We start from the raw sequence: 72,089 nt of genomic DNA, 5'->3' as shown, positions 1-72,089 counted from the left end.
TTGCTTGTCTTCTGCCTGTTTGTCCAGGACTTAGGCATTCTGACAGCTGGGACTAACAGGTACCCAGAAAACAGGGAGACATTTCATAAAGTTTTAGAGGGGCAAATTGTTGCTACATGAGAGAGGCTATTGTTGAACATGACTGTAGGTCGGATTTTATTTATATGGTTTTTTTTGCTTTTCTTCTGGAAGAAGTAAAGTTTGATTTTAAAAAGTTTCTGTAGTAATATTAAATACTGCCCATCTATCTATTTGGTTTTCAACACAGTGCTGTCTTCTATTGTAATATTCATATCTCATCATGGCATCCAACTTTCTCTTCCTCCCAAATAATTACATCACCTTTCTCAGTAGTATTGCATATATTTTTATAAACCCTGAAGGCAGTGTTAGAAGCAGTCTAAACCTGACTAGTGTGAGATAGAAATGCTAGGCAGTATTTTACACTGGCAGGAAAGAAGCCCTAGAGAGAAAAAAATAGACCTGAGGTATAAATGTGACTTACAGGGAGAGGCTTTTATCAGCATGTGGGGGAAGTATCAGAAAGAAAAAAAAAGTCCCTAAAAATCTTTAATACATCTTGAGCATTACTGCACTCAGAAGTTTAACTCTTTCAGAATGCCACAAAGCTTTTTATAAGATAAATCTAGATATGTTAACCTTCTGCTGATTTACTGGTTCAGCACTTGCAAACAGATGTCAGGATGATCTCGTGCATCTTTGCCTTGCATTGCATCTCGTTAAAGTGGAGAGCCCATCACTGTGGAGAGCCTTTCACTAATGCAGAGAGCAGACCTTCTCTCTGCACCTGAAGGGGCTAAACACCCGCAGAAACTTGCTCAGGTTATGAGAGTTTTAGATTAAGTCCTGCTGCAAGGTGTTCCTCTGTCTGGGGATGAGAGCAGCAAGAATGTTACGATGCCCTCTTAGATAAGAAATGCTTTTTCTGTTTAAGTGATCTTACGTATTAACTAGTCCTTTCAATGAAATGATTTTTAGTAAGGCTTTAATTCTAGGTAGCTGTCTAACACAAAAAACTTGTCTGGCTCAGGATAGGGATTACACAATTATACTGCACAGTACTTCCTTTGCGCCTTTCAAAGGAGAATTTGTGAACCACTGTGGTAGCAAATGCTGTAAGAAAGGCTTAAAGGGAATTATCTCCTCTCAGACCCAGGATGAAGGGCTGAAAAAACAGGCAGTGTTCAAAAAAAGAGCAGATAGTTAAAATCAGCTTTTACAGAACTCTTCTTCCCTCTGGCCATGTGTAGAAAGAATGAGAAGCTGAATTAAAATGTGCCATGAGAAACAGCTTCAGCCATTCTGAACACCACTTTCTACTCCCTGGGCATTTGAAAGCAAATTATAATTAAATCCATTTAATGCAGATAAATGGCTTTATGCTATTCGTACCACTTGGATCAGCCTTAGTGAAAATTCAGCTCTTTCTCCTTTTCCCAAGTGTTATGTTTTGGGAGGAGGAGGAGGAGGAGGAGGAAGAAAGGGGACAAACATACTTACAAAAAAGAAAAAAAGCCATGCAAAAGCCATGGCCTCTTCCCTCAGATTTACTTGTCATATTATACCATATCCCAAAGGTTAGATTAAATAATCTCTTTCAACTAACAGGAAAATTAGTATAACCCCAAAAAAACTAATCTTAGAGAGCTGCAGCAGTTGCATTTTTGCCGTACCCAGGAAAATGGAAGCATCCATTTCTATGGCAATGTGCTGCTGGAACCAAATTCATGTCTGCGAAGTCAAAGAAATATCAGAACAATGCATTTATCATTAAAACTGTTGGTAATGGGCATTTCTGAAGCTTTTAAGCGCTTGAAATAACTTACATGTGGCATCACTTTCTAAGAATTCAAGATTCAAAAGTAGAGATAGTACATAAAGTATCATTTATTATAAAAACAGCCTTCAATCCAGGTTCCTGTTTTACACATCAGTCTTACAAATTCAAACAGTAGTCTACAAATATGATGTCTATGACACTTTAAAAATACTTATAAACAGAATATTTGAAGTTTCTTACTTGTCCAGTGCTCTCTGATGACTCACTGTAAAGTCTTAATTAAAAAAAAGAAATCTAACCCCCCCAAATTTTGACCCATCACTATGCATTTAAGCACATGCTTTTATCAGCCCACTGTTTGCTTGAGTCATTCTAGTCTGTATGAACTCTCAAGCTTCTCAAGAACAAATACTGGGAACACAGGGAGTAAACTTTGTCTAGGAAAAGGCTAGAAAACTCTGCTCCAAAATCTTATTAATTTGTACCCTTAATTTGAGACAATACTTGAATATTATGGATCATTAGAGTAGCTTGAATGATGAGTCATCAGAACATGATGACAGAAGTTAGGTTTCAAAGAAAGCATGAATTCTAAGCTCTGACAGATTTTAAAGAAATAATAGCATGGCCAGAATGTTACGTGTTATAGTGCTGGCAGTTATATTCCTGGAGTCTCATTTAGGATCATATTTTGCTGTTATTTGCATTGAATGGTGCCACAGTTAATGAGACTGCTTGCAGAGCTGGTCTCTATTAGAGTCTTCAAATCAGGGTTTTTTTTAAATATAATTCCCTATAGGCCACGATCAGTGTTATCTTTAATTATTGTATGGTGTTTGGAGATACTATTGTGATAAAATCCTAAGTATTGCATTAGTTAATACTAATTCAGGTGGGAGTTCACTGCTTCCTGTTGCCTTGATTTCTGTTCCATGGCCTTGACTTTCGCAGATGGAAAGCACATGCCACTATAGAGGTAGTAAGCTCCTAAGCATGTGAGATAGAGATTGGAGCCAAGAGAAAGGGAACAAAACACTCTTTTGGGTTAAATGAGGTTTGTACCCAATGTTCATTTTGAACCCTTGAATTTCATGCAAGCAGAAAAACAAATTCCCCATTTTGCAGGAAGGAGTCCCTGGCTTTTTAAAATGCAGACCCATCCCCAGTATGGTCAGAGGTACAGATTTCTCACACTCGTCTGGGTTCAAATCTTCATAAGCCCTGAGGCTGCATCTTCAGATAAAAGAAAACATGAAATTAAAATATGTTGTTTGCCCAAATACATTGGTGGAGTCGCAATAGCGTGGGAGGCTTTGGTGACTGGAGCTTTGGTAGGAGGGAAACTAAGTGATCCAAAGGAAAAGGAGGTCCTATACTTCTGCTGCTGTTAATGTCCTTCCTAATGGAAATAAAGAAATGTCAGAGTATGGAAGGGAGATTGAGATTGCTAGGGTTAGGACTGAAAGACTGGGTGAAAGTGAAGCCTGAGTTACACTCACTGCTTTTTTCTGAAGAAGCAGACTCATTAGTAAGGGATGCGCTAAGATCCTGGACCCAGAAAAGCCTAGACTGGTCCAGGAGATGTTGCAGCTGGTGCAGTGTGCTCAGCCCAGTGTCCTGGCCTCAGCAGAGGACAGCAGTCGATGTCTGCAGAAAGAGGTTAAGCTTTTAGCAATATTCCCTTACAATATTGCCTCCCAGCTTTTGATGATTTCTGTCTCTGTGTGAAACAGCATAGCACAGAGCTCAGAGCAGACCATTTAACTGCACACTCCTGAGGCTGGTTTTGTAGCTTGCTCCAAGTTCAGAGCAGCCACAGCTGCACAACAGCCTGAAAGTTATCTGGACTGAAGCTGCCAGGGATATTCCCTGTAGCAAACGGAAGCGTAGACATGCTGCCGACAGGTACAGATCAGCCAGACAGTGCAGCAAGATCCAGGACATGTGGAGCGGGTGAAGTGGTACAAGGAACAGATGCTTCTCCCTTCAGAAAATGGGCTGTGAGAAAAACTGCCAGAAAAGAGAAAGAGAAGGGGCTGGTTCTTGAGGCTGTTTCCACCGTCCCAAGTGATGTGTTAATACAGCAGGTTGTACAGTACAGAGAGTCTCTGTCCTCTAAATTACAGAGCACCAAATGCCTCGCTGTAGCTTGTAAAAACCTTAGGACATTTAGCCCAGAAGACCAGAACCAACGGATCTTCAGTGTGTGAAAGGACAGCAGAAGAAATCAGTCCCAACTAGATGTACCAGGAATTTGTTAGACAAAATGCTCAACTGATCCTAGGAAGCAGCATATGATTTGTTCTACAGAGAAGTGTGAAATCCTGGGGATTTCCCTCAAACAATCCTAAGGGAAAATCCCTTCCAGCCAGTCCCCATGTCTGGTCACTGGTTTAATCACAAACATGAAGCAGGAACCAAAGTCCCACTTTCCCCATACCAGTGACTGGCCCGCACTGTGGTTAATCCCTGCTGCATCAGAGAAGGACAAGTGAATAAAACTCAAGAGACTTGTTATTCCTTAAGGGTGGAAAAAAGTCTTCCCAAGTCTTGCAGATGAGCAGCAGAGCATTGAAGCATGGAATTAATTATATGCAGTAATTATTTGTTTTGACAGTGCAACAAAGACCTGATAGCAAAGACTTTATTCAGTCAGCTGAACTATTCAAAAGATATGATTACATTCACTGAGCTCTATCTTGAAACAGAAAAGGTTTCTTGCTACTATGCCATCAAAAAACTGCTCCAGAGCCTCCACTACTGAATGATTTGAGTCTCCTGATACCAGTCTAAATTCACTCATGCTTGGCACTCATGTGATGTTGCAGAAAAACTGGCCATTAACTGAAATAATTATTTTCTTTCCACAATACTTATTTCCCTGGAATATATTTAGAGAACTGTCTCTTCACTTTATACTGCTAAACTAGCCTGATGTTTTGCAAATTACAGCAGCCAATCATCCTATCAACCCTTTCCTCTTTGTGTCTGTTTGAATTCTGAGCATAGGTACCCCTCACAACCTGTTTCCATGAGGGGAGTGTGGGGTGGTGTGGGTGGGACATGACTGTCCCAAAGAAACAGAAAAACAGACAGATTCTTTGACTTTCTTTTCAGCCCTGCTTTCTTCTGAGCAGCGCACTCCTATAGCAGAACTGAAGTGGCTGATGCCCTTTCTATAGAGAAGCTGCAAGTGGAGGGGAAAATGCCCTGTGTGTACAGTACAGATTAAACTGTAGTTCCAAGACTTATACTGAGCATAAGAACAGTTGGATTTTTCTGCTGGTCTTTTCCATAAGCATTCAATCACTTCCTTTTTTTTTTTTTTTTTTTTCAGAAAAGCAGCACTTATAAAAGGCAAATAATGAAATTAATGATGTTGCTTTTGTTCATATTCCAGAAACACATATCCATTTTTAAAAAGTTTGAATTGAAAGAAAAAGATGGAAAGGGCCTAGTCTTGGTTACATCAATGTAAATCTTTTCCAGCTGTAACAGTGTCTGTGAAGTTTATGAAAGGCTGAACACTGCTGACCCCATATTTCATTTTGCATCCTTCTGTTCTGGTCTGCTTCTCTCTTCTGACATTTTTCTGGTTTGAGTGAGCAGAGTGGTTTTTTGGTAACAGGGGAAGGGGCTAAAGCAGTGGCCTCATGTGAGAATCTTCTCGAAGTTCCCTTAGCTCCAAGTTGGACCCGTCTTTGCAGCAAGGCTGGGCCAGTTTGCTCCGCCCGCAGGAGTGACTCATGACAGAGAGAACTTGTGGAGGACTGTTTCCTGTGAGAGGGGGACCATACTGGAAGATGGGAAGGATGTCAGAACTTTCTCCACCCCCCTGAGGTGGAAGAAGTGGCGGGGCTGAGTGCACCCCCCCCCCCCCCTTCCCTGCCCCTGTGCCACTGGGAGGGAGGAGGTAGAGATAGTGGGAGCAAAGCTGAGCCCAGAAAGAAGGGAGGGATGGGAGAAGGTGTTTTCAAGATGTGGTAATGCTTCTTACAGTCCTACTTTGTATGTTAAGTGTGGTTGTTGTTAGTGTCTGTATTAAATTTTGTGTTCTTTTTTTCTTCCCCTAACGAGCCTGTCTTTTGCTTGTGCCAACAACGGACGAGGTCATCCTTCCCTGTCCTTACCTCAGTTCCCTGGGGCTTTTGCTTTCCTCCTTCCCAGTGCTGGGGGGGGGGGGGGGGGGGAAGAGGGGAGTGAGTGGTGTCTTTGTTTATTTTCCCTTCTCAGCACTGAGGGGTAAGGGGGGAGTGAGTGACTGTGTGGTGCCCTCTGAGCTCAAAGCATGACATTCCGTCTCTAACCTGTTGCTCTCTTCTTTCTCCTTCTGCGCCTTTCCCTATGCTTTCCTGGTTTCAACTTCTAAGGAAGTTAAAGAATTTTAACTAAAAGCATGTTCACAGTTGCCCTAGTACAGAAGGTTACTCTTAAATATATCTAAGAAGGTAGAGTCTATAATATTGCAAGATAATCCCAGGTTCAACCCAGGACTTTACCACCATAGCTCCAAAAGATTTTTGGTGTCACACTCAGTCTTCTTTTGTTCTGAGATTCAGAAAATTCTTTTCACTGGGTTGTCAAGGATCTGGGAGGCCAGTATTGTTAAGCAGTCATGGACAGAAAACTGTGTACAACTTTACACGGTGTATGCAATGAGGGTGGATCAGGTAAGTATATTGCAGCATGTGTTCACTGGGTCCAGTGAACTCTGTTGTAGGAGCACTTTCACGTAAGCATCTTCTGTCAAGCAAATCACCCTTTCTTCATATCCTAGTCAGAATAAAAGTAAATTGGCCCATGTCTCCATGACTCTACTCCCACTAGATTTCACAGACCTGTGTGTTTGCTTATAATCCACTGTGTTTATTCTCTCTTGATGTCAAAATGTTTAAAATCCATTATTGCCATCAGATCCTATCCTTTAAAAGTCTATTAGCATTCATGAAGACATCCTCAAAGACAGAACTTGTTTTTTTAAGGGTTTTTTTCACCTTTTTGTTATCTAGGAGACACATGACATACGTTCAGCTGCATGCCACGGCATGAAATTTTCATGGAAGTTTTCAAAAGAATAAAGAAAGACCCACTTATAAATCCACTGGTACAACATACCCTGTAGTTAATTTCGTATTTTATGTAATAATAATGAAGGAATTGGTCATTTCATTTAGCCACAATGATTAGTCAGCAAGTATCTGTAATGTAACATGCAAATACCTAAGTGGAATGGAAATGTTTATTTTGACTGAAGTATGAATACTCAGAAGCAGTAATTTCACCATTAAATGCAACAGGTGTTTAACAATTTCCCAGTAAAGAAAAGCCAATGGAGTAAATTATTTTTGTGCTGAGAAATGCTTTTTCTGGAGCTTGGCAGGCTAAGCAGTACCTAGAGAAGGTCCACCTTAACAGAGACACCACACACGGGAGCAATGTTCACTCCCTCAATGAGAAAGTAAGTAAAGCGAAACCAGGCCTGCAAAATAAATTGTTTTCTTATAAGAGTATTCATGTTAAAAGGTCTTTCATGATGTGTATATTAACATGCAAGCAAGGAAACCTTACTGCTCCATAATGAGGGAATTTGTACAAGACAGTATATTGCCTATTTACCAGTGAAAAAACCTTTCTAATCATATCAGATGAAAAGCAAAGTGGCAAATATCATAACTGAATGCTGCTGACTTGCATCCTGTTCTTAATGTATGATTACTGAGAATACAGATCTGTTATAAAGGCACTCAAGGACATGGGAATGGTTTGGGGTCAAAAACTCGACTCAGGCAGTCATGGGGCTTGCAAGTAAATGATTTTCCAGACATTTCAAAGTTTCTGACCCTGTAATGAGCTGCCCCAACTAAGTGAGTAAAATACATTAATCCATTTATTTAATGGTTAAAATCTCCTGCATGTAGTCGGTTTGTGTGTGTAGTTGTGGGCACACAATCTCACAGGGCTCCACTGTGTTTTCTTCCTTCTCACAATGGTTTTATTCAGAATCTCAAAAAATTATTGTGAGAGAAAGATGTATTTGAACCACTAGGCTGGTGGTTATCTTTCAGTTGCAGTCAGCATTACACTAATTTCTGCTGTGACTATAAATCTCCCTGAACAGCTTATTTTCACTGGACTATTAATTGCCTGTAAAAGGACAAGAGTTATGCAGTTGAATTGCTTGCTCCAGTGGGAATACAATAGTTTAATGGCAATGTAAGAGGGAAATTTAATTTTTCTATTACATTCAAATAATTTTTTCCTTCCACATATTTTATTTGATTTCTTTATCAGCTTGCTACACTGTTGTCCAATTAAATCTCCATCTTCTGAAACAAAAATTGGCTCTTTACGTTGTTTATTTCTTTTTACCTGAGCTACACATTTTCCAGCAAATGAAAATAAAAGTTCATTCATATAGAAATTCCTCCCACCAGCTCTCTACATCTAAATCCTATCTGCTGATAAACAGAGATCCCTCAAGTCAGGCTCATACTGTGCCAAGGTTGGTGGCTTCTGCTACCATCAGAGGGTGAGGAGTGCCATTACACTTCTGGCAACAGGACAGTGGCTTTCTAGAGTCACTAATTCAGGCTGTTAGCCAGGGAAACCTCATATATACCCTGATGTACTGTACATCATCTGCCAGCCTTTCATTCCTTCAGTCAGAGTATTTCCTTGGGAATTTATTTTTTGTATGTAGCTGATGGCTTACGCTCTATTTTATTTCTGTGTCTCTGCACAAATTAGTGTTGCAATTGTATTTTCATGCCTTAATATACTTGTCTAAATTGACCTAAGCTGGTGAAAGTACACCAAATTCAAATGCTGTAAAGATATTGAGTAGTCAAATACAGTAATTAAGGGAATTTTAATCACTTCAGATGTAGAAACTGCAGCATTCAGTAGACGACCTTGCAAGTTAGGTCGATGTGCAGCTCTATGTGGCAGGGGACTATGAGCTCACGAGCAAAGGTCATGGCACAGACACTGTGACTTTTTTCCAAACTGCAGGAGAAAACCTCTGGAAGACATTAATGACCTTTTTATTTACTGAAGGCTTTTATCCAAATTTGTTGAAGAATAAAGGTGAACATTTACTCAACCCAGATAAAACCAGATATAAATTACCATCTAGGGAGGCTTGTCTACTGCCTCTCTCAAATCTAGCAAATAGAAAATGTTTCTCCATCAGGCTCTTGTTCTAAAAATAGCTTTTCCTGAATCACAACCAACTCATCTGTATGTTCATTTTTAAGGTGCAAGTATTCAAAATACTACATTTTTCAAACTTTTAAACCCCAGTTACTGTGTGAAACATTGCAAATATCTTTAATTACTGAACATATTACATATGATTCAGTTCAGTTCTTAAGTTTCAGAGTTGATGTCTGCAACCTCAACTCTTGGAGGGCTCTCTGAGGTGCGTTTATTTCATTTATTCAAATAAATGGGACCTCCAAAATACTGGGAAACCGATGGAGGTGTGGAGTGGAAAAGCAAGGACAGCATAGTAAAGAAAACATTGAATGTATCAGTCAGTGTGTTTTAATCCTAGATACTAGCCAATTAGCTTGTGCTGCTCAAGTGTCACTTTATGTAGTGCAAAATCTTGGAATAAAACCCCACATTTTCATCTTTGTTCTTTCTCAAAAAAGAAATTCAAATTACTTTTAATAGCAGCAACTGCTTTATCTCAAGGGATAGCTTCCTTTGAAAAATATAAACTACTTAGCAGACAAATGGTCACAACTTGCCATCACTAGGACTTAATAAGAATTTCAAGAGACTGATCAAATTCCTATGCAGGAAAGTTAGTGCTGGTAACATGTTCTTTCAAACTAGTGGATTTTGGAATACAGTTTTCAGAAATGTGAAATGCCTGCTTTGTTCCCTTATTTTTCAGATCACTACATGTAGGAAAAGTGAAAGTCTTAATTAACCCTTTCATATTGATGTCTTGTGTCTTGATAGTATTTAAAAGAAAAATTTCAGTTGCCATTTTTATTTAAAAATATTTTCCCCATTAACTCTTTAGAAAATATTTACTTTCTGCCAAGTGAAAACACACTTGAAGGTCAGAGGCACAAATAAACCCAGTCAGGGTTGAAATCCCTCCATCATTTCCTCGTTGCGCCTGACAACATTAAAGTAAGGGACAAAAAGGCAAGTGTTAATAATGAAGTGTCAGCCTGGATATTTTTCACTAATGTGGAATGTCCTTGCTCTTTTATGTACTTTTATCAGTGCCCTTGCATTGTATTAAAACATTCTCTAGGAGAAAAAACTGTAGGAGGGAAAAAAAAGAAAAACGTCAACTAAAATGGGAGATGTCATCCATGAGAAAATATTGAAACAGTGTGTAATTATTTTGAGATCTCTGTATGGACTCTGAGGATTTCTTCAGATCTTGAATCAAGTGCTGAGGTTGCATTCATCTGTCCTTGATGAATCCCCCCTAAGGTTGGACTGTTCCTTGAGAGAGATGGCACAAAAAGGGCATCATCAAGGAAAAGAAAATAGGGAATTCATGGCCTATATATTTTCCTAGTTACCCTCAGATATACTGGACCACTCAATGATTTCGTAGGAAAGTCTGATGTTCTTTATCACTTTTCCTGCAGGTCAGAAAAGTTGGTCCCGCAGTGTTCAGTGCACTCCCACTGATGGCTTATTTTCATTTGCTGTTTGAAATTTACATCTTCAATATTTCTGCATCAAGTTAACAAAAAGAAGATTACATATGACTAACAAGCAGTCACATCATTAGCAACCTAGTCACATCACTAACCTAGTCATGGCATTTAACTAGTCACCCCATTTGCAGCTGACATCAGATCTCAGGTTCTGCCTACTGGAGGTGTCCCAGGGGTGCCAAGAGCAGATAGTACGTTGTTTTTTCTCTGAGCCATGGCTTCGGCTCATCTCCTTCCCTCCCCTATGACAAGACAGTTGTTGGATAGACCAGTTTCACTTCTGCATCTTTCTGAATCCAGACGAAATCCAAAGAGAGCAGGGGCAGCTGAGCTGGCACACTCTGCTGCAGGGTGGGATCCTCCAAGGAAACGGTCTGGCCTGGACCAGGTCTTCTTAGGTTTTGGCCTTGGCCACTGGGACTGGTTTGGCACTGGCCATATTTCTCTATTACATGCCATGCTAGGGGTCAAGCAAGTTAGGCTCTTATGCTGAGCCTGTTAGGGATGGTCCCAGAGGAGGGACACTATTGGAACAGGGTATCCAGACCTGCTCAGCATTCCCCTCATCCTATGAGGGTTGTCTACAAAACATTCATGTTACAGTGTAATCAGCCTCAGCCCAAAAGTTTTAGGCAAAGAGAAACTGCACTCATGGGAAAGAATGGTAGAGCTCACGGAGACAAATTTGTCTTACAGTGTGCTGTAGATTGATCATGCACTGTATCATCCTGGAGTCTGGCAGAGATTTAGGTGTCTGAGCTGCTACTGCCACTGTAGCTTTGATAACCTGGCCATGTTTTTTGTTTGCTTGTCTATTTCTGTGTGCTTGCACTGACTGATTATATTTATTTATTGTTTGTAATGCACTTTTCCCATCTGTCTCCACCAGGTTAGCAGAAATAAATTGACCTATGAATAACACACAACAGAAGAAATTGAAAACATTTTCCTTTAAATTCAAAAGATAGCATTTTGTTTCTTAACCTGCAGTAGACTTTTGAACTGTGAAGTGATCAGTGCAGTCTGTGGTACATTAGTCTAATATGATAGTTAGAAAACTATATGTGGTGAAATGAACCTATGGGAGAAGAGTAAATTCACAGCTGTGGAACAAGCCTGTGCAGTCTGGATGCAAACTGGTCCAAAAATAGAGAGAGACATGGGCTCTGCTCCAAATGATGTTTGAAAGCTCCTTACCGAAACATCCCGGCCTGTGCTCTGGTCCCAGCCTGGCGTGTCAGTTATCTCGGTAAATTACCTGTCACCAGGAATTTGCAGAATGAAGTGTGAGGTTTTCCCACCCTAAGCTCCAACTGTGTTTGCTGGGGACATGGGAAGAGCTGTGGGGCTCCCACACATCTGGAAGGGCACAGCATGGGTCCCAGCAAACTTTGTCCGTGGGAGCAGCATCAGTCAACTGAGCAGGTGACACTGATGTGGGTACTGATCTCTGCAGGAGCTTCTCTACCTCTATATACTAAAATTAAAAGATAACTGAAAGATAGTTAGGAAGAATGAAACTAGACAAAAATCTGTCATGGCCTCTTATTACTGTTAGGGAAAAATCATGATGACTGCTACAATTTTGAAGTCAGGGACAAAAAGATATGGGGAGGGGCATTAGTATTTTCAGGAAAAAATTACAGTTCCTGCAGCTAAATGTCTGAATAGGGTGAATTTACTCAAAGATTTTAGTAATTTGTTTACACAGGTATTTAGTCTCCAGAACCAGTCTTTTAAATACTTCTGTTCAGCAAATACTTCTGTCTATGAATATGAGGCAAGAGGAATAAAACTGAAGCTTTAGCCTCAAAATCCGTTCTTGTTCTACTGATGTTTTATAATCTCAAAACCTTGTTCAAGAGAATAACTTTTTCTTGTTTCTTCTTACTTTAGCGTTCACACTACAGCAAATCAATTTTCACATCAAAGGCGTATTAAACACCTTAGGCTCCATTCTCCTCCATGTTGCAATCACATGTTTTTTAAGTTGTCCTGACTGGGACATAAACTAATTTAACATTTGATTACCATGCGCTGTTCTCTCTTTTAATACTGTATGTTTGGGTTTGCTTCAGCAGCATACTTACAACAGGAAAATCTTTTGACTGTATTCCTTTGTAACCAGCAATTTATTACAGGGAGTACCACTGAGTGTCCGTACCACACGTTACATGAATAGCTCATGAAACCTAGTTCATCACTTAAGATTTTACTACAATTTCTGAGCTTTAGATCTCTTTTATATGCTGGTATTTTGGTTTTAAAAACCATTACTCTTAAAAATACCTTAAAACACACAAACACCTATTTTTGTTTTCCAAACAAAGTCTTAAAGTAACTAAAAATAATAAAAATCAGAGTAACTAAAAATAATACAAAACAGAGTATTTTCATTATATGACTTCTCGACTGAAATTGTGTAGATGACTAATGACTCCAGCAACCTCCTGGTCATATTATATCTCTAGGTGCTGTAGTTTAGGCCCAGCTGGCAGCTAAGCACCTTGCAGCCACTCACTCACTCCCCTGTCCCTGCACCCATGGGATGGGGAGGAAAATCAGAAGAAAAAGGTTAAACTGGTGATCTGAGATAAGGGCAGTTCAACAGAACAACATGAGGATAGAAGAAGTAATCATAACAATAATACTAATAAAATAATATACGAAGTGAGTGATGCACAATGCAATTGCTCACCACCCAGAACCTGATGCCCAGCCTGTTTCCAAGCTGCGATCCCTGGACCGCCCAGCCATCTCCACTGGTTTATACACTGAGCATGATGCCCTATGGTATCGAATAGCCCTTTGGCTAGCTGGATCAGCTATCCTGACTGTGTCCCCTCCCTGATTCTTATGAAAAGTAACTCTACCCTAGCTGAACTCAGGACATTAGCATAAAATAGATGGTAATGATAAAAGTGAGCACCAGTATGCTGAGAGGTCCTAGTGAAACTTGCACTGATTACCATGCAAGTGTCTATCAACCTGTCAAAATTCACAAACCAAGGAGGCATGACAAACCATATCTGAGTAACAGAAGATGGAAAAAAGAGGTGAAAACTCTGGCAAAACTAGTTAAGAGATAACAATGAGATATCTCTGAGTAGGGATGATTTATTTTTCCAGGCATGGGAATTTTAAACAACACAGCTCAGAGAATCACCATCACTTTGCTGCCATGGAAACATTGTGATTAGTGTTCAAATAAAAAGTATCAAAACAATAATGGTTAGAAGATTTCACTTCAGAAAAATGCTCATCATGTACACACTGTAAATATAGAAAGTTTGGAAGAGGGGCATGTATTACACCTTTCTTAGACACAGAATAGGCTTCTGTCTCAAAGTCATAACTCCTGAGGAATGAGGAATCCAGAAGAGCAAAATTTGGATCAGTTTGGGAAGAGGTATTCTATTATAGCTGCTTTATTTTATTCACTAAAATTTATTCACCAGAAATTATGGTTTTGTATGATCAGAAGTATTCATTAATATTTATCAAATTCCCAAACAATTTTAACAAAAATGTGTTACAGAGAGAACAAAGTAATGTTTTTTCTTTGAAAAACACAAACATTTTGAGATTTAATTTTAAATTTTTTGTTACATCGGTTTTTAAAAGTAATGTTTTAAGTCCGCAAAAGCTAAAAAATTAGCAATAAATATTTGGTTTGGTCTTTAAAAATTGGGTTTGTTATTTCAAAATTTTGCAGAGAAATTTCTACCATTTTTATTTTAGATCGGTTAACAACTGGCTCTGTTTTCTGTGCATTTTAATAACTATGTTAAAATCTGATAATGTCACAGCCACATATGCCTGGATTTGTAAATGCTGGAAAGATTTTTGGTTTCTGATTTGCCTTCACTGCATTCTATGGAAGGGAAACAATTTGTTTATAATCTCAACAAAATTAATAGATTATTTTTCAATAATTGCTAGAGAGGATTATTCTTTTTGAGACATCCTCTTAGACACTTTACTAAGGCTTAGAAAATACATACGGTATTTCAAAAAGTTCTGAAATGTTTTAAAAATGCTTTCTTTGTAATTGTGTAGCACACTTTGTATTTAGAAGCATAAATTTTTTTCATCAGAATTAGTTTCTTGGTTTCAGTTGCTTTTAATGAATCACCCAAATGATTATTGGATTGATACAATTATAGTGTCAGTTAATATATTTGGGCTATTCTACATATGATATTCAGCAAAATATCAAATATTTTTCAGTATAAATTCCAGAATGACATATCCTGTCAGTACCCTAAATATCATTAGTCGTTGCTGCAGAGAAATGCAGACTGTCTCATATGGACTCTATTACTATTTATGCCATTCGTGACAAGTAATGGTATTATGTGTAACATTACTAAAAATTAAATATAACATAAAGTATATGCTGTTTTAAGCAATTCTGTTAAAACATCACAAAATTAATTTGCAAATATAACTTACATCAATTTAAAATATTAGAAATAGCTTCTTCAAATTAAGTAATAATGTTTTTTAGGGAACATTCAGTAAGTCTGTGTAGAGAAGATCATATACCTCACAGACTAACATTGTACAAGATACTATATTAAAATAATAGAATTATAGTTCAACTAGATAAAAGGTAAACATTTCTGATGGTTTGAAACATTTCCATTAAACTCTACTAATTTCCTTCACCTCCAAACTAGCCGGTTTAGTAAAATTACTCCACAATATTTCTATATTGATTTCTAGACCAAGTAGATTCAGCTATGGAAATTTCTGGATATTGAACAGAGATCAGCCTAGTAAGTCTTCTCCCATTTGTTTGCCCATAATAATCTGGGATAAATACTTCTGACTTTCCCATCTGGAAAGCAGATACAAATGAAGGCTACTGCGTTGCAAATTGTCTCTGGTAGCTAACTGCTTCTTTAGAAAGTTGCTACAGTTGCTACAGTTATACTACAGTAGAAAAAAGTTATATCACAGTAATTCCTCTGTATCTTCAGATATTTACGCACATACAGGAACTGATAATGTCTTGAAATTCATAGCCAGTGCCTTAACAGAACAGCAACATATGCAAAGCGTAATATTCAAGTTTTTTAGCTATGGCAGTCCCCTACTCATGCATGTGAAATGCAATAAGTGCATTTTTTGAAATGAAAGCAGTGGTATATGTATGATGTGCCAGATGAATGAATCCACTGCTCCACTGAATACTGTCAATTATGTCTTGTTATATGCTGTGCCTGGGGTGTTTAAATGGAGCCATGCAGAAGGCAGCTTTGGTACTCAGATGTGCCCTTACTGTCTAGAATAAACAAAGGCCAGAGAAAAAAAGGGAAGGGGTAAATTGTGTGTAGGGCTAAGCAGCCCTCAGGGAGACGACAGAGGAGAGGAGATAACTGAAGACTGGGTGTGACCAAAATAATTTACTGATGCTCCTAAATCAACAACTTTGACTAGCAGCAGCGATCATTGGAAAGTCATATCCTAGGACTTCCTTCTTCGAACAACAATTAAAGGTTAGGGCAGGGTGCCTGGATTCTCTTTTTAAACAAAGAGCTCTTCTGATCTGGCATAATACTTGGCATGTGAAACTCTATATCCCTCAAACAATACTAGATAATACAAGAAATAACTGTGTGGGCTGAAGGTAAAAAAGCACCTTAGGAGAAGGTTTGTGACTGAGTGTTAAACCTAACCATGAGATATTAAACCTAACCTAATGATGAGAGCACTTTCTCTGCACCCCACAGACTCCCTCCTTGCCAGTCACTGGGCACATCCTGACACATTGACTTTCCCTATACAATAGAGGCACAACTTCAAAATGTGTATATTGAGATGCCTACTGGTATTATGGCTATGTTTGTGTCGTAAAGTGTACAAAGACAACCTGCAGCACAATGGCACAAATTGATCCCAGATTAATGTTTGGTCCACAAAATCACAAGTGTTTTACACAAGAATGGAAAATATAGGAAATGGATGTAGGTTCACCTATGATTTAAGAAGGTGTATGTCTTTACATACAACATTACCCAACATCTGTATCAACAGGGAACACTTCACATATTTACAGTGTAAAGTGATGGGCAATAGTCTACATTTGCCACTGGATAGTTTCCCCTGTGTTGGGAAAAGTTGGAGCACAGATTTTCTGGCTGATTTAAGAAAAACAAGAGTTGCTACTTCTCTGTTAACTGCTGAAATGAACAGCCAAAATGAAGCCGTTGAACATGGTAAAACTTCAGGCTTATTTGAAAAGGCTATCCACAGCTGTCCTTCCCTGCAATACAAGGATCAGTAAGGTGCTTATCCTATGGGACTAAATCAGCCTGGTCCTGGAGTGATCAAAGCAAAACACCTTGGCTCACAATGTTTGTGAGCATTGTAATTTGTGATGTTTTCCCTCTAGTTTTCCAAGGTTCTTGATACTACTGCAAACTAAAGAGAAATTTAGTAAAACAGGATTCTGAGCTGAATAGAATGCCATGTCCTATTCAAGTTAAAAAGAAGAAAATAAGAAAATTGCATATAAATTTATCCTGCAGTGAGACATTAAGTTTTCTTGTGCACAAGCTTGAAGTCCTTGTTGCAAACTTATCTCCTAACAGGATCTGTGGACATAAGCTCACAACGTGAAAGCTGGAAGGCTGAAGTGGTTCACCTCCATGATTTCTACTTCTCCTCCGGGGTGGCTGACTATGTTCCTGTAAGAGTCTGTCTAAAGTAAACTAGCAATGATTTTGGCTTGTTTTGCTCCAGTGACTGTAACATTGGAAAGCTCTGGAGCTGCCAAACCTCTTGTTGAGCCATGAGAGTGTCAGGGTGGCACCTCTCAAAGAGGGGCTGGATGGCAGGTGGAATAAGTCACCTGAGCAAGTTTAATCCACACTATTCAAGAAGCTACAATAGCATCACTCAGTACTGCTTTCTTAGTGTCACAAAGTCCTGTTGACTTCAGAAAAACTTTTCTGGGCAAGACCCATAGTGCAGTTCATCCGAGACAGACTGAATCTGCACACTGAAATGTAGGGTGTTTGAAAAAATGTGAATCAAAGACCAAAGGACAATTGGGACCTCAAACAGTGTGTCTGACAGACAGCAATTAGCTGAAAATGGAACTTTTTTACTTCAGTTATCTTCATTTATTCTCACAATACAGATCATACATTTTTCATGAGAAGTAAATGCCTCTGCAGATAGATGTCTGCAGAGAGAGCAACTGGGATGCAGGAACCCATTTTGAACTCAGATATGAGTAGCCTTTTGAAGCTACTGACTATAATACAGCATAGTAATTGTTTAGAAGTCATATAATGAAATGTGTATTGCGTCCTGCTTCTCTAAAGATACACCAACCTCTTGACTCAAATGAAAAAATGGAACAACAAAGACATTTCTCATTAATTCTCATCCCTTGACTGATACTTTCAAAATTGCAACAAACTTCACTTCTTACCATAATTTTCTTGTATTATATTTGCGTTCCATATTTCTGCATCAGAACAATGAAGAGTAAAGCAAGTGGCTTTGAATGTCAAGATTGAGTTCAAAAGCTTTATTCACTTCTATTCCTCATGTCAACCTCCTGCCCATTTCTTTGAAAACATATCCCCATGTTCACCCAGAAATAATTGCAATTTGCAGTGTAGTACAGAGTATTCATATCACTTAGATTTGCATATGAGCTACAAACATAGAAGACAGAAACTGTCAATGTCCATACACAGAACACAGGAAAATCTATTCTGAACTGAAATAATTTCATAAATCTACTTAAAGTTTAAAACAATGTTCATAAACATTCCATTGCATCTCGACAGGTCTTTCTCAAAAGGAAGGCATAAAGCTTGTTTCCAAAATACTCCCACAATTTTGAGAAAAATTGCCAGCTCCTGCTGTAGAGACAGGCACTTGACTGCCACTGTGAAATTAAAGTGGCCACTTTTCCAGTTTTAAGAGCACAGTCAGTTCCTGAGATAAGCCAATTTATTGCCAAATTCAGTTGGGGAAAGAGGAAGGAAATGGGGATTAAAAATTTATTTTCTTGGTCCTGGTATTGGTCAGAGTGATTGTCAGCATAATTTAGGGAAGCCTAATACAATGTTTGTATCTTCCCTTATGCTTGATCACCATCAGTCTTGCAAGTATTTCGTTCCAATGGTGCTTATATTGGGAGAACAAAACAGGCCTACAAATCAGCCCATGCAGGAGGTCACTGATATCAGTGGCAGGATTTCACTTCAGTAATAGGCTTGACACCAAACAGATCCCTTTGTACTCCACTAGCCTCCCATATTTTTCCTCTTAGTGTGCTTTTCCCTGTTATAAAGATGATATAAAAGCAGGACAGTGTGAGAACCACTTTCCCAGGCTGTTTCAGTCAGAGGACTCACCACTGCTAATGCTTCTCCACAAAGATTTAATAAAATCAGTGACAAGGAATGGAAACAGATAATGTCATTAATAGAGACTAATAAGCTTGTTGTTCTTAACTAATCATATTGTAGGATCGTTTGTGCAAGGATACATACTTAAAGGGCCAAATAAGACAAACCATTAAAACATGCCAGTATTGTTAGTTGTTACAGCGGGCTGAAATCTCTTTAATTTTCAGAATTACTTCTAAAAGCATGGAAGAAGAAGACAAAAACAGAACGAAAGCAGTTTACAGGAGCTGTGTAATATGTGAATGAATGTGGTAACTTTCCAAGAGTTTTAGAATTTAGTCCTAGCAAACTTGCTATTTGGGTATCATAATGATTATTGCTCTTGGGAAAAGTTATGCCTTCACTTTATTCTTTGATCATAAAAAGAGCTATTGTGAATTGCACTGGTATTTATTTGCTTCTGCTTATGATTTTCTCTACTGGAGACTATTGTAGGAAATATAATCATCAGCACTCCAACAAAATTAATGCATTCTGTCTCCAAATGATATGCAAAGCAAGGCCAAAAAAAAGAACACATTTTTTAGATTTTAGCTTTCCTTCTTTCTGATTGCAGAGTTTCAAAATCTACTGCATGAAATAATAGGAGACAGCAGTGCTTTATTTTCCAGTTCCCAAATAATGAGAATTATGCTACTTCTTCTAATAAATGTTGTGGAAGATATATGCCCATAGGAATACTCCCAGCCTCCAGGATCCCTACAGAATACAGTGGAGCAGAACAGTTGTGGCAAGATTCAGAGAGGGCTGTAGCTGTCAGAAAGCTCCATGCTACAACAGCTCTGATATCTAAGGTGATGGGATGCAAAAGAGTTCCGGGTAGATGTTGTGAAGCCATGGGATGACATGCCAGAAATGTGTTAGGTGACCAGGGGCTCAGGAGAGACCTTTCTGCACTGTAGAGTAACATGATGGCAGCTAAAATGTAGTAGGGTCACCATCTGGGTGAATTTTCCTTGGATGTGGTCAACTTTTTTTCATCTGGAAATTTTGTCTGGGAAGAATGGGAACTTTAATGATTTATTTGGGATTCCTGGACTTCCTGTAGTATCAGTGGGTCAGAGTCCCTGACTAAGCTGATGGATATCAAGAAGTCCAAGAGATATCCCCAGTGTGTGCCACTAGGTCCTGTGCAGTCTGTGTATGTTAATTTGTGCAGCACACGTGAGGTCAGTCAAACACATGTAGATGCCCTGGACTTGCTGCACATCTGCCGTAAGGCATATACTGACTTATTTCTATCAGAGAGATCCATAAATAGGAACACCCTACATTTAAGTTCCTACTTTGTATATCTTCATGTTCAGGATTATATATGTGTATGTGTGTGTATGTATACATATATATGCACATATATGTACACATGTACAGGCCTTGTTGATACTAGTTCTTAAGCTCTGACAGAACCAGGGATGTTTTGCACAAAATCATTTTTCCTAACAGGTGCCCATGCCCCAGAGCACATTGATCTTTTAACAAGCTGAACGATTTCACCCAGGAAATCAGGGCAGACTGCTGAAGCAGGATTGTAATAAAGCTAAAGATAATGTGTGAGAAATACTATGGGCCTAATCTCAACCTTCACATCCAAGCAATTCTTTGGACCATCTATGAGTCAAGAATTCATTCAGATCTGATTATTCCTAAAGTCTCTACTAGAGCTGATCGAGCCTGAGTCATAAATGGTTCTGCATTTCTTCAGCTAAAACTGACCTGCTTTGGTCTATTTTATTCATGTCATCTTTTGTGCTCAAACCACTTTGTCTGCGGTCTCCATGCTCTGTGGCATCTTCTGTGTCTGGGCCCCAGTAATTCTTTTCCTGGAATGTCTTAATACATATTTCCTGCCAGTGCACTTTCGTGTAGGATAGCTGGGAATAATTGGGTACAAAATAATATCAGTTCCATAGAAGACGCTGTGGAAAAGCATAAGAGAGCAGAAAGATTGGACATTTATTGCAGTATTCAAATTACAAAAATTATTGACGTAATAAGTGACTAGAGACGTAGAAAGAACAAAAAAGGACTGTGGACCACTTGAAAATTCTCTTTTTCTCCCACTGTTTTGAGATACATATCTTTCCACATTTCTGAACTGTTCTTTCATCCAGGACTAGCTAAATATAGCATGATTAGCCCCTTCCAGCTCAGAGGATACGTATTTGGCATCCTTTCAGAAGAAAGAAAATAATAAGCAACTCGGACTTTCCAAAATTATCCAGAGAGCGCAGAACACAGTTTGCGAGTGCTACCATGACTGAAACAGAGTGAGATTTCCAAATGCTCATTTTGGTTTTAAATTATGTTAGATAGTGACATGGCTTTTTACCAGTTTTTACAATACACTGCAATGGCTCTCTTCCTCCTCATGAAGTCTTTACTTTGCACATGTGTATTACAGTCAAGACATTTACAAATTAAGGATGAAATTATGTCCTTACCCATTTCTTACCATGTTTTCTTTCAAGATTTCTATAGAAAATATGAGAGATGATTGAAGCGACTGAGGTTTAATAATGCATTAAATCTCCTTATAGCTATTGAAACCAAAAATATTTTGTTTCTTGTCTCAGACATGGAGTCTGATACTGAGGCTTTTAGCTTCAAACTGAGGGGTTTTTTTGTTTTCAGGTTTCACACATGCTTGCTAAATAGCAGAATTAAGACAGAAGCATTTATTGCATTGTACACAGTTTCTGTAATAAATATTCAAAGTACTGTGGACTTAAACAGAAACTTTCTTTAAAGCTTCAGATTTAAATAAAACAGAGGAAATGAGGGGATGAAAATGTTCTTTCTTAATGTTAACTGAGAGTAATTAATCAGTAATTAATCAAGATGAGGAGTAATTACAGCAGCTCACTTTGGGAACACAAGTCAGGTTTATTTTAGGCGATTAATACTTTTCAAATGGCTTCATAATCTGAGTAATGTGGCTACTTGGTTATTTTTGGTAGAAGAGGGTAGTGCTCTTAATGATGCTTCATATATTACTAACATATCTGAATCACCTTTTCCCCCTGTTGAATATGTTCCCCTCTGGACTGAAAACCATTAGTAAAAGTATAATTGCCAGAGTTCAGGACTCTGGTTCAGTCTTCCACCCCTAGGATTACAGAGGTTAAAGGCATGACAGAACCACATACTGTTCCCATGGAAACATTTTTGGCATTGATGCTTCCAGGCAAATGACAATATTGGTGAATGTTTAAAGAACAGGATTTCAAATGTCTGTTTGAAATACTTCTCAAATCCTGTTGTTGCCTAAAAGAGAAAAGTAACAGTGATAAAATACCAGAATTAATAACAATAATGTTCTGACTCATGCACATTTTCTTTAATTCAATTTTTAAAAGACTCGACATGGGTTTAACTACATGTCGAGATTCATTTTGGACTGGGCATTGTAATTGTATCTGAACTGGTAAAGGCTAGAGGGGTGGTTTTTCAGAGCACTTTTTTTTTGTTTGTTTGCTTTTGGCATTTATTTGAAAATCACTGAACTGATACTTTATATCTGGGGACTAAAGCTTACCATAGGTTATTCTGCTAGCCTTCATCAGCCTGAGACAGAAGAAAAGGGGTGTTATTTCATCCTTAGGTGTATATGTTCCAACACATGGCGTCATATATTCCCCCATTATGTCCATCCTCACAAGTGTTCAGGTCCTGCCTGTTGTAATTTATAGAGCAGTGGTCTCATGAAAGCTAGGATCTCCAGCTCTGAAGCAGCATCGATTCACCTACAGGTCACTAGGGGAAAGTCCCTTTAAAGAGCAGCCTCAGCTAGACTATAGCAGTAGGTCTTTGCAGGAAGGGTAAAGAGAAGGGTTTCTCCCCTTTTCTTAGAAATCCCACACAATTAGTCAGGGGTCCTACACCCTTAATGGTCAGCAGGAAAAACTTGCTCTTTCTTTATGCTATGGGGAAGTCCTGCTGAGCAGCCTGGGGTGAGCAGTCATCACAGAGCCCTTCCTGCAGCTCTTCATGCTGATCGCAGGTGCAAAGGGCATTACATTGGCAACATTTTTTTCTTGTCCTATTCTTTACTGTTAATCCGTTTGATCTTTCACACTACTTATTTGTTAGCCTTATTAGAGAAACTTCACTGGTGTGCTACTGTCCTCCTCAACAATTACTAATTACTTTTCAGTTCATTAATTACTTTCCTCCAAGAGTATAAAAGACCACTTTTCTTCAAAAATGCTGAATGCCACACATAAAAATCCATAGCTTTTCATCTTTTAAAAATACCCCAACATACAGAAAGATATGCAAAAGAGCAATTCTTCAAAAGTGAAAATGTTCATTAAAACATGGACAGAATGGAGAAAAGAGAAGCTAATTTGTAGGGAACGGGTTGTTGCACAACTCTGGACTGCTCCAGTAAAAGATTTGTCACCCGTGGACTTTGAGCTGATGGCAAAATCCTCACAACCAAGCAAAAGGTGACAGCCAAGGTCTGAAAATAAACAGCACCAGTTCTTACTGAAAATTTTTAGCAGCAATTACAATGACAGAGATAATTTTTTACTGTTTTTTGAGAAACTAAATATATGTAGTATTTTATTGAACGTACCCTTTTTATTCTCCCAGCATTGTTCCCCATTGGTGACTCCAGCTGACAGAGAAACGATCATTATCAGCTGAAATGCTATTTGTGAAAGAGACTATCTGACACAGTGGGCAGATAAAAGTGTGTTTTGTCAAACCCTGTGGCTGCCTAGAAAGGGCTGTGGGGAGCTAACAGCATATTAAGAGAAGTAATTTTGAGGAGTGCTGTCAGTTACATATCTTAAACTGAACAATTCACTGCACTGTTTTCCCTTTCTGAGTCCAAGGGGTTTCCTCTGTAAATGTGGAAAAGAGGGAAGGGGTATTCTTACGGATAGACAGCATGTTGACCCTTACAGGAAATAGTGTGATTACTAAACAGGTTTTGCTTAACACTCAACCAAAACCTGTGCTACCAAAGGAGCAGAAACTACTAATTATTGCTCAGCCTTCTAAAACTGTTTCATAAATGAAAAGTAAGTGCTGAAGTGCTTGAGGGCTGAGGTACTATGAGATGTAATATGAACAGGTACACCATTGTAACACTGTTGGAGCATACCAGCAAGCTTCATAATATTTTGACATCTTTACTGAACATACACACAAATTCGTCTGTTTAAAATCACTGCATTAATCCAGCCTCTGGGCAAAGGTGACAGGTAATACTGAAACAAACAGCTATATGAATTAGCAATACTTTTATGAAGTAAAAAAATACATACAAAATCTTTTTTTTTCCAGCCCCAGAGCCATTCTTTTCCCTTGTAACAACAGTGAAGCCACCTTTCTGATGTGTCTTACCTGAAGAGGAGTAATAATATTTATGGAAGCTAGATCAGATGTCAAGGATTTTGATTTCCAACTGGGGTGCCACAGTCTCACATGGTATGGCATTTCTGCATTGCTCTGGTGTAAGGCACACTTGTCACCCTTGACTGGGAACAGATCCACCTGAGACCTGGATGCTCTGTCACCTTTTCTGCTATAAATGGGTAATGAGGAAGAGAACCAGAAACTCAATTACTGTAACACACAGGAATACAAAGCTTTTCTTACTTTGAATTAGAATCATAAAGAAGCTAAGAAGAGTAAGAACAAATATTATCATCTGTATTTCAAAATTTTCATTATTAATAAATACTGATATATGCTATTTTTTGGAATCACAGTGATATATAACTTCTGTCTCTGTAGCAATTTTACTTTAGGAAGTGCACAGGATTTCCAGTACTGTACAAAGAGTTGATTTTACATTCTATTTTTATACAAATGTTCTGCTAGAAGCTTGCCCAGACAGAGGCATTAAGAAAAGTTAAAACAATCTGACTAAAGTAGTAACGTTAAAGTGTTTGGGATTCTTGAATAAAAACTCTCCTTTTAAAACAAACACCACCACCACTCCAAAAAAACCCTACGAAACAAACAAAAACTTTACCACACTATGACTTAATTCTCTTTTAAAAATAATTTTCACTGTAACTCTTTTCTGGTGAAGAATCAAAACTGAGTTTCTCTTTCTGAAGGTTTGTGAGATTTTGTAATCAGTTTTCAAATTCTTGTACAAAGTTCTGTGTCAAAGTTGGGCAGGAAGCAATCAAGGATTGATGAAGTGATGAGAGACTGGCCTCACTCCAGCTGAGTGGACAATTGCTTTGGCAGACCAATCTTTCCTAATTGAAGAAAAAGATGAGAGGTTGGTCAAGCAGCAGGAAGGAGGAAGACATCACAAACACAAAATGTTAATTCCAAGCCCACTGATATATCTCTGACTCCACAGAATGTGAGGAGAAGGGAAAGTCATCCTAGGGGAGCACTCATGGCATCTTGAAAATTATAACAGAAAAGAAAGAACGTAAAAAGGGGGCTACTATTCCTGCCTGTACCATGAAGTCACCCACGCTCACACACACAAAGTGGGCACCTGTTGAATGAAACCATAATGAAAGAGGTTAGAGCAAGGACAGGTTGAAGGGTGTCAATGAGACATGACTTTCTTTTCACAGAAGACTGGCCTTTGGCCTTGTGATTATAAAGTAAGTTCCAGGTTTATTGCAGGATATATGTCAGACAATAAAAAAAAAGTCACAGAGAATGAGAGGAACCTTATAGTATCTTCGCTGTCATTTGAGCCTGAAATCAAAGCAGGAACGAATAGTCACAGGTGGGCTTCTAAGTGGACCATGTATCTGGTATACTACTACAGATAGGCTTCTAACTAATGAAGAAAGTGGCTGTTGATCACTACAGAAGCCTGTGGTTGCCTTTCAGTTACAGTCATTAGGAAAGTATTTAGCATTTCTGATATAAAAACTCTATGTGTGCCTCTGGAAGCCTTTCCAATAGTAAATACCTGTATTTTCATGAGTTTTCTTCTGTACCCTAGCAAAGGGAAATAAGCTTTGGTAGGGAGATACCTTGTCTTAATCCATCTCCTCCAGGACAGTAAATAAGCTGAACCTAAATTTCTCTGTCTCAGTAGGCCATATTTCCTGGCACAAAGGTTCCCATGAATCTTCTCTGAAGAGTATGGATGACAAAGGTTTTTCTCTTTCTATTCTAGCAGGCAGTCATTATTCTACAGAATTTTTCTGAAATATGGGCAGATGGGCAACACGCAGCTGTCAGCAGCAGGGAAGCTGTAAGGACAGTTTAGTCTGGTTCACTTAGAAGGTTACATGGAGAATGAAATGTACTCCCAGAAACTCCTGGAAATAACTGGAGGGCCAGCAGAGGCAGGCTGGGCTTGCATGTTGCAGGTGTGGGTATGTGCCCTGGTGATGCAAATGGCACAGGCCCCAGTGATAAGCACCCTATCTTAGCAGGGAAACTTTTTTGCTGAGCTTTATGTTGTCATGGAGGACCAATTTCCACACCCAAAAAGGGAGCCACAACATCAGTGCTATAGTGCAGCCTGCTGAAGTAACAGACATCATCCCGGGAAACACCCTTCCTTGAGAGAGATGTGAACATGGGCTAAGTGTACTTGTTACGGCAGTGGAAAGAGAGCAAGTTAATGACAGGAAAATAAAGGTTAATTTAATATCCCTGAGGCTTACGGGTTAGCAGCTAAGATGCCCATAGGTTTTCACTGAATGCTACAGTGATGAATCACTCTTAAACTACTATGGGGATTACAGGAACAGATCATGCTTCTTGCATCTGAGATGGAAGACTTCAATTCTGAGCAGGTGCTTAGATCTACCACCAGACCCTGTCATGTTTCCTGGCTGGGAGGAGAATCCAGATCAAACTAGGAACAGGGGTGCTACAGCCCCGGAAGGCTCGAGGGCTGGAGTACAGTCCATCTGCAGGCTCACTATCGCAGATGCTGTGTTCTAACTCGTTTCTTTCTTTTAAGATTAATTTCTTGCTCCTTGGGCTCTCAGAACTCACCACAATTTGTTGTGAGACAGGAAGAAGCAACAAAGTAATTAATGCCTTACCCAGATCAACATTTGGGATTTTCACATTAGCCTTCACCAGACAGCAAATTATAAAACAGAAGTTTCAAAGAAAGCTTTTGCAGCCTATTAGCAAACCCCTAAGCAGCATGCCTGAATCAGAGGACAGTGTCCTGCCATGTTAACATCTGTGCAAAAACCAGTTCCTCCCACTTACTTCACTGAGGACTGTTTTCCACATGAGATTTTCTTCGGGCTGCAGCACTGATTTTGTTATGTTTATCTGAGAGAACACTACGGTCCCCACAGAGGCAGCAGGGTTATTATTAGCTTTCCATGTCGATACACTTGCAATTCTAAAAGAATAAGAATATTAATTTGATGGCGTCAGTAAATCTGATGGCGTTAGTAGGACCTAGGATCCAAATTAATCTTCCTTGTAGCGGGGACTGCTTGAAATAATTTATGCAATTTTATCTCTATTATTCACCTCTCTTGCTATATATGCATTTGTAGTCTCTTCTTTGCAAAAGCCAAAACAGCCCCATGCAAGCACTCTGCAGCCTTCCAGAGTTAGCATCCCAGATGTTTTTCAATCTCTCTGAAGCATGCATGCACAAACATTAGAAAGCAAAAGCAACAGACTTGCACGTACTTAGTGCCCAATACTGTCACATCCCCTTTGTGCAACGCCCAAGCCACAGGAACTTTCAGGTTTCCCCAATACATCAGAGATTTCTTTAAAAGAAGATCTATATGGAAAGAGCTTCATCTGGGTCACGTTCACCTCTGTAAATGATTGTTCTAGAAAATACTTGAACAAAGGTCTGACTATAAAAAACATCATGCGATAATGCAGTCACATTTGTAAGTCTGTTCTTGTGAATGACTGATACAAATAAATGCTCCTTAGATATTAATGATTCTTCTGTTCCACTGACATTAAACTTCATATGCTCCCCTTTCAGTGAAAAGGCACCCACTTAACAATTAATCAGTACCTTCTAAAATAACGTTCTTCATTTTAAGTTATAATCCTGACATCCCAGCAGAAGGTTAGGGAAGTTCTTCTGAAGCCAAGCAGTACATTACAGTCTGAAAGGAGAACGAACGTGTGGGCATCCTGTTTCCAGGCAGTTTGCCCCCATTCAATACAAATACTAAGGAAAGAAATACTGCAAAGTTTAAGGAAGAAAACGTTTAATTTTCTTTCTCTAAATAAAAAGAAGTTTGTGCAGGAAAAGGTTTGGAATTTTAGCTTTTACTGACAAGGCTCTAACTCCTTCAGAAAGCGGGAGCTGTTTGTTGCACCACCACGGATTTATGACGATCCTCTACTTCCCCTCTGTGGCAGAGTTTGATAGCTCACCAGTCATGCAGCAATATAACAAGGAATGGATGAGGTTTGTACTTCTGCTTAGTTTTTATTTTAATGAGAAAAAAAAAAGAAATTAAGAATGATTATCAAGAACAGTTTCAATGGTACTCATAATTTCATTACAGTCATTTGTTTTTATTCCCATCTTCCTCCTGTTTCAAAATTATTTCTGTCATCATATATTGCACTTCAAGACAGGTTTTTTAAAATCTTCCTATTCCTGTACTTCCAGACTTCTGGCTCACAGCTGTGTGGAGGAGGAAGAACGGTGGGTAGGAGGGTTTGCACTGCAGGTGGGTGTCTATAGCACCCCCAGCCTTGCATCCAGGCACATGTGGGTCTGACAGGGGCATTATTGCCATTGTGGGGCTTGTTGATTTGGGCACTGCCATACCGGTATGCCGCTGCTGCGGTGCCCGATCGAGTACATTCGTGCAACCTCCCACTGTGGCATGTTGCTGTGCTGACGTGGTGGGACATCTGGACTGGCGTGGTGGGAGAGCCACTCAGGGCTCTCTGCTTTGTGCAGCAGATACGCTCCTTGGCTCAGCTCTGTATCAAAGATAAAGGTAAAAAAAAAAAAGGAGGCAGCCCCAGAGAGCCTTTCCCAGGGTCTACACTGAAGTGTTTAATAGGAGGTCCATCCAGGTGTACAACTTCCTATAAGGAAACCAGATCCCAGGATTACATGTTTTCCAGGGGCAGAGAGTCACAGTTCAATCATTCAAACAACTAACTCACAGACAGATGGCAGAATAAAACCTGATGACTAAAAATACTTTAATTAAACATGACTCCAAACATACACATTGGCAACCACTGTCTACTTATTTTATGTTGCTGCTAGAAGACATTGTTACATTTTAGGTAATTCAACGATGCATTTGCATAACCTCTATTTATTTATTTTAAATTTTTAAAATAGTATTTTAATTTCATTGTTATTTTCTGACTCTGACTGCAATTCTTTTTTGGGAGACAGATTCTCTATAATTTATTACATCAAATTTTTCTTATTAATCTGAAAGTATTTTATGTCTCCAACAATGCATATGACCATATTCTAAAAGTTAATTTTTCCTGTATCTCAGGAAACATAATATATTGGTATTTTTAATGATGCAAGTAAGTACATAATCAAAAATAAAGCTGCATCAGTTTTGAAACTATTGACCAGTGAATCTCTGAAACTTTATTGCCTTTATTACAGTGATTTACAGAATGGTTTTGTTGCTTTATAGACCATTTCTTAATGTCTTACTCTTCTACATCTTCCATTTTGTGTTGTTGTTTTTTGTTTTTTGTCTTATCTGAACTAGACATACTATTTACAAAATGAGATGTGCTGTTCCAGCTGTTACTGCTCCCAATTTTCCTTTCTTGTTTAAGCCCATGTGGGCACAGATCTGAGGCAGATGGATAAGAACATGGTGCAGTTACCAGTCCTGAACAGGTGGAACAATATCCTGAGAACCCAGAATCGGCTGGTCAGAGATTTGCATTGCCATTGCAACAGGGAAGGCAGCTGCCATTCCTGGCTAAAGAAATCATTAACTGGTGTGAAAGGAGAGGAGAAGAGGCTTGATTTTTTACACTGCGTGGTAGGAAATGAGATTGAGAAAATACAGTGCATACCTTTGTACACCCTAATCGGAAATTAACAAACCTGGGGCATCAGAAATACTCTGTTTTAATAATCTGTTAACTGAAAGGTGGTCATTTGGGGAGACTGCTGGCTAGTTGTTCTATGGTAAGACTGATCTGTGTATAAGTAGTTGGTTGGGAGGATACTCTGAGAGTACATGGATGGCTTTAAAACTAGTGCTTAAAATTGTCTGTCACAGGATTTGAACACATCAACAACAGTAAAACATAGAAAGTATTCTGGCACAATGTGGGCATCCTGATTCTGGTAGAGTTGGGAGATGTGTATGGGAAACTACTACTGGTTGTACTGGGTAGAAAACCTGCCCAAAGTCACAGGCAAAGTAGAGGCAGGAATTTTAATCTATATAATTGTAACCCATTGCATTCATATTCTGACTTCTCTACGAAAGTCAGAATTTAACCTTTCCTCAGTACCCAGGATCATGTAAATGTTACAATTTAAGCTGAGAGACAAGCAGTCCAAGCACCTTTCTCTGATCCTTTGGATGCCGATGCTGCCAGATCACGATCCAAAACTTGAAAAACAGAACAACATCTTCAAGGGGCAGCCAGACAGCTTAGGATTTTTCAAGAGTAGTACTGTGTGAGGGTTGCAGAACTCTCCTCACACAAGCATAAGTCTTTTTATGAGACTAGTTATGAAGCTATAAAGATGATTTATGGTCATTTTCTAATTGTTAGTATATTGAACTCTTCTGTCAAGCAATATGAAAGTGAAACATTTTCCAAGACTGATATAACATAGGTGCCAGAAGAGCTATACATTGCTTCTTCAGTAGAAATAGAAAAATAATATGATCATACAATTGCATTTCAGGAGCTACAAGTACAAAGCAACACCGGGTCAAAGTTGCACAGGCAGTTTCATGGCAAGCAAGAGCAATTCAGTTGTCGCCTCCTGAATCCTCCTTCCAAGTGGCTGCTTGGCCCTGACCTGAAACATTCCCTTATTTTTTGTCAGGTGAGTTACTGTGTTGCCTTAGAAAGCTTAAACAGGTCTGCACAGGGACAGGCAAGTGCTCGAGGCAGCAAGAAGGCAGAAAAGGGCAGCAGCAGCAGCAGCAGCAGATGTGGTCAGGTGGCTTTGGTCTGCTGTGGCAGTGACAGCTGAATCCACAGCAGAGCAGCACTTGGAGCCAAGGTTAGGTAAGGGATGAAGGGAAGGAAATGTAATGAGTGAAAAGAAGTCTGAAGCCATCCTTTCCTCTAAGTGACTAGGAGTTGACTTGAAGCCTTTGGGATTATTTCTGAAAGCATTTTCCTGAAGGTTTTCTCTGTTACATCTGCCTCACAGAAATAGGGAAAGAATAAACAAAGCAAATACCCCAATGCAAGTTAGCCCTCCAGCCTTCCAACTGCAAGGACAAACCACATTTTCCTAGTTAAACCTGTGCCTGCACAACTGGAGCTACTGTGCTGGGGACACATCCTCTGCATAGCACAGAAATGTCTATTAAATGCCATTCTTTTCCGCTAAGAAACAGCTGAATTTGGAAATAGTCCCAGTTTTGCCTGTTCTCCTTTTTCACTAATTTGTTTGCCCTGCTTGTCTTGGCTTAGCTACAGTTTATAGAAGTAACTCAGTTATACAGAGACTGCTGGTAAAGGGCCTATTTCTGTAAAAGGCTGAAGTTCATGTATACTGCATATGTATAGGCACTGTTTAAATAACTGATGAGAAATTTACATTAAAAAAAAAAAAACAACCAGCAAACAAGGGAAATAGTAACCTAATGAAAAATCACTAAACAATCCTGGAATTCAGGTCTCCTGTGAAGTTTTAATTCAGACCTCTTTTTATTTTGCATTAAGCTTCAGGTCTCTACTTGCACAGCCATCCTCTGCTGATCTGACCCATGATTTGCATCGAGCATGACAGTCACCAGCTCTAGATCTGGTTGCCTGTGGCTTTGTCTAGCCAGATCTTGAAAAATTCCAAGTGTGGAGACTTCACAACCTCCCCCAATACATACCACCCTCATAGTGAAGAAGTCTTTGCAAACATCACTTGCCACTGCCAAGAAGAGCGTAACCTTAGTATCTTTGTAGCCACCCTTCAAGCTGCTGCTAAATTGCCCCTTAGCCTTCTCTTCTCCATGCTAAATGAACCCACCCTCACCCTCAGACTTCCTTGGTACATTGTGTGCTCCAGGACCTTGATTAGCAGTCTCCTACTGGAGACTCCCCAGTTTCACTGCAGCTTTCTTACAGGAAGGTGGAGGGGCAATCCTGGGCAAAGTGTCTGGGTATGGTCTCACTGTCACCAAGGACAGTAATAATTTCCCTGGCTATGATACACTTGGCATGTGTTTTGCCTTTTTGATAATGAGACAGTAGGTTTAGTAAGATTGACACAGGTATAAATTGATGCTCATTTTTAAAGTTGCCGTTACACTGTGCTCTAAAGGGAATTTTCTAAATGTAATTCATAATTTTCTAAATCAACATGTAAGTGGGGGAGAACCAATTGCTCTCTGAGCACACAAGTCAAGTCAGTCCCAGACTCCAGGTACATATCTGTGAACAGGAAGAGCTGCTAATTCCCTGCAATTTAGTCCTTTTGGTGCAAAGTGGAGGACATGCTGTACTTCTAGATAAATGCACTCCTGCCTCCTCTTCTACGGTCTATAGCACAGGAAGAAAGAGCTGAGACTGTTCACATTCACCTAATATCAGCCCAATCCTTTTCCAGTTAATCCTCTCCCAGCACAACTTTCTGCTTACTAGGATGCACACACATATCACAAACTTAGAAAAAAAGAGAGCAAGTGGCAGTTTGGAAAGTTTTTGATTTTTAGATCAGATATAAATCATTTAATGCCTCACAATGAAAGAGAAATTGGAAACTGATTTTGCCTTCAAATCTATTTGCACCATCATAGCAATTGTTCCACAGACTTGTTCCCTTTCCTTTTTATGTGCAAAGTATTTGGAGTCCCCAAGGGCTCTCAGACAAAATAGAAAAGCAACATTGTTTCTGAAGTTTCAGATGTCTAACAGCTTTATAGATAAAAATGTCAGAAATATACCTATTCTACCATCCACACAAAGAAGGGAAACTCAGAAATTACTCTTGCCAAAACCCAGACATACCTCTGGGACAAAACCTGGAACTTCATGATTTGGTTTTTCTTTAAATTCCCATCCCGAATTTTCTTTTGAAGGACTTCTGTGGGAACCCATTCCAGGATTTTCAAAGGGCTCAAGTATTTGCGTTTCTCACTGAAGACTCACAAACCCTTCCACTGTAGCAATCAGCTGAATATTACAGTCTAGATGTAACTCAGTCCCCATCATAAAATACTTTGGAGAGTCAACACATGAAAAACTTATGAGACAAAACTACTGTCATCTGCATAAACAGCAAGGGTTTCCACTTAGGGGTACAAGGAGGAAACAGTCTCCACCTCATGACCTTACACAGAGGATGACCTGAATTTTTACCTAATGCAATATAGTTATGCCCTTTGGCTAGTGCTCGATTACTTTTGGAGAAAAAAAGGCTACATTGAGGCAGTGGGAAATTGATGTAATACATCATCCAGAGTGTCTCAGACCTGAGATGTTCCATCCACTCCATAACTAAGGGCACTGTAACGTTGACATAGGAGAAGCACAAGTCTCTCTGTCCTGACTATCTGGGCAGAATATTGCCAGCACCAAGTGCTGAGTCTCTATATTTTATTTATTGGCAAGGCAGCCATTTTAAAGGATTAGTGCAATGTACTGCTTAAAACAAGAAACATATGATAACACTGATCTCAGGTAGTCCCTTGTCCATTTTTATTCCATATGTGTTGAAAGCAGAAGCATTCACAAAAGGCACAGAATATAACATTTGTAATATTGTTCAGATCTTTGCCTTTGAAAAGGTAAAAAAAAGACCCTAAACGTCTTGATGGCTGAAAACCAGGAAAGTCTGTTATTGTCACGGATTTTAATATTTAATATAGAAAAATATAACATTTTTCCAGAAAGAGAAAAACATTCCTAGAGATTCTGCAAAGACTGCACTTGATGAACCTGAAAAATCTTTATTTCATATTATTTGTTCCATTTTTTGATAGGATCACTCAAAACCTAAGGCAGGACAGACAAATACAGATGAGTGGGTCCTCCAAGGCTGAAAACATCTTTGAAACATTAATTGTTCATTCTAATTTCAAGTAAACTCCCTGTGCTTTGTTTATTTGATACTGAAATATTAAAGCATACAAGAATGAACTTTGTATTTTTAATTAATTTCTGTGTTAATGGATGTTAGTTAAAGAAAAAAAGCCCAAACCAAACGAAAACCTAAGTAGCTCAACTATGCCATTTTTCTGGTTTGAATTAGAAGTTATATAAAATACCAGTGATAGAAATTTTCTTTTTGGATGTCAATATGTTATCATCATAATTTCTGATGTCATTTTGATAAGAAATTTGCAGTCTAAACATTTGATCTGAGTGATCTATGATGGAGTAACTACATCAGCGGAGAGGGAAGAGCTACAAACGTCATGTATCTGGACTTATGTAAGGCACAATCCCACACAGCATCCTTCTCTCGGAGAGAGTTGGATTTGATAGGTGGACGATTTGATGGATGAGGAATTGGTTGGTTGGTCACATACAGAGAGTAGTGATCAGTGACTCAATGTCCAGATGGACATCAGTGACAAGTGGTGTCGCTCAAGAGTCCATACTGAGACGAGTATTGTTTAGTATCTTCATCAATGGGATCAAGTGCACCTTCAGCAAGTTTGCAGATGACACCAAGCTGAGTGGTGCGGTTAACATGTTGGAGGTATGGGATGCCATCCAGAGGGACCTTGACAAGTTGGAGAAGGGGGCCCACATGAACCTGAGGTTCCTGTAGGTCCTGCAGCTGGATCAGGGCAACCCCGGTACCAAGACAGGCTGGAGGACGAAGGGATTGAGAGCAGCCCTGCAGAGAAGGACTCTGGGGTAATGATGGGTGAAGAATGGGACATGAACCAACAAAATATGCTTGCAGCTCAGAAAGCCAACTGTACCCTGGACTGCATCAAGAGAAGCATGGCCAGCAGGTCAAGAGAGGTGATTCTGTCCTTCTACTATGCTCTGAGTGAGAACCCACCTGGAGTACTGCATCCAGCTCTGGAGACCTCAACCCAGGAAAGACATAGACCTGTTGGAGCAGGTCTAGAGGAGGGCCACAAAATGATCAGATGGGTGGAACACCTCTCCGCTGAGGAAAGGTTAAGAGAGTTGGTATTGTTCAGCCTGGAGAAGAGGCTCTGGGGAAACCTTATTGCTATCCTTTCAATACTTAAATGGGGCTTGTAAGAAAGATGGGGACAGACTTTTTAGTAGGGCCTGTAGTGATAGGACGGGGTAATAGTTTTAAACTAGAAAAGGGTAGATTCATAATAGATAGAAAGAAGAAATTTTTTATCATGAGGGTGGTGAGACACTGTAAAAGGTTGCCCAGAAAGATGGTAGATGCCTCATCCCTTGAAACATTCAAGGTCAGGTTGGATGGGACTCTGAGCAACCTGATCTCATTGAAGATGTCCCTGCTCCTTGCAGGGTGATTGGAATAAATAATCTTTAAAGATTCCTTCCAGCACAAACTACAGCACAAATTATTCTATAATAGAATATGATAGAATAATCTCAATTTCATTTCCAGTTAGATCCTCTTGTGTCACTCTCCTCCTCCCAGGCTCCTGGACGTGTGACTCAAGCCACAGAAATGCAAATGGCATTCTCAAAGTGATCAGGGTGATAGAATTTAGGAATTATTCATGTACTTTTTCCCCCTTGACTGCAATTTTAATAAGATAGCTGAATCTCAGATGTGGAGTTTCAACAATGGGTAGTAACTGTTCTTATTTTTCTTTTTCAAGTGACTCAGCAGATATGGCCTAAGGAAAACTGCTCTTCCCTTGCCAACAGAAGTGGTGTCATACTGGAGCCAGCAACAGGCATCATCCTTACAGGCTCCTCACTGGGGAGATTATTTCTGTAGGGCTCTATTTGCTATAATGCAGTTTCCACAGGTGAAAGTGTTAAAAACATTGAAAAAGAAATCTAGAGGGTGCTACTCAGTAAGGATTTTCCTCTGATGACCCCAATTATTGCATAGAACAATGAACCACACCACCCCCCAGCCCACCCCTGTAGTCAGAAGACAGATGCAGCAACACTCAGCCTAGTCCTGATTCAGACAGTCAACACTGCAGAAAGTGCCTGTGATGAACACAAAAGGAAGATTCATTCATTCAAAGCATTTCAAATTATATGGAGGATGGCTGTCCAAACAAACAGAAAATGATATTTTAAAAGATTTTTTTAAAATATATCTATTTTTTAGGGTTTTTAATTCTTTCACCTCCTAAAATAGCTAAGGAACTTAGTTTTTGGGTTTTGTTTTTTGTTTTTTTTTTTAAGTACTGTACATAAATATGCAACTACATATATAATTAACAGAAGAAATTACTTGCACACAAAAATGACAACTCCCAAATTTTATGTAAACCCATAAAAGTCCCAATCTATTTCCCTCACTGTCAGCTCTCTCTTTAAAATTAGGATGCTTATTTTTCTCCAGCTGTTTGTTGTTGTTGTTAGACTTTCTGGTATCCATACCTTACCTCTGGCAGGCAGGGACCCATTTATGTTAGCTTTCACCATGGAAGAAATGATCCCTGCAGCTGACGACCGAAGTTTAGGTTGGAGCAAAAGGATGTTCTTCAAAACTCTTCTCTTTTGTCTTACCTCAGGTTTGAGTAAGTGAGGGTCTGCAGAGGCAGAGAGCAGCACACACTTGCTTTGTGCAGCTGGAACATGGGGGACACAGCTCTTTTCCTCTGTTCCACAGGCAGGAAGGTGAGAGTCACTGGAATTCCATGTGGTGTGAATAAAAGGCAATGCAAAGAAAGCAGTAATATTACAATTTTATGTCATTAATACAGTACTGGAAGACAGTTGTGGAGAAAAGCACTGCAAGCTTCCTGTAAAAGTCTGAGAATTTTTATTTTTTTTTTTTTTTCACGTGAGAAATGAACACAAAGGACAACAAATACTGGTGACAGGAAGAAGAAAAAACTCCAAACAATTTCAGTAACAAGTAGCTGATAAAATATCAGTCCAACTCTCTGTTCTTGCTGGCACTGTGACAGAAAGAGCCTACAAAGGTATCATGGAGCTGCTTCAAAAAGCATCAGCACACTTCTGCAAGACAAAACATTTCAGATAAAGATGGGTATGACAGTTCTCATGTGCAAGAAAGGCCAAAACAGAAGCCTATTTTTTTGCTAGCTGGAAGGAAGTTCAAATGATATCAAAATATACTGCAATTTATCTTAGCGAGAAAACCATGCCTTGGTAATGATAGTAAGTTGGGGTGTTTCAATTGCTTAAGCAACAGGTTTTTTTATTTGTTAAACTGACAAAAATTTGTCTGGTGGTGGAACACCGAGATTTTAACAAAGAAGGCAAAAAAAAAAAAAAAAAAGGGGATGCAGAGAGGCAGTTATTGTTTACAGAGGGTCATCAAGTCATGCTTATTGTGGGTGAGAATAAAGGTATTATTTCCTTGAGACTGAAACATTATTGTTGTTGAATGGAGGAGTCGTTCTTCTAATAATATCAGACATGAGCAATTAACTTGAAGTGGCAGGTCGAGTGGTTCTGTACTTAAAAGCACGCAAAGCTTGGATGTACAGTTGTCACAATTGGTCTTACTCATAACTACAAAAGCAAAACTTCTTGGACATGAGCATGCACACAGTCATCTTCATTGGAAATTCAGACCATGACTTTCAAGCTCTAGTTACAGATGTCTGTGAATTCACAGGATAAATTTTAAGGAGACTGAAAAGTGCTACTTAAAAGAAAGTATATTGCTGGTAGCTTAAACCCACTGTACAAAAATGTGCACTTTTACCGCAATATTAAGTCAAATTAAAAAAACATGAGAAAGCGTGCATTAGAATTAACAAGCTGTCAAACTGCACAGTACCAATTCAGTGCAGCCCTCTGGATCAGACCCTAGAACTCTGTGGGTGCCCTCTTCACTAAAAACATGCTCTACAACTGAGTAAAACAGGTAAAAGACTTTTCTTGGTAAAAAAATGAATCAGGCATGTGAATTCATAGTACCCAAAATCTTTCTGGCTCTTCGTGGCATTCATGAAAAGACAGAGCCCTCTACTGGCCTCTGCTCCCCCCCCCCCCCCAAGTCCTTTATTATTAGAGCTCCAAGTGTCAGTGCTAAGAGTTATTGTGGCATACATAGTTTTCTTGCTCTACATCTATTAGGATGGAGTGTAATTTAGGTTCTAAAAGTCATTGTTACATCTGCAAAAAAACTATTCCTGTAAGAGAAGATTAAGATATTTTCAGAATAGCCAGCAGATCTGTGTCAGTTCAGTCCTGTAGTAAACATTACATGCAAGAGATACTTCTTATTTTTGCTAAAATAATTGAAAATCTTTGCTGTTGATGCAAATATTTCCAACAGATTCAGATACTAAGATTTCAGAAAATTACAAGAAGCAGGTTAAAACGTGACTTTCCCCTAGTACAGAATTCATATGTATTTGATCCCCTTATTTTGGTTGAACACTATCCCCTTGCAGAAATAAAGTGTGCACTGTTATTTGCTCTCTGCAAACACAAAGACACCAGATCCACCCAGCCTGGATGGAGTTCAGATGTGAAGAGTGCAAATTTGATGCATTCTTAACTCTACAGTAAGTATATAATTTGGAAAAAAAGCACGTAGTTTTAAAATGTAAAAGCCAAATCTGTGTAGTTTCACATCAGTCCATTGTCCTCATAGAATTTTTATAGATTAGCACAATGTTTGTGGCACTTTTCATTTAGGTCATACCACCTAATATGGAAGAATTTCTGTAAATTGGAGTCATTTTACTTAAGATGTGTGACGAGTAAAGGGTCACCAAGTCTAGGCCCACAGCAGAGGTCATGGGCACCTGCTCCAGTTCATCTGACCTGATTCTGCGCCCACCTGTGGCACCAGGTCAAACTTCCAACCTCTGCAGAGGGAGTCCAACCCTTCCCATGGGGATGAGAAATTCTCTTTGGCTGATGGAGACTCCTAGAATGCTGTTAAGAAATTGACTGAGGGTCCAGACCAAGTTAAAACAGTGCCTTGTAGTGTAATCCTGAAAAACAGAGTTAATTATTGTAGCACTACAAGTGAACTGACATTTGGAGTTAGAGACCATGACTGAAAAACCCTCAGTCATTTGACTATTGTGTGGGATGTCTGTGTGCCAATAAATGAGAAGTCTGCTCAGGACAGTCTTACTATTGTACAAAGAGAAAAAAATGTGCAAATGGCTCTTAGGTATGCACAACTTGAACTGAACTTACAGCATTTTTACTGATTTTAGCTTGCATTTATGAGTAGCATAAGGACAACATGGCCACCTGAAAGAAAACAAAAGCAAGAAGGTGTAGAACACAATGTATGTGAGGAGCTGATGCAATAGATGAAAGGGAGCCATAAATTTGGTTTATGTTTTTGGGGAGCAGGATGCCACTGCAGGATCTTTAGTTTTTCTACACAGTGTTACACCTGTTACCTATCACACTGCTCTGAATAAGGAAATCTGCAAAAACGCTGGCCCCAGGGCAGGTTCTGTGGCTCAGGCAAAGCTGAGCCCTGGTCAGAGATGAGGCTGGAGGCTGCCACTGGGACCAGTGTTGGGCATTGGGTGCCTTCTCCAGGTCCAAGCACGGATCGAATCTTTGGTGCAATACCAGAATAACATAGCAGCACTCAGAGCTGATACCAGAATAACACAGCAGCACTCAGAGCCTGGAAGAAGCACCACTAGCAACCCAACTCTTATGTCACACTGCAGTGATAGCTCAAGTGGGAGAAACGCAAGCTTGAGAGCCTCACGTAAATGGCTGACAGTACAGAGTAGATGTTAGCCTACAACTCAATCCTTCAGGCCTCCCAAAGGATACAAGTGTTTTTGACAAGCCAGCTACCAGCTGTTAACATATTTACTCAACTGCTGCAATTTCCTTTGTTGTCCAAGTGTACTTGTGCTTTTGCCCTTTGCATGGCTTAACACAACACACAGTAAAGTGCAATTTTGCTGTTTTCCTAACCAGTGTACTTGAAAAGACAGTGTTTTCAGTGCAGCAAAGTTCCCAAACCGGCCATAGGAATCAGCTAGTCCAGCAATTAGTCACATGAAACAGCAACTAGACATATTCTAAGCTTTCCTCAGACAAGCCTATCACTTGGGCTGTCCAGGTTGCTGCACAGTGTCATTGGAGGCAGTTGGGATAATGTCAGTGTCACTGATAAATGCAAATACCCATTTTCTCACACATGCACAAGTATGCTTTGTAAGATGGTGAGAATCCCCACTCCTCTGGGTTGTTCCTTCCCCAGAATGCTCTTCAGAGCATCATAGCAGATACTTCTCTCTCCAAATTACTACCAAATACTCCACACTGATTATCTGGTTAGATCACATACGAACAAAGGTTTTCAAAACATGCACCTACAGCTCCTGTAGCATATATTGCCTATGTCCATACAAGTCAGCTATACAGTCCAGAATGATCCTGAACTCCACAGCTCACCAGTCAGTACTACAGCACGATCCTCAGCATGTTTTTGGCCAAAGCAAACCAGCTCCATCCCAAACAATTTCCCAGGCACGGCTCAGTAGTCCACACAATCCTGGGAGACTTCTCAGTGAGCAGTCCACAAGCAACCACCCATTTTGGAGTCTGAAAGTGTTTAGTAGCATGTATAAATCAGTGTCAGTGCCAGAGCACAATTTTGGGCATGCTAAAATGTAGCTTTTGTGAACACTGACTGGCCTGTGCTGGCACAGAGGCTGCCTGGCAATTATGGTTTGTACCTGAGGAAAGATGATAATCAGCAAAGCACACCAAGGCCACCACTGCCAGGATGATACATGGCTTCACTGTACATCCAGTCCTACACATGTTGGTAGGGGTGACAACCATATTTGAAGCTGCACCCAAGCAGAGCCCAAACTGTCATACTGATGTGGAACATTAAAGTATCTTTCGACTTACTCCATGAAAGGGCTAGTACAGTTACTGCTCTACTAATACTATTCTCATGGAAACAAGAGACTCAAGCAGAATAAAGTAACATGGTTAGGAAGAGTCCCGGAGATTATGTTGGAAGAAAAACTTCTTCAGATCCAAGGAACAATACTATATGGGGGATTTCTAAGCACTCATTTTCCATCACACAAATCCACCAACTTTCACAATAAAACACACATATGAAAGCAAAAACAGTGGAGATCTTGAATTATATTTATCATAAACTTGACTGGACTTCTCTACAACGATAATCCCTCGGGCAGAACGTCATGCACACATGATGGACATAGCACGGCTGAAGCAGCCTGACATGCATTACCATGAAAAAAAAAAAAAATCTGGTGCACAAAGAAACAATAAATACCCAACAGAAAGACAAGACATAGGAAAACACCCTCACCACTATTTTCAGAGAGTTTATTTATAGAATTGTTACTTCAATTTGGCACACAACTGGAAAATACTAATACAATTTGGTGGGACAACAGGCAAAATGGCAGGGTGTTGCTGGTCCTTCGGGGAGAAAAGAGAAATATGAATTACAAATAAGGAACAATTGGGGTTGAAAACATTATTACCTGAACATGGGCTCTATGAGCTGTAGACCATAAAAAAAATAATCTGAATGACTTAGAACCTTGAGACACTGGGGTGATGTTTCCAAATTCTCCAGTAACATGCTGAAGCTGCCAGAAGTGAGTTTAAACACAAACCAGGTTGTTTGCTCTACTAGCAGAAGCTGAGCTCTTCAGAACCTAGCTTAATTTACTGTTTCTGTTTTATCTGGCTTGCTTCTGCTCACATTGAATTCAGAACACTGCTACTGACCAGCAAAATCAGGCCTTTCACAGAGGGCCAATGGAGCCTCTTTCATAAGCAGTGAAGCTCTGCACCCAGAGGAACAGAAATGCTGAATACTTATAACATTACACTGAAAAGCTGTTTTCTTCTCCTTTTTAGGACAGTTTAACTTCTCCTTAGTCCATCTGCATCTTTTCTGCGTGTCCAGTACCACCAATCATACAAATCTCTCCAAGATGTCTTTATTTTGTTGGCATCTATCACACACACTTCTGGTAGGATCAACACCTTAGACCTTGGTCCCAAATATTAAGCCTGAGGATAAACTGGATAGTTTGCTGTTGTGGTTCTCTTTTTCTGGGACCGTTCCCACCTCTGATCCCTCATTTTTCTTATCCACATGGACTAAGGAGCAAGGATCAGGAAGAAACAAAAAAATGAGGAACAAAGAGGGAAAAGTGGCTCCTGATTGCTGGCTTTAGAGGGAGCTTCAGAAGGAAATTGGATGAGCACATCCAAACCCCTCTCAGAAAGGCTCAAAGGCTGTGGCATCCGAAAATCATGAAGTATAAGGCTTCAACAGATTCTCGACAGGACGCTTGAATGGCACTACCTGCTTGTGGGGTGGGAAGACACTCACAGCAGATGCTAGTATTTCATTATAAGAGCTGCCATACGGAAAGTTGTTTGGTTCAAAAGTCAAGCAATCTTTGAGTCCTCAGTTACCACAGTCTCGTCTCAACGAGTTACATTACAATGAAGTGGATATACCGCAGTTTCATCATTGAGGATAGTAGGTCAGAATATAAACTATGAATAACATTTTCGCAAAGTCAAGTCCGTGATTGATTGTGTAAAAGGGCCCAAATCTTTACAACAAAGCAGTGAATAAGGCTCATCATGAATGGCCTGATGGGAAGCCATCCATACAGACTCTCCTTGGTTAAAGGCAGTCTCCCCCACCCTCGTCCTGCTTAAAATCACACAGGCGTTTATCTGTGGTCCATTAAATCTTAACTGTATGGTTATCTAACTCTGAAGGACAAGATATATGAAGCTATCAATGTAATTTAAATAAAGAAATGGAAATAAATGCTTTCTCTTACAATTTCTCCAGCACAGCCATCTGCTTCTTTTCTCTTCTCTAGTTTTAGAAAACAGATCCACAAAGGGGTTGGGTGTAACTGGGAAGGCAATAGCCTACAAAACCAGTTTTGCCATCAGAGAAACTGCAGCTGGAACAACGTGCATGAGACAACAAAGCAGCCAGCCTCAGCTGGATTAACAGAGACAAGGCCCAGCACAACACTCTCACTTCTCATTGCACTGTTCTTGGGGGACACAGTCTCCTTCTTTACACTATTAAACCAGAAGTATACAGTATTGCACTGCTGTTGTACATCTTCAAGTAAAACGATGCTATGAAGATGCTGGAGTACAGCTGTTAATAAATAAAAAAGCAGAGATGAACTCCAGTGCCCACTCCCCTCCATGCCCCTGATCTCCAACCATTGGCCATTTAAAAAAAAAAACAAAATCTCTTCACACCTGAAGCCAATTAGAAAATTCTGTCCACTCTAATGACCACAAAGAAAAAGCAAATACATGAAACATCACTAAATGACTTTGCAGCTCCACCTACATGGTTAATTCACCATCCCTGCTAAATATTTTTATTATTATTATTATTACGTGCTCCATAGATCAGAACAATCAGCTCTTCTATAAGTCCATCTGTAAAAGTCTATCAAATAGGTTAATCTCCAAACTAGTTAAGTACAATATTCAACCCTTTTATTTCTGTGTCTGTTTATTTAGAAAACGTTCATTCAAGGAATGAAAGTTAGGACTCCTGGTACAGCACAAGGTATCATCTATGCTACCATCCACTTGTTTTAGCAGAATGAAAAAGAAAAAATACAAATGGCTTTAGAATAATTTCACTTGCGATTACCTCAATCATAATAGCCAGTCAAAAAATCCACCATTGGAAAACCAATGCTAAAACAATACATTCTCTTAATTCCCTTGTTTGGATCTAAAATGATACCATGATTTTTTTTCATTACAATTTTTAGAAAAGGCGTATTTTTATAGGACCCACCTACACCATGCAATTGTTTTAAGTATCATGCCTAAAAATGGTGTGACAGTTTTACATGGAAAAGGCTAGACTGTAAAGAACAATGTTCTAGCCCAGCAGTGAGACATGGGAATGGTATGATTTCATACCACTCTGGGCATAAGCTTAAATCACATCCACACAGCTGAGACCAAACAAATATTTAAGTCAGAATAGCAAAATGTTTTAGAACGCAGTGTAAACATAGTCAAAGAAAGGGGATATACTGAGTGTTAACACTATATAAACTAATATTAAAGTGCACTGACAGATGAGCACTAAACAAGTAGTTTTGAATACTCTGAATACTTGCTGGCCTGCTTTTATTGTAAAATGGCATCTGAAACTGATAATTCACCAGGTACCTCATATCATTCTCATATCAAAGCAGCTCCTCTTTGAACTAGACTGGGAGACTCCAAGCATAACTTTAGGCCTTAGCTGTATGAGCTCCAGCTGCACAGAAGTAATTAACTGGGCACCTTACTCTCACCTTCTCTTCCACAAGAAGTAAGATCAGGCTAACAGGGCCCACTGTGAAAGGTAGTGAACACTGATCCATTGCAACAAAGCAATTTAGGATATAAACGGGTCTAAACAAGCATGTCCTCCTAATGGAAGACCAGATATTTTATTTAGCATATGGGAGGAAGAAAAGCAGAGCTGAAACTGTTCTTTGTATCCTAACTTCCTAAGGAAACACAATTTAGGCAAATACTTCTGTTTACTGCTCTATATCCTCAACTAAGATGCAAGTAAGCCCTTGTATGATATGCAGTATTATTACTTTTAATTTCTCATACAGAAGCTAAGTCTGATCACAGTTTATGCAAGTGATAGAATCGTACCCAAAATAAAAGCAATCACATTTTCACAAGTTTACATGATTTCAACCTGAATCTAAAACCATGACCTGCCATAGACTGTCTTGATTGCCTAGCTAAATACTGTGCATTCAACCTTTGTGACACAATCAGGTTTTTATACTAGGCTAACTATGGCTATTTCTCGTACTTAATTTTTAATCCATGTTCTTTAACTAATAAACAGAACAATTGCTTTTTTTATTAGGCTTTAAGTCACTTAAATCAGCCTGAAGGAAAAAAACTGGCAGTCATCTTGTAAAATATTACTAAAGCCTTGATAAATATCTGGATTTTTATTCTTCATGGAGGTTTGGAAGCTCAAGTTTTTCAAAACAGATCAGACCCTTTTTAAAAGGGGCATATTCACCTGTCACAGCATATAGTAATTTATTAAATTTAAAAATGTGAAGTTAAGTTGCTTTGTGTATTATCTACATATGTAAAAGCTATTTTCAAACAGCAGCAGTAGTGTCAATTTTGGAAAAACATTTCTCTAAAAAAACCTACCCGTACCAAAAGGCTAGTAGGACTAAACTTCAGTCTACTTTGCCAGTAAGTTTACAAAATAAATGATTGTATCTATAGTTATGCAACATCTGAGGATGTCTTTTGGAAGTGTGAACATCAGCTAGAAGTTAAGAGGTATCTAGACATGCTCCACTACTGACATAAGGAGAAAACCCTCTTTTTTATCAGAACAGTATGATAAAAGTTAAAATAAAACTAATTAAGAATTTGGTATAAACAGCCTAAGCTTATACTGAGAAAACATCTGTATAAAATAAGAATTTTAACTTTCTTGAGGAGAGATGGGAAGTTTATCTACTGATAATTCAAATAACAGGTATATTTTAACCTTCTGAAACCCTTTGGAGGGATGCAGAGAACAACAGAGATGGTTACATTTTTGCAGATAGAAGTCCACACATTTTAGAGGCACAACAAACTGTCATTTGGTATCAAAGGGCCCACGTTCTGTTCTGTGCATACAGGATTGACAACATTTGTCAGTAAAGTTTTGCAGACCCTGCTGTATTTCAAGTGCCACATGTTCTTCAAACTTGCTTAAACAGATTCAAGTTCAAATGGTTGGTCTCCATGCAAATTTCCATAAACCAAGTTACCACAAGCTGTTTGGGATGGCTCAAGAGCTTTCTGCAGAAAAGAGTGTGCCTTAACCTAAAAAGACAGAAAGTTATTTCTGGGGTTGTAGAAAAATCGCTGGTTTATATCTCATGTTGTAAATGGGAACAACGAATCAACTTACTATTTCTGTTAAAACTCATTCCAAATGACTCTGTGCAATGGAAAAAAACCAAAACAAACCCAAGTACTGAAGAAAGAGGCTGCTTCTATAGGCACAAACACCAAATGATGAACAAGTCCTACATCAGAGAAAAATCTAGCATGCATCTTCAACACTGTACGCAGAAATCAAGGACAAGTAGTAACTGTTAAAAACTATACAAGTAAATGTTGCCTTCTTTTAAAAACGTATATGGGAATAGTTACACTGATTAATAAAACACCAATATTCACAACCCATCTGAACTAAACTGGTTTACACCTTCAGGAAAAAAGTCAAAATAGTACAGAACATTTCTTCTTTTCTCTTAAAAAGTAGGAGTGCCACACTGTCAAAGATAAACTGTTGCTGCATATAAATTTGTGTCAACATTCTTGTGCTTTCAGTTCAGGGGATACAGAACACAGGGTCATGTTTACTGCTAAATTGTTCACAGAATTATCAGATGTCTACACAAATCAACCTTTTTTCCTACCTAATTCATTATGAAGTTGCTACAACTACAGTAACAAGATGTACAAGGTTCCAAGAAATTCCTGTGAGAACTACTTAGGTTATTTTATGAATAAATTTGGATTTTTCTTTAGTTCACCTATGTTCACCAATATATACTGTATATGCACCTTGAGTATAAGAACTGCATGAAAACAGTCTGAAAAAAATAAAACATGGAAACTGAGGTGAGGCAATCAGTCCCCTTCCTACTTCTGATTATTATTATTTTATTATTTTTTAAATACCACCACTGAAGAAACCCAATGCACAATATAGTCCCCAAACCCACACCAAACTTCCTTGCTTTGCCATGCACCTTTCCCAACAGGTTTTCACACCTGCTTCTTCAGACAGAGCGTCTGGAGGCTACAAAAGCACGACCTGTACTTCTCCATCAGTCAAGTTTATTTGTGTGATGTTTTTTCCAGATCTGGAAGTTTTTCAATTAGTGCTTTATGGTTCATGTTGATACTGGCTATAAGTCCTCCCTCATTGCCATCTGAGCCAGTGTAACTAATTTCTTCACCAGTCAGCGTAGTCATATGGCCACCCAATGCTCTCAACACTGCATTTCCAGCACATATGTCCCACTTCTTAATGTAGGTGACATGGATATACACGTCAGCTTCTTCTTGATTCTTTTCAGCCACGTCAAGGAGGGCCAACACTTTATATCCTAGAAATGGGCAGAAGTAATAAAAAAAAAAAGTTAAACCAAGTTTTCCTGGTCATCACAAAGGATGAATCTACTAGTAAGAGTTAATAATATGTACATGCAGTACTTCAGAAAGTGATGTCATTCATTGTATCATGCCACTCAGTACAATGGAGACAGTAAATAAACTTGTCTGCCCTCTGTCCTGTAGAGAGAATTTGAAAAAGGAACACCCCCCATCACACACACACACACACAAGATTTTTCCATTGCACTCCAATGAAAGCCTTAGGTATTTGAGACTCGTTAATTTTAGACAGCCTTTACCAATATGCTACATAGACTTATCTAGAGATACACTAAAAGAACAAGACCAGAAACTTGAATGTAGTTTTGCTCTTACATTCACTCACTTACTTCTCTCTCTGTGTTATGCTGATGTCTACCCTTTTCTTCCTGGCTTTTTATTACAGTAGAAGGAAGATGCATATACCACTCTAATAAAGCAATTCAGCCCAGGGCATACTCCTTTCATCATACATTATGCAGTATAAAGTCATTGTTCAAAATAGTACTCTTTCTTTTATGGAATTTTTTTCAATTTTTCAACTATTCAACCAATATCCCTGTTTCATTAAACTGTTCCTTTCTTTCTTTTCTTATACAGAGGCAAGCCCTGGAGAAGATCTGCTATAACCAGTTATGCTTTCACTTCCTTCATCATAAGAAAACTCATTTAGATTCATTGTCAAGAACCTATGCAAGATCTTCCTGACTACACAACCTGTAAGGAAACTGGCTTTCCATATTCAAGACACAGACAGATACATTTCCATAAAATTCAAATTTTGCATGGCTCTTCTAAGCCTTTAAAACAGCTATTGCTTTACACTAGTGCCTCACATATTTGCATTCTGTCAGTAACATGCATAAGGATATTGTGTAAGTTTACAAAAAGTAAGCCAAAACCTCTCTGGACTGAATATGAAGCAGATAAAAATGGCCTTTAGTGACACTAGTTTTCTCTTTTGACATAAATGCAAGGAATAGTACCAAACTTTAATGGCTTTTTCTTTAAAAATTGTTTAATTAAACGTACTACTAGTTAACCAACAAGCAACAGATTCTCTATGTGGTCACATGATCCGTTTTCCTCCATAGAGGCATGGGTGCCTTCAGTGAATACACATCTGTGTTTTCACTTAAAGGATCACAGTGACTTTGCTGGTGAAGGCTGAGATTCACTAACTTGTGAATAGCTTGAAGCCTGAACTAAGTTTCCGTGTAGGTTTCTATACACAGGAGAAACTGTGTCCCTATTGTGAAGTGTTTGCTTTTAGGGATATGAAGAACAAAAGTTAAGAGGAAAAAGAGGAGATGCCACAGTTATATCCTTTTGTCTAATAAGAGCTATCCCATTAAATCATTTGGAAGCAATAAAATGTATAGGATACTTAAGGAATCAGACCTGCTCCACCAGCGGGGATTATCACAGTCTTATTTCCAAATGTCTGCCGTGCAACCTGCTCAACTTTTCCTGCATGGGAGCGGGATACAATAATCCTCGGAGTTTTCTCATTGTAGGAGGAACGAGCTTTTACATTTGACCCACCATCCACCATTGCCCAGGCTACAAAAGAAACACAAATTCTGCTAAGATTTACAAAAAACAATGTCTGTTAAGTGTAAAGATAAAAGGATACTTCTCCAAGAAAATGGAATTGATGCCTCTGACAATGTCCCTCCCTACTGTAAAAGGGAAAGTTAGGGCTGACAGAAGGGTGCATGCCCACATATGCACACAAGCGGAAGACAAAGAGAAACCACCTCCACACACACATAGACTTTTGTGCATATGGCGTTATTCCATGCCTGACTATTCTTGTGTGATACATAAAAAAAAAAAAAAACAAAACCAAAAAACCAGAGGGAAAAATCCCAAGCAGTAATATTTAGATCTTGCAACTGGAAAGCCACCGAAGTCAAAACGATGGCTCCGAGTCAGAAATAGATTCAGTATTTCCTCAAACAACCTTTTTATAAGAACAAAAAGCCCCATACCTTTCAAAGAAGATAGCAAAAGTGTTATTGTTTTGTTCAGAAGGATATGAATGTTAAGAAAGGTAATAGTTTAGGAGGATACTAATGCTAAGAAAAAACATTCGATGTGTGTTTCGGTGGATTGGATTTAGAATACACAACCTCCCACTTGTTTCATCATGAGGTTCAAGGCCCAGCTTAGTAGGCGGCATCCCCCAAGCATTAATTTGACATTTACTTAGCAGACTAACCAGCAATTTCATCTCAGTAGAGGGCCAGATTGTATGGCAACAGACCGAGTTATGTGTAATAACAATGCCGACTGCCCCTTATTGCTTTGTATTTGTGTGGTGGTATTAGGAACAATCCTACTCACAAAATATTGGTATTTTCAGACTGTGAAATGAATACTCTTCACATAGAACAACAGAATTCATTGGATCTCATCTGATGCCATGTCCGAACTTTTCACACTTTGCTATTATTAAAGGAGATAAATTATCTAATTTAGAGTGCCAAAAACCCCATTTCTTCAGATAGATGTTGATACTTAGAAAAAGATGTTCCAAAAACCCCCAAGATTCTTAACGCCTGTGGGAATATAGCACATACTTAAATGACTGGAAATTAAGTTCATATTTAAAGACAGTAAAATATTTAACACAAAACACTGAGCATTCAGTAGGCAAAAAAAAGAGAACAAAAAACCACATGTATTCAGTCTTAGTTTGTGCCAGAGCTACTGCATAATTTCACAACTCTAGAGGTCAGTATTGCCTAAGGGAAAATGAGAACAGAAATTCTTGTTTCAAATATATAGTATGTAAAACATGAATACTAAAACTACTTTGAAGCTTTCAGAAGTGCATACATGTTGCCAAACCTGCAGCCATCCTCACTGATACCTAAAGCATTAATTAGTGAAGGGTTTTGGCATTAAAAACATATCAAATAATCACTAAGGTTATGCTAGACAGTCTTGCCTGTTACATATAAACAGTTACCATTAAAATCTTTAATCAATCTTTGTTATTCACACTGAATAAACATCAGCTTCTGGGTATAATATCACAGACCCAAGCTGTTCTGAATGAGCAAGGGCTGAAGACTAACAGCATGCATAAGACTGGTCAGCATGAGTAGGTTTCATTTTCTTTGGTTTACTATAAGCACTCCAACTGAAGCCATCTTAATTCTTAAACATATTTTCAGTTAGTTTGTTTTAAATGCATCATTTTTATGTTAAACAAGGGCAGCATTTTCCTTCACAGTTTTATAGCACAAAACACATCTGCAGCTCTAATTCTGAGGTCTGCAGCAGCGCTCTTTTGCCCCAGGTACTATTTTCTCATTTATACCTACAGGTGTTCTCTCAAACATTAAATTTTAATTAACACTATGCCTGAAGAGGCTGGAAATATGTGAAGAAATATATGAAGGTACCTGTATATGCTGAGAACGGCTTGTGTATCACTCCTATTACTGGTTTACCATTTACAGCCACACAAACCATTGTCGTGACATACTGTCGAAGATCCTCTGTGGGCAAAATGAGAAAGTGAGCAAGTTTACAGCCAGATGCCAAGAACACAAAAAGAAAGCAGACCTGACTTTACAGAAATGTTGTTCTTTGAACACTAGTCTACATTTTGCCTCCTACATTTATGTAACTTTGTTGTATCTTCAAATAACCTTGCAGTTTTCAAACAACTTTAAAGACCTTTCAGTTTTCCAGCAAGTTTTCCTGTTCAGCAGATGTAACCTATACTCCTGCCAGATCTACTGCTAACAGCTGTGTCTTATGCAGCATGTATTTTCATGGAAATCTGTGCCCCTATATTCTCCCTTCTCTGTCCCACTTCCTATCCTCTATTGGTTCAAAGCTGATAAATGAAATACCAAAAAACCTTCACTGGAAAAGGCAATTGTATCAAGGGAACGTTCACAAATAATCCCCATTTTTCTTTTGTTCCACAGTACTTATCAGCAAGAATTTTAGTTGGATTACCTTGAACTGCTTATGTGACATCTTAAAACATTTGAAAAATGGGAAGATTGAATTATGCATGCTTTTTTTTTTTTTTTTTTTTACGAACTCTTAATTTTTTTTATATCAAGTTGAATATTTACTATTATTCCATTTAAATAAACAAAAAATATTCTGAGATATTTAGTGTTGCCAGAGTAATAACTGAAAGAAATGTGTAATTCCAGAAGAATCTGTAAGTGACAGTTACTGTTTATTTTAGCAAATACTTAGTAGCAAGGAATATCAAAGTAATTTCAGAGTTGAAATATACAGAAGTAAACGCTGCAGTTTGATAACTACAGATTTCATTATGCAATTTGTTCAATTAAATCACACGAGCTTTGACATAACACACTTTAATAAGAGATGCCATTTTAAATACTTACTATTTTGTCTCCAGTATAAAAGGCAGACATCAGAATTACACACATGATTTGTCAACAAGAATCAGCTACCTGTGTATTCTTGTGTAGCATCTAAGGGATCGATCCAGACAGTAACACTTTCTGCTGGAACCTCTTTAGGCTGTATTTTTTGTTTTATGTCTTCAGGAATACTGCGATCCCAAGAGACTGTCTCCTGATCAGCTGTATCAACATGTTCTTCAGAGTTTATCTATGATAAGACAACAAAAGTAGTTGTATTAACTTATCAGATACAGTAACTGTAGCACTCAGGGAAAATTACAGGTTTGCTCACATCTTCTCTTTCTCCCTTCACATCCAGCTAAAAGTGCATGAATTAGTCATTCTTCAGCAACTCACAAGCTATTACCATCATGCAACAAGCAATGAAAAATCACAACCCAGAATTTTACGGTGAACCTCACCACAGCTGGACACTGTTTCTTTGGCTGCAGTTCTTTCTACTGAACATTCTCACAGTATGAACTGCTTTTTTTAAAAAAATCAAAAGTTAAGCGCAGTTGCTTCGAAGACTACAAGCAGAACATTTGACTTTGGAGAATCACAGAGTATACAGATACAGTAGGGTTCTAACATTCTATTTATACAGATCAGTAGATGCAGATAATGTACAGATATTTTATCAGCAAATATTGTGCAGATTGTGGTATGACTTGGGGAGTAGGAATCCTAGTATATATTCCTGCTTCTGGCACTGAGTTACAACTAGTAATTTAAGAAGCTCATGTGTAATCATTACACAACTGTCAGATGAATGTTATTTTATAAACAATAACATTCCATATCCGTCTTTAGGGTAGGTTGAGGTAAGGACCTAAGAAACCCATGGAGAACATTTATAAACAGCAAAGGTCACATTTAAGCTTATTGCCACTTGCTGGCTAACTTAATGAATTTTATTCTGGACCATGTTTCATTTTAGTGTGCCAAACGGGGTTTGGTCCAGTAGCAGAGCACACAGTCCCAATCTGTTGAACAGAAGAACATTCTTCAAAACCCAATACAATGTCATTGTGACTGCAGTAGCAAGATATTTCTGGATCACAAGAGATGCAGTTATCACAAAACACCACACTTAATGATCTCTCATGACACAAAACATCATATAACCTGTCAGGAAGAATTACTGGGGAAATATGGACCAATCCATCTTAACCCATCTTTACCAGCTTACTACCAACACAAAAATGGTTTATAGGAGAGCTGTAATGCAACTGGACATAAGCAGTGCTAACAGGAATGTAGACAAATTCATCCTGTTTACTTTTAGCACTGCAATTACATGAGGAGACTAGAGGGGTCACAGGTCAGCAGGAGAGCACCTGAAGAACAGCTCAAAGGAACTGCAGCCAACAAGTCAGCTGCATCAGGGGCCCAACTGAAATGTCTTTATGCAAATACATGTAGTATGGGGAATAAACAAGAGGAGGTAGACCCATAGGCACACTTTCAGGGTTATGATCTTACTGACATCACAGAGACATGCTGGGATGACTCCTATGACTGGAGCGTTGGAGCGGAAGGATACCGGCTCTTTAGGAAGGACAGGCAGGGCAGACGAGGAGGGAGTGTTGCTCTCTATGTCAGTGACCAGCTGGAGTGTGCAGAGCTCTGCCTGGGGATGGATAAAGAGCTGACAGCGAGCTTATGGGTCAGGATTAAAGGGAGGGCAGGGACAGGAGACATTATAGTGGGGAGTCTGCTACAGGCCACCCAACTTTCCTACAGTAAGAGTGAGAGGATGAGGCCCTCTATAGACAGGTAAGTGCAGCCTCATATTCACAAGCCCTGGTTGTCATGGGAAACTTCAACCACCCTGGTATCTGTTGGAGAGACAGCACTGCAGGGCATAAGCAATCCTGGAGATTCCTGGAATACAGTGATGATAGCTTCCTTCTCCAAGTGATGGAGGAGCCAGTGAGAAGTGCTGTGTTGGCCCTTGTTCTCACCAACAAGAAGGGGCTGGTGGGGAGTGTGAAGCTCAAGGGCAGCCTTGGCTTCAGTGAACATCATATGGTAGAGTTCAAGAACCTTAAGATGGCAAGGGCACACGGCAAGCTTGCTACCCTGGACTTTAGGAAAGCAGACTTTGGCCTCTTCAGGGATCTGCTTGGTAGAGTAACATGGGATAAAGCCCTGGAGGCAAGAGAGGCCCAAGAAAACTGGTTAATATTCAAGGATCACTTTCTCCAAGCTCAGAAGTGATGGAAGAAGTCAGGTAAGACCACCAGGAGGCCTCCATGGATGAACAAGGTGCTCCTGGACAAGCTCAAATGTAAAAAGGAAGCTTACAGAGGGTGGAAGCAGGGACAGGTAGCCTGGGAGTAGTACAGAGAAGTTGTTCAAGCAGCCAGGGATCACATTAGGAAAGCTAAAGCCTAGATAGAATTAAATCTGGCCAGGGACGTCAAGAGCAACAAAAAAAAGCTTTTACAGGTACGTTGGTGACTAGGACTAGAGAAGACTAGGGAAAATGACGGTTCTCTCCAGACGGAAAACTGAGACTTGGTCACCTGGGATATGGAGAAGGCTGAGGTACTCAATGACTCCTTTGCCTCAGTCTTCACCAGCCACACCATCCAAGTCGCAGAAGGCAAAGGCAGAGACTGGGAGAATAAACTGCCCACTGTAGGAAAAGATCAGGTTTGAGACCATCTAAGGAACGTGAAGGTGCACAAGTCTACGGGACCTGATCAGATGCATCCATGGGTTCTGAGGGAACTAGCAGATTAAGTGGCTAAGCCACTATCCTTCATATTTGAAAAGTCATGGCAGTCTGGTGAAGTTCCCATTGACTGGAAAAAGGGAAACATAACCCCCATTTTTTAAAAGGGTAATAAAGACGACCCAGGGAACTACAGGCAGTCAGTCTCCCCTCCATGCCCAGCAAGATCATGGAGTAGATCCTCCCGGAAACTATCCCAGAGCACATGGAAAATAAGGAGAAGATTGGTGACAGCCAACATGGCTCCACTAAGGGCAAATTGTGCCTGACAAATTTGGTAGCCTTCTACGACAGGGTTACAGCGCTGGTGGATAAGGGAAAAGTAACTGATATCACCTACCTGGACTTGTGCAAAGCATTTGACGTTGTCCTGCACAACATCCTCGTCTCTAAATTTGATAGACATGGATTTGATGGATGGACCGCTCAGTGGATAAGGAACTGGCTGGATGGTCGCACTCAAAGTTGCGGTCAATGGCTCAACATCCAGCTGGAGACCGGTGATCAGTGATGTTCCTCAGGGATCAGTGTTGGGACCAGCACTGTTAACATCTTTGTCGGTGACTTGGACAGTGGGATTGAGTACACCCTCAGCAATTTTGCAGATGGCACCAAGTTGCATGGTGTGGTTGACAGGCTGAAGGAAAGGGATGCCATCCAGAGGGACCTGGACAGGCATAAGAAGTGGGCTCATACAAGCCTTATGAAATTCAATATAGTCAAGTGCAAGATCCAGCACATGGGTTGAGGCAATACCATGCACAAATACAGGCTGGGTGAAGAGTCAATTGAGAGAAGCCCTGCAGAGGACGATTTGGATAGTGGATGGAAAACTGACTATGAGCCAGCAATATACACTCACAGCCCAGAAAGCCAACTGTATCCTGGGCCGCATCAAGAGAGTGTGGCCAGCAGGTCAAGGGAGGTGATTCTCCCCCTCTACTCTGCTCTCATGAGACCCCACCTGGAGTGCTGTGTCCAGCTCTGGGGCCCTCAACATAAGAAGGACATGGACCTGCTCCAGCAGGTCCAGAGGAGGCCACAAAGATGATCAGGAGGCTAGAGCAACTCTCCTGTGAGGACAGGCTGAGAGAGTTGGGGTTGTTCAGCCTGGAGAATAGAAGGCTCCAGGGAGACCTTATAGCAGCTTCCCAGTACCTAAAGGGGGCCTACAGGAAAGATGGGGAGGGACTCTACCACAGAGTGTAGTGATAGGACAAGGAATAATGGTTTTACACTGAAAGAGAGTAGATTTAGATTAGCCAGAAGGAAGAAATTCTTTTCTGTGAGGCTGGTGAGGCACTGGAACGGGTTGCCCAGAGAGGCTGTGGATGCCCCCTGCCTGGAAGTGTTCAAGATCAGCTTGTATGCGGCTTTGATTAATCTGACTTAGTGGAAAATGTCCTTGCCCACAGCAGTGGAGTTGAAGTGAACTGATCTTTAAGGTCTCTTCCAACCCAAACCATTCTATGACAGTATTTCTATGTTCCTACTGCCAATAAAAAGGAAATCATTGCCTTTCAAGCTTCAGCCTGTGTACACCCTTCAGAAATGCATCACTCCACTAATGACTCAGTAGGATGATGATGCTATGGCTTAGATGTGTAGGTTACATGTCTGAAGTTGAGTGTTATACCAATCTGGACTTTTAGGACATTTCAGAATATAAGGAACACAAGCATTTTTTTTTCTTAGTAAGTTTAGAATTATGTTAGAGGAAGCCACTTTTAAAGGCATGCCAAACTGACTAGTTCTGATGTCCAGTCAAGGCAAAATAGTAGGCGCACATGAGATGCAATGTGTCTACAACCTAGAACTACCGCTTTATCTTTACTTGTTACAGTTGATGTTGAGACTGCTAGCTCAGATTCAGATTTCTGACCGCTAGAGTAGATAAATCCCCTCTGACTAAAAGAACTTATTACAGATGTTGTAGGGAAGTGACATTGAAAATAAAGAAATGATCAGACTGTGTTTGAATGTTACAGACTTTGTATCAGCAGAATATTTATGTAACTCACATCATGACAAGAAAAGACATCACACGTGTCAACTGTAACAGATTATTAGCAAAAGGTTAAGGGCCATCTCCAAGAGAACTCAAAAAGAGAAAGCAAGCAGAACTGCAGCAACTACAGCCATACATCATAGCTGTCTTCTCACGTAAAACCAGTATGTATTTGAAGCATTGTATGCCAAACACAAAGTCCTTGAAGTTGCCGTGACATTTACAAATTAAACATCTGTCACTGCATAATAAACCTGATGATTCGGTTTTCCCCTAGGGAAAACAGCCCTGCAAAGTCAAGATGACTAGTCCCACAGACTTGGCAGCCTCAACACAGCCCCTGGGCAGTTTAATTTTCACTACAGCATATTATGCACCACCATAAAAAAACATTTCCTCAACAGAAGGGAGAGGCCTCTAAAAAGTTGAAGGGTTGGAAACAATCTTCAAAAGGATGAACATCTTGTTAAACCTGTTGTTACAGTAATAAGACTGTAACCTATTGTTTTCAGAGAAAGACCTCCTACTAGTTCAAATTTTGTAGTGGTGGCCATGACACTGCAGCATTTATAATGCTTGTGAGGAGTCTCTCTCAACAGCCATGATTAGTCTGCCAGAAAAAAAAAAAGCAAAAAGGAGAAAAAAGGGTAAACGAAGGAAGGTAAATGGAAAAAAAGAAAAAAGAAAAAAAAGCAGTGAGGTTGCAGAGCCATCTGGAGAAAACAAAAAGAAAAAAATCAACTAGGTTACTAGTTCTTCCATTCATATGACCATTTACTCTGTAGTCTTGGCTGAATATTCCACAAGTTATAGTTCACGTAGAAATTCATAGCTGTTCCACAGCATGCAGTTATTAAATTTATTTATTGTTAGGAAGCTATATTATAGGTTTTGCAAGACATGCTTGCCTAAGAGAGGATCACCAAACCTTAACACTGGGAACCTTCCCTGCCTGCCCCCCCTCCCCCCCCCCCATTTTAATTTTTTTTTAAAATGCATCAGAATATACCCAGAAAATATGCCTTTTTGTTAACACGATGCTGCCTTGCTACTTGTCATTCTCACATGCTGGAAGCCTGCAGAGGCCATGACCTTACATTTCAAGCTCTTCTGAAGCAATATGGATATGTAGTTGACTGCATTCCCAAATTTTCACTCAGAAATTAGGAGTAGCTATGGTAGAAAGACAATCACAATGCCAAATGTTTCAAACAGAAATTTTTCCAGCAAGACACTCTGAGTCAATTAAACTGCTATGTTAGTATAAATAATAATAAAGTTTGCATACTTGCTATCATGTAGAGAGCTTTACCTACTCGTAAGAATCAGATTTAGATAGCAACCCATCATGCAAGATCTTGAGACAGCAAGCAGAAGACAGAAATGAATAGCTATTTGGGGTTAGCCACCTGAGAGCCATAAGCTGCAAAAGCCCATCTCAAGAAGTTCTGTAAGCTGCCCACTGACATGGAGCTTAACTACATTTCAGCAATCTTCCCCAGTTACACGTGAAGGTAAAGACCTTCTTACAAAGAACAACTGCATCAAACAGAGATTTAATAAAATATATGTGAAGTGGTGAATGCTCTACTGCTGAAATATCAACAAAAAAATTATTTCATAAATAAGGCAGTCCAGCTGCATCTCACCAGCACAGTTTCCTCAAAACAAGTTTGTGATGTGCAGGAATTATGTAATGGACGAGGGATGCTGCTCATGGGAGTCAGCAGCAGAGATCCAATGGCAACACCAGGATCAGACCACAGCGTGTCTTCCTAAACACCCAGGTAACCCCAGCTTTCAGAAACCCCTTGCACAGAAAACATTCTCCTCTGGCATGATGGTGATTGGAAAGATCTGCTCAGGGACATGAGAAGCAACTCAGGAGAGTACTACAAACCCATGTGGATAAATGCAGTGCTCTAAACAAAGAGCCAACAGTCTCAACCACATAAAGACTTCAGGGAACCTCACAGTGGCTCTCTGTCCTATGTTGGGCTAATCCCTACCAGCACTTCATGATGTCTGTGTGGCAGCTCATCACCCAACAAACCTACTTGAATATCAGCTAGCTGTCTGTGGCAAGGTGAACAAACTCAGGCATTTTCCTGGTTTGAAAGAGTACGACACAGCTGTAGTTTTGCCTCTGAATTCACCCATTAAAGATAAATTAAACTGAAAAAATACATGCTAAAAAAGTTAAATAGAAGTTTCTGTTCAAATACATGATTTTTTTTTTTTTTTTTTTAAGTAAACATCAGTACATGAAAATGCAATGCTTTTCTTAGAAAGTGTTTTAAGGTATTATTTATTACTCCCTCTCTTTCTCCATATCCTTATTCATTCCAATACTCATTTTGTATTTTAATATGGAAATAATCCAATATCTTGAAAAAAGATGAGGTAGCACAGCTCTTTATTCCTGAGAACATCAGTATCCCCATCTGACAATTAAGTCCTCTAAAATCCAAAGCTCAGTGTCATTTTATTAGAATAGAAAACAAAACAAGAACAACACAAATACTATCACATACGTATTATAAAGAAGAAATATTAATTAAGCTACTCAAGGAAAAAAAAAACCAAACAAATCCCCAAGTTTAGGTAACAAAAGATAATATTTGTTAGTCAGAATCTAAAAGTATTCCATGTATTACATTTCAAAAACAGAGACTGGAACAGGTTGCCCAGAGAGATGGTAGATGCCCCATCCCTGGAAAAGTTCAAGGTCAGTCTGGATGGGGCTCTGAGCAACCTGATCTAGTTGAAGATGGCCCTGCTCAATACAAGGGGGCTTCACTAGATGAACTTTAGAGGTACCTTCCAACAGAAATTATTCCATGATTCTATGATTCAATGGATAAGTCTATTGATTTGAATGGGAGCATAAAAATTAAAAGCCTGGAGGCCCAGACAAAATGGCATATACAGGGGAATGTTAGTAAAACATTAATAGATGTTTGATTTTGTTCTGTTTTGTTAGGGCACTAACTCTGAATGACACATGCAGCCACTTCACCAGTGATTACGTAATGTAAACACTATGCACAGCCAAGATGCAAACTTAACTTCACCATTTGTATTCATGTGACAGGAGACTGAGGAAAGGAGTGGAGGGACAGAAGTAAGTAAATAGAAACATTTACAAACAAAAACCCAACAATTATTCTGAAACCTTCTTACTGGCTGAGAGACGTCCCCTGCAGACAGTGGAAGATAATTTATAACTATAGGCACCCTCTGGACTAATGTCAAGAGCAGCCAGTAAGAGGATGCCTACAACTACACACCCTGAAAGGCATATTGTCCTTCTAGGTGGCTGCATAGGACTGTATTTGATTTGTTGTTATTTGATAACATTGTCACAACTTGGGAGAACAGTTTAACCAGTAGCCTTTGGGTTTTCCCCCGGTTTTGGGCCAAGCCTCACACTGCGCCCCTCCAACCACTGCTGTTGCACTGCTCTGAAGAGCGACATGCCCTTATGCCCACTACATTACAAGTCAGACTATTTTACCTCCATTTGCTCAGATTCTCTCTGTTTTTTCCTTCAAACGTATCAGAGGCAGAAACTGTCTCATCTTCTCATGGTATCTATACACACACAAACTGTGTGAAGGAATCAGATGCCAAAACCTCTGAATATAAACACCCACTCAACAAGTCAGGGCGTATAAATATGCACAAGAGAGCGCTCTCCAGGAGAGCAAGATGCGGTCAAAGCAGCATTTCCAATAACCAAGAGAAGTATCTAACTTATCCCGCTTAGGAAACAGGGCTCCAGAATCTGCTACAGAAGGAAGGACTTGCATTCACACGAAGACTTAGCTCACCTTCAGGACGACTCATGATCCGTCCCTTTCAATTTCTGAATCTGAGGGCAGCAAGTAGCAGTTTTCACTATAAACAAAAGTTGCTTCCTGAAAGCTTATGTTACTTGACACTGAAAAGAATGCAAACAATTTGAACAGTAGCCTTCCCAACATAGTGAAAAATTCTAGTTTTATTCAATACACTGATATTTTTAAACCAGCTGCTTCCTTTTTAAAGGATTCTTTTCCTCCTTAGATTACCACACATATTAGAAAGGGAAAAATGAGCTTTTACAGGTGATCTTCATGCCTTTCAAAAAGGTTCCTTTTGCTAGGGTCCGCTTTACAGAGTTTGAGCGGGATAGGTTTTATTACGAAAGGAGAGGACCTTGATGAATCACATTGTTCTCTAAATAAATAGCTTGTTAAAAGGTAATAAAGTTTAATAAAAATATAAAGTATATTTGTATATAAATGGGTAAGGTACAAAAATATTCTAAGATATAATAAAAGGGATAAAACCCATTGGTCTCACATTTTCATTCATCTGAAATGAAAACAGCAAATACTTCTATAACAGATAAAGATAAAGGTAAAGGAGACATGCATTTTTCAAGGCACAGCACTCCAGACAGAAGTTCTCCTCTACCATCAACTATATGTCCATTTATTTTAACAACAAAAGGTATACACTCCATGCAGGAGCAAGATGACAGGATGTGCAAAGAAGAATATGGACAAGCCTAAATGTCAAAAAGCTCAATTAGTGCTTAGCACAACTTGTTACCTGGCTTTGGTCATTAAGCCAGCAGGAAGCAGAAAAAAACAAACAGGTTTACATAAATTGTAAACTGTATCAAATGACAACTCTGCTTCTACTGGCTTATGATAAACAGAAGCTGGTGAAAACAACAAAAATGCAACAGAAGGAATCAGCATGGATCACAGAATTCAGTTTCCACCAGTGATCTGTACAAACAACTAGAATTTAAAACCAGTAAAAGCCACTCGATCATTATCTCACACAAGTTGTTTCAGTAGATGGCAAAATAATCCATTACAGTTCTACAGAGATGCAAGTCTAGCAAAGATAAAGGAATGACTAGCTTGTAATGAGATTTGTAACACTACTTCTCATTTTAAGAAAACATCCAAATAAAGCCAGATTAGAAATCTACCAATACAATAAAGAACACCAAGAAAACTTTTTCTGTTTGTGAGCAGCTATACTACCAAGAAACTCAAATCTCCAGATGATAAGATGACAGATTAAACATCCCCCATATACACACAAAGCAAATTAACTACTTGTAATTACCTCTGCAAAGATAATCGCAGAATTCATTACCATAAAGTTACGGCTTTAATTTCATGTCACATAGAGAGAACCAACAGAATCTGTTGTCGTGGTTTGAGCCCAGTAGGCAACTGAACACCTCACTGCAGCTTGCTCCCCTCTTCCCCCTCAGGAATGTGAAGGAGAAAATACAAAAAAAAAAAAAAATCAAGATAAGGACAGGGAGGGATGACTCATCCATTCTGGTCACAGGCAAAATACAGACTCAGAACATCAGTTTAATTCAAACACTAACAACAACATGTAGCAAACAAGAGTAAGCCAGTGAGACGTATTAACGGATCTTAAAAACACCTCCCCTCACCCCCATCTTCTTCCCAGGCTCAGCACAGAGGGCAGGGAGTTGGGGTTACAGTCAGTCCTGCTTCTTCTTCCTCCTCAGAGGGAGGACTCCTTACACTCTTCCCCTGATCCAGCATAGTATCCCTCTCACAGAAGACAGTCCTCCACAAACTTTCTCTGATTTGTCCTTCCCATGGCATACATCCTTTCCGAGATGCTCCAGAGTGGATCCCTCACCCACACTGCAGTCCTCCCAGCACTGAACTACACCAGCAGGGGCTTCTTCCCTCAGAGTCCTGGCCTCCTTCAGGTGCAGTCACCTGCTCTGGCATGGAGTCCTCTACAGGCTGCAGGTGGGCATCTGCTCCACCATGGACCTTCATGGGCTGCAGGGGGATAACCTGCGCTCTCACCCCAGGCTGCAGGGGAGTCTCCGCTCCAGCGCACCTCCCACTCTTCCTTCTCTTACACTGACCTCAGTGTTCTTATAAGTGTCCTCCTCACAGGTTCCTCTTCTTAAATACATTATCACACTGTCAATAATTGGCTCAGCCTTGGGCAGAGACGTATCTGACTGGGAGCCAGGGAAGCTTGAAGAAGCTTCTCACAGGGGCCACTGCTGTAGCCCTCCTCCCCCACTACCAAAACCCCCACCACACACACAAATCCAGCAAAGTCATCTAGTACCAATTAAAACAGATGTCAAGAGATGCATCTCCAGTCAACACCTGTTACTGAGATTTCTGATTACCGTTTATACTTCCAGCTTTACTTAGAAACCTATAGGCAGTTGCTAAGATCATCCGGGTCAGAAGAACATCCATTTTGCTAAAAACTCTAAAACCTGAGGATGCCATTCTCGCAACATGAAGAGACAAACAAATTACTGAACTTATTCAACAAAGCACTGAAATCCTTCTGAAGTTTAAGTAGCACTTTGGTTTTTAAACCTACTTCTTTAACATACCTATCTTTCACAAAGAATTGGTAACAGATGCAGAGCTTTCCATCTCAGATGAAATTCTACTTTTCTAAGTACGATAGTCAGCACTGTGCTCGGAAGCCTGTAAACAGCAGGTTTAAACCTAGGAAGTACTTCAGGTATCTTGATAAAAAAAGGAGTGCTTGGAGACTAATCTTCAAACAGTGGGATTAATTTAGAAGAAAATTTCATTAAAAGTAAAACTGCCATGTTCTTAAATTTCCATTTCAAACACTGATGCCTGACTACAGCATTTTCATGTACAACCTTGAAATGAGGTATTTATCATCTGTCTTAACTCGGAAGAAGAAGAACGTTCAGATTCAGGGAAGTTGCAAGACCATGCCCCAGTTCTGGCTGGGGTAGTTTCTTTACAGTAGCTAGTACGGGGGTACGTTTTGGACCTGTGCTGGAAACAGCGTTGATGGCACAAGGATGTTTTAGTCACTGCTGAGCAGTGCTCACACAGAGTCAAGGCCTTTTCTGCTTCTCACACCACCCCCACCAGTGAGTAGACTGGGAGCAAACAAGAAGTTGTGAGGGGACACAGCTAGGACAGTTGACCCCAACCGACCAAATGAAGTGTTTCTAGCCAGACTCTAACTGAATTTGGAAACACCATTTCCCCAGTGCCCTCTTCTCCCAACAGCAGGGCTGGCTCAAGCATCTCCTTAATCCCCTCACCTGATTCCCATCACAGTCCTTCTTATTGCACCACTGTGCTAGCACAAGGAATAAATGGGGCTGCATGGAGAACCAACCATAAATGCAGTGAAGTAACACAGAAAACATAAATAAATTTTTAAAAATGAAAAACAGCAGATTCTGCATCAGAGCTGTTCTCAGCATGACAAAGAGAGAAGGAAAACACCACATCGGTAGCATAGGAGCAGTAAATACCTCAAGCCTGTAACCACAGTTGATGACTTTTTCAAGAGAAACCACTGCACATATTTTAGCATTAAATGTATTTTAAAATAATCAACTGCACAAACATACTTCATAGAAGATGCGTGCAAATATTGATTGCTGGATGTTGAGTGTGATCAAACAACACTGGGTAATACCTGAGTTAGAAATAACTGACTTGCCCCTTCCTCCCTCATCTTTCTCACACCTATTTCTGAGGCATATAACAACAATACTCAACACCACGCAATCTACTACAGATTTTGATCTGCTCCTCTTCAGTCTTACCTAACCTAGCTGTGAGAAGTCTTGAACTGATGCAAATGCATCTATTTATATCAAATAGGGCAGGTGATGTAAGCAGTGGAGTTCCTCTTCCTCTGTAGAGATGATAGCTTTATTTAAAGGACAAGGGAAAACACTTTCTATGTTGGTTTTTTTTCCTCTTACTTTCCTCAGATTTTGGAAGCTTTTTTATAAGTCGCAACTGTCAGGCTTGTAAAACTCTTTCCAGATTTATTTCAGCTTCTGCAAATGAGAAGCCTAACTCTTCCATCTTCTCTTAATAATCACACCTTAAGAGATCTGCTTCAGATGGACTGTTTGCATGCTTCCCCTTATTATGTCCAGCAGTACAATAAAGGGAATTCAAGACTGCTCACTGACTTAAGCTTATTTCAGTCAAATGACTTCTCCCCCTGGTTATTTTTAAACGTTGGAAAGCCATAGCTATTCTTAGAGGATAATTAATGTATCATTTCCTTTGCATTATAAGCATATTTTGGCACCCAGGTTTTGTGCTGGTATTTTTTTCTTGGCTGCAGCATTTGGCACCAATTTAAATGTTGAGGTACCCCTGTTAGGCTCAAGGACTCCACAATGCAAGTAAATCAGCGTTTCACCTAAATTTACTCTTTGAGTTCTTTCAGTTTTTCTTTGACAGCTTTTGTTAGCAGCATCTTTAGCAAGAAGAGGAGCTTTACTCAAATTCAGCAGTGTTTTTTATGCTGGAGCATCACTCTGTATACCTGTAGCCTTATCCCTGTGTAAAGTACAATGCTGCTTACAAGATGCAGTTTTATACTACCTCACATGAAAGGTGTCTCAGGAAATCCTCTATAATCCTCACAGTCACACCAAAACTGCAGCAGGTCTGTTCTATGAAACAGTAGCAGTTTTAGATGGTTTGTGCTGAAGGTACACATGAAGGAGTTGCAGATTTCTGAGAAGTGTATAGTGCCACATGTATATAGTAAAACAAAGTTTTTATTTTGGTTTGGACAACTGTTTATGAATACATCTTCATCACTGTATAGACTTTAAGAGACAGCATATCAGTATATATAACAGTATTATGTATCAGTATATACAGCTTAGTGGATGTTTTTTAAAGCCCGCATGAGATAAGCTGTTATTATCCAGCTCATGTATTCAGAATACTAAATATCCCAGAGCTGATCTGTCAGATTGATTTACTCTAGATCGGCTGAAAGATTTGTCAGACTCTTCCTAGACATAGTCAATGCTCAAGCTCAGTCAATCTAAGAGGAAAAGAGAGATCGAAAGAGAGCAAGACACATATGCCTGATGTTTTACAGTTCCACAGATGTACATGCACTTTTTTGTCTTCATACTGTGTTTGAGAACACATCTGCACTTTATAAAGTACCATCTATTTTTAAAAACTAGCAGCACAAGTCAACTGTAAGGGAAATAAAAAGGAGTACCAAAGTTTTTAAAAGATGTTCAAAGTTAACACCCTCTGAGAGAAAGACACACAAGCCAGACTGTCACCGCTATGAATCCCAGGCACTGGAGCAGAGTTTACACACTTGACCACAGACATGGAACAGGCAATGCTGTTCACCGAGCTCTGCAAGTCCAAACCAAACCCCCAGCCTTCTCTGAAAGCACGGAGAACCGTTATATCTAAACTAATGAAGACACTCTATTTGTAGAGGGGGAGAAAGTGTACTGGTTTCAGGCTGTGATACAGGTATGCTGTAATGCCAAGCTCTGTGAGGCCACTGAATAGCAGAAGAGAATAGGGGACAATACTTTTTCTTCCTTTGACGTAAGGCCTGTGAAGGTGGCTTGCCATTGACAGACAATCCAGCAATCTTCAGAACACAGCCTTCATAATCCTTCTGTAGAGGAAGATTAATCAAGTACCCAATTTATTTCAAATACTGAAGAATTTCCTTTAGATTTACTATTCAATGGGTTCTCTTCAACACTTCTTTTTTTTAAAAAAAAAAAAAACAAAAACACAAACCAAAACATAAAACCACACATCACCCCGAGGAACTTCCAAAACAACCACTGAGAACATACTGGGTAGTAACTAAACGACACTACTTTTTCTCTCACCCCGTCCTGGAAAAGCATGCAATACCACCTCCAAAAATCAAACAGGGTTTTCTGTCTGTTTGAAATGACTGTAAAGAGCTAAGGCATTTAACAGCAGGAGGCTGAAGAGAAGTTCCCATTTACTAAAGTGAAAATGGAAAAAAAGCCAACAAAATGCAAAAAAGGTGCAACCTGAAGTGTTAGACCCAGATTTTTGAAGCAAATAAGAGCAGGGAGGGGTGTATGCCTCAAAGTAAATTAATTTTTCCCACGTAGGCAGTGATCAACAGCGTGATACAGCTGTTAGCTTAAGTGCTGTCCCAAAGTCACAAGGGCTAAAACCTCAGATATTGTGACACCGTGTTCCTAAACCTCAAATTCTCAATCCCTTCTCTCCGTTCCTGGCTCTCCCTATAACTTAGGGCAGGACAACTGTCAGGAAGGATAGTTAAGAAAATAACAGCACTGCTAATCTCAGCGCCGTAAACGTACGCAGAATTAATGCCATCAAGTCACCTTTATCCTTAATCAGAGAGCACATAATCCACAGCGGTTAGACTCGGTGTTTTTCCCCCCTCGCGTCCATATTATTTCCAACGCCTTGTTTGACCCCGCATGGCTTCGCCGGCCCGCGACCCCAACCCCTTCCCCTGCAACCCACGGCAGCGAGTACGAGGCGGCACCGCCACAAGATCAGCATGAGGGGAAGGAAAAATGCAAAACGGGGGCAGCACTTCCCCTCGGCGGTTACAAAACGGCGGGGCGACACGTGTCTCCCCGCGAACGGCCGAGCCCTCGGGGCTCCTCAGACGGCCGGTAACCGGCACCCGAGGCCTGGAGCTTCCCGCCGGGGTGAGGGGTTGTCCCGGCCCCGGCCCCCCGCCTGAGGGGCGGGGACCCGGCACCCACCTGCACGGCGGGGAAGGCGCCCTTCAGCAGGTAGAACATCCTGCGGTTGGAGAGGAGGTCGCCGCTCGTCAGCTGCTCCTCGGCCCCCTCCCGCGTCTTCCCCTTCGCCTTGGCGTTGAGGACGTTGCCCTCGCGGACCCGCTTCACCTCCTCCCCGCCCCTGACGGCGGCCAGGACGGACACGGCCAGCAGCTCCCGCAGGTCCACGGCGCCGGCGGGCGCGGAGCCGCGGGGGGTCTCGGGCCCGCCGGCCGCCGGCTCGCTCAGCATGAAGAAGGCGAAGCGCCCGGCCAGGAAGCCGGAGTAGAGGTGGTAGAGGACGCCCAGCCCCAGCAGGCAGAACACGGCCATGCCGAGCGGCGAGAGGCGGATCCCCATAGGGGCCATGGCCGCGGGGCAGGGCGGAGCGGGGCGGGCGGCGGTGCCGGGCGCTCACCACAGCCCCATGGCGCCGCCGGGGCGCTCCGCTTCCTCGGCTGTGGCAGTGGCGGCGGGGCCGGGCCGGCTCCACGCTCCCCGGCGGGCAGCAGCGCCGTCTGTATCCGGGTCAGGCGGAGGCGGGGCCCGCCGCTCGCACTGAGCATGTGCCGCCGCCCCCCCTCCCCGGCGGGTCCGGCGCGGCGGGCAGCGCGGCATCTCCTGCTGCGGCGGCGGCGGCGGCGCCTACCGTGGGCATCTCTGAGCGCCCTCGCGCTCCTGGAGCGGGTGCTTTGGGGCGGTTTTTTGGTTCCTCTCCTTCCACGCCGCGGGGCCGATGGAGCTGCCCGCGCCTGGCAGCGCCCGCTGCCGCAGGGTGTGTGGCGGGAGCCGGAGGGCGCCGGGCAGGAGCTTTCTCTTGGAAATGGCCGTTTGCATAATGCGCCGCTTAATTTCTGAAGATGTGCCGCTAGCGGTGCTGAGCGTCAGTGCCGAGCCTCATCCCTTTCGCGTACTGGTTAGGGAGCTTTGGGACCTTGTGCTGCAGGAAAGGGGCTCGAGGTTAAGAAATCCTTTCATTCGGTAAAATGAAATAAATCCAACCGTTTTCTCAGCCAAGGGATGTGCTAAAGGTCTACCTGTCTTAATTTATACTTTTTCTTTGCACCTCAGTTGGTTTGGGGGAGTGTGAAACTGCAGGGTGGACATCTGGGGTGGAGATAGGAACAGACCCGATTTTTTTTTTCCTGCTCTCTTTTTTAATTCTCTCTAGTACTTTTGAGTAAGTTATACCAAAACCAAAAGAATTATATTAATTCAGCATTGTTTGAATTAATTACATGTTCTTTTATTCAAACAGTATTCTGTTGATAGACAGAGTTTAAAAACAGACCCTTGGTAGTGACTCTGGGAAGAAGTAATTACTAGGGATCATGCAATTTATAACTATTTTCCTGGGATCTTATGGGTTGGGTTGTGGTTTTTGGTTTGTTTTGTGTTTTTTGTTGTTTTTTTTTTTTTTTTTTTCTAAGTGTTAAACTTGTGTAATCGAGAATGTGAAAACAAGGAAAGACCAAAATTAAGTTTGGCCTTGCAAGCTGAAGCTGTCATATCATCTCCTCTGCATTTCCATGTTAATGGCATCTTCAATTACATGTTTACATACCAAGTGTCCTGCAGGATCACACCCTCTCTGAAGTGTACGTGTCTGTGCAGGGACTGAAAGTGAAAGGTCTGTAGGAAGAGAAAGCATTCCATTTGAAATGAGATTCAAAAGAGTTGGATTTTACTCTTAGCTCTGCTGGGATTTAACTTTATATGCTATTAGGCAACAATTGGAATGTCCACCTTTTCCAGCTTCCCATTCTTTTTAAGGCACTTTTTTAATGTGTCCCCTTTTGAAAAGTGCTGGACAAAGTAATCAAAAGTTGTGCTGCCTGATGCTACCAGTAACAGTTTATGTGTGTGTACACACGGGAATTTTAAACTACTGGTAGAGGAAACTCAAGGAAGAAAATCTGCAACTTTCTGAACTGTTTTTTTACTTAATGGAAAGAAAGTAGCATACTAGGCTTTTTGTCCCACCGAAGTTTGCAAAGACCTTACAGAGGCTTAGGAAAAATTATGGATTTATTGCTTGCTGCTAACATTTCTATGCCTGCAGTAAATATAGACAGTAAATATTTAACAGTAACGTAAACTGTGAAGAGGATAGTGCACAGAGGGCTCTTTATTTCAGTGATAACTCTATGTACCATCTGTGCCAGGTTTCAGAATAAACAGTGTTTGTTGCTGAATGCTATCACATAACCAATAGACAACATGCTGGCATCTGTAACAATCTTATTCTTTAATGACCAACATAATTTTTAAAGATCTCAGCCTGGTACCTCCCATACTGTTTTCCCAAGATCCCAAGAACAGGTTCCTTGTGTTTATCCAGGGTGCTGTTGACTTCAGCTGTGCTCCAGAACACTACAGAGATCTTTCCAAAGTGCTCCAGGCAGATGGCATAAAGGGATTTTAGGCAAGGTTTTCTTTATGGCTTCAACCTGTAAACTGCGTTTCCAGAGATCATGATGTAGGCACAAAATAAAATAAACTTGGAAGAAAAAAATGTTGTTTCCATTCATTCTTAGCAAAAGAAGATTTATCCCTTTACATGAGGGGTGAGGTAAAAATCTAATGGAAATATTCCTTCTGAAAATATAAAATTATTCTTTTGGGCACTTTAACTAATTGTGGGCCAAATAATTTGATATGTTTGGAAAAAAATAGTTTTGCCCAAATAAAACCACATTGACAGGAAATTTACATACTGTTTTGCTAATTAGGGATACCAATTAAACTCAGACACCAGAGTGAAAAGAGCAGGTGTATTTTACTTAACTAAATAATGTAACAATAATACAGAAAACATACAGTAAAAAAAGAATAGTGCACTTAAACAAATAGGAAAATACAGGGTAATGCATCAAATCATTACTACCTGAGAGAGAGAATAGTGATTATGAAAAATACATCACCACTTGCATATGTTAGCATCATCCAGATCTGCAGTTGGTGGGGAGCCCCGGTTACAGTGAGGATTTGGAGAACCTTTCCCTGAAAGTGGGAAGTCCTACACGGTGCGTCCACCCATAGGTGAGGCTTCCAAAATTGCTGTGAGCCAGTCCAGCCTTATATACCTAAAAATCAACAAGCCAGAGTAGCTAGCACCTTTGTTTTAAGCGGAAATATATCTGGTTTCATTCTCATGTTAGATTCTCCCAGAGCCTGACCAGAACTCAGGGGAGAAACTAAGGGAGTTTCCCAGCTTATCTAATTGATTTATGAGCAAGGTCACACGCCAGGTCACAGGGCCAGACAGCTGTCTCTGTGACCCTGTTATCTCGCCTGTACACAAGGCAAGATAAGGATATATATATTCAAGATAAACATGTTTAGTACAATACCTACTAGTACAATGGTTATCATCTATAAAATATACAGGATTCATCTATAGGTCAACTCTGGCTTGGGCTGGTTGTCCAAGCCTTAGCACTTCACATCCGTCTCTAATAGTGAACTGATCCTTGACGGAGTGAAAAAAAGGTGCCCCAACCTAGATTGAAGCTGAAGATGCAAATCTGATGTTCCCATACATCCCTATTGGATCTGTGTCAGCTGTCATCTTAGGAGTCAGCTTTATGTTAAGGCAGCCTTGACCTTGAGGACCCAAACAACAGTCTGATGTGCTGAAAGTAATGTGCCCCTTTAGCTTCCCACAGAAACAGTCGCTGTGGAAGGGCTTGACAGAACTTCTCAAATGGGTTGCAGTGTGCTGGGAGTGTAATGCATTACTTTGTTAGGTTCATCTAGCAGAGGCTGTGCATGGCAGAGAGGCCATGCAATGTTGCTGTCTGACTCCCTCTCTGAACTTACAAGAGCAATGTTTGCGCTGTTCACTGCAACATTCAGAAGATGAGTGGTGGTGATCTTGGCAGAAGGGTTGTACTTTGAGTTCGGGAGGTTGACAGATGAAGTTAAGTAGGGAAAAGGCATTAACAGAGATTTCCTGAGCACCGGATGGGGATCCACGAGGAGGACACTGAGGAGGGCTGTGTAGGTACTGGTAACCTCTGACTGTTGCCAGGGAAGTCAGTGCTGGAGAGGAGAGAGACGTGGCCATACACAAGTCACCTGTTTGTGCTGTGGCTGTGTGAGGAGTATGCCAGAGCACAGGGAGTTTGGTGTCTCTGACTTGTAGAATCTGGGTCAAGAATGTATAAACTAAGTGAGATTCCATCCCTGTCCAGGCTAGCAGACTTTTGTGAACAGTACTTTACAGTGTAGTATATTGCCACAGCTGCTTTGCCAGTGTCAGTGCTGACTCGTGGAAAAGCAGGTGATGCGCACATCTTCCATAGCTCCAGCCATGCGAGCAGGTTAACAGGGTCTGTCAACAGCAACAGAAGTGCTGTGTTGCTGGTTGTTTCTCTGTGACTCCTGCCTAACCCTGATGGTTTATGAAGCCACTCACAGGCAACCTCCCTGAATGCTGGGCTTTTGTGTCTGCAGCTGCAGTGTGTCTGTGGAAAAGATGGGGAGTCCCTCAGGGTCAGAGCTGAGTTTGATCTGCAGTGCATGAAAAAGATCTGCTGTGTCTGTGCTTCTGAGAGGCCAAGAAAGAGCAGATGGCTGTCGGATGGGACCAAAGTACCTGAGGGGAACCTGCTGTCAAGTGCCAGCACCAGCTGCAGCCACTTCACTTGCGTGTCAGTGCTGGGAAGGTAGTCCATGAGGGAGGCCCATACTTCCTATTGAGTATAAAGTGGTTTGTAGTGTGGAGTAGCTTTCCCTTGCATGGAGCATTTGATTAGTGCAGTGTGTGTGTGTGTGTGTGTGTGTGTGTGTGTGTGTGTGTGTGTGTGTGTGTGTATGAAGAATTATGAATGGTTGTTTGGGGGTTTGTGCAATTAGTTTCTTCCCTCTTTCCTTTTCTTTTCTCCTTATATTTCCTGTTCGCCTGGTAATTTTGCTTGTAACGCCACCTCAGCCAATTTTGTTTGCAGCAGCGGTCCCA

At 40.2% G+C, this 72,089-nt stretch overlaps 1 protein-coding gene across 1 annotated transcript; it reads right to left on the bottom strand.

The window, feature by feature from the left end:
* Nucleotides 1-38,150: 38,150 nt before the first annotated feature.
* BPNT2 (3'(2'), 5'-bisphosphate nucleotidase 2) lies at nucleotides 38,151-67,648 on the bottom strand. Its single transcript, XM_074898934.1, has 5 exons — nucleotides 67,109-67,648; nucleotides 51,806-51,965; nucleotides 50,765-50,860; nucleotides 48,750-48,911; nucleotides 38,151-47,302 (listed from the first exon to the last, which is right to left on the bottom strand). Exons 1-5 carry the CDS (start codon nucleotides 67,493-67,495, stop codon nucleotides 47,031-47,033), a joined length of 1,077 nt encoding a protein of 358 aa, XP_074755035.1. The 5' UTR covers nucleotides 67,496-67,648; the 3' UTR covers nucleotides 38,151-47,030.
* Between the last annotated feature and the right edge of the window lie 4,441 nt (nucleotides 67,649-72,089).

Source organism: Athene noctua, chromosome 2 (genome assembly GCF_965140245.1).
Source record: "Athene noctua chromosome 2, bAthNoc1.hap1.1, whole genome shotgun sequence".
Taxonomy (NCBI): domain Eukaryota; kingdom Metazoa; phylum Chordata; class Aves; order Strigiformes; family Strigidae; genus Athene; species Athene noctua.
Note: the sequence above shows the minus strand (reverse complement) of the source record. Positions and strands in the feature narration are given on the sequence as shown.

What these genes read in the sequence shown, in the direction of transcription:
- BPNT2 (XM_074898934.1), bottom strand. Translation starts at nt 67,495, where the DNA reads ATGGCCCCTATGGGGATCCGCCTCTCGCCGCTCGGCATGGCCGTGTTC. An exon ending in GCGCCTTCCCCGCCGTGCAG is followed by an intron (nt 51,966 to 67,108) that starts GTGGGTGCCGGG and finishes GTCTTATCATAG; the next exon opens with ATAAACTCTGAAGAACATGT. An exon ending in TGCTACACAAGAATACACAG is followed by an intron (nt 50,861 to 51,805) that starts GTAGCTGATTCT and finishes TTTTGCCCACAG; the next exon opens with AGGATCTTCGACAGTATGTC.